Below are 72,089 nucleotides of genomic sequence, written 5' to 3'. Positions count from 1 at the left end.
ATGAAGTCTATTAATATTTAGATCAAAGTTTTATATTCAAAGAATAGCTTTGAAATAAGATTTATAAGTCTACTTATGATTTGAATTTTAGTTAGACCTTCATATTTTTTCTCATACATGCCATTTGTGTTTTCCCTTGCTTACATGAAGACTAACAATAGGCAAACCACTTCAAAAATTCCAAATGATTTCTCAAAATGAAATTATAAGCTGATGTTGGCAAAAATAAGAACTGAAAATGGGTAAATATTCATTCCTACCACAAACAGTGAAGTCTGGTTCAAAATGTGCAAATTAGCTCCTGTCATAGTCCTGAAATACACGCTTTTGGTTTTGACTCAAAGTGGCTTGCTTGGCCAACATGGAAATTTTATTGTCACACATTCTGGTGCTTCAGAATGCTGAGAGTCTCTAGGGTCTGGTATTTCAACAAATTGAGAATACTCTTAAGAATCTAGAGTTGTTCTTTTGTTCTACCAGTCTCGCCTTTCATGTTTGCAAAACAAGTATCTCCAAACCTAACATCCCCACAGATCAACATTCAGAGATGAAACAAAACAAAACAAAACAAAACACCATGATTCTCTTTCTCATGTCTCCTTTTGAGAGCTTAAAACCTTTCCCCAGAAGACATACAGGCACATCAATGTACATTCATGTCTTATTATTTAGAATTGGATCCTGTACCTCTGTCCAATTCAATCTGAAATAGGCACAGGAAACTGAACTATTCTGTTTTGATTGGTTCAAGGAAATCAAGGTTCATATTCTGGGGCTGAGACTGAGGCTGGATTAATCTCCCATGATACCTAACACCTGCATCAAATATGGTTCTTTGATAAGAAAAAGAGGTTTTAGGAGGAAAACCAAGTGTCTGCTACAAAGTACATCATAAAGCAACAGAAACTAACATCCTCAGGAACCAATGGATGGTGTCATGCTGAACAGAGGCATGTGCAAAAGAGAAGAGCACTTGCAGAGACCAAGAAAGAGAAAATATCAAAAGAAGGTTTTTCTTTGTCCCTTCTGTACTTGGAAATTTCATTTATGACTTCAGATCATCAAAGCAAAGGCAGTCTAACCTTATGGTCATGTTTCACAGTCAGCGTATGTGAAAGGTTTTTTTTTTTTTTTTTTAGGATTTATTTATTTAATCTGAAAGCCAGAGTTACAGAAAGAGCAGAAAGAGATAGAGAGAGAGAGAGAGAGAGAGAGAGAGAGAGAGAGAGAGAGATCTTCCATCCACTGGTTTACTCCCTAAATGGTCACAAGAGCCACAGCTGGGCTAGGCTAAAACCAGGAGCCAGGAACTCATCTGGGTCTCCCATGTGGGTGCAGAGGACCAAGGACTTGGAATATCTTCCGCTGCTTTCCCAGGTGCATTAGCAGAGAGCTAGATCTGAATTGAAACAGTGGGGGCTCGAACTAGAGCCCATATGGGATATCAGCATTGCAGGCAATGGCTTAACCTGCTATACCACGATGCAGGCCCCAATGTATATGAAAGTTTAAGAAAGATAGTGACTAATGACTTGCCTTGAAGAACACCAAGAGAACAAAAATGTTTGGGTCTGCCTGTATTTTTTCCTCCACAACTCCATGGATTCTTGGTATTCACACACACACACACACACACACACACCTGAAGACTGCATCTGGCATTGCTGTGTCCTTGATCATGGGCTTATGGTATTCTGTAAAGGAGAAGGGGTGCAAGAGATGAGATGGGGATGCTATTTTTCTCAGGATGAATCATGGTTTCTAAGAATTCAATTTAGGTCCCTGTCAAACAATGTAGATTATGTAGATAATACAATGGAAGTTTAGGCAGATCATTTGTCCGTATTGCATATCCTCACTATAAGTCTACATTATTTATGTGAGGTAGATTATAGGATTTTTTTCTCAGACAAGATTAAAAGGGTCAAAAGGATATTATTTTAATAAATCACTAAGCCAGAATCATATTACATAATAATTAGAAAAGGAATTCTTAATCTTCTCTTGGGAAATTTAAAGAAAATTAAATAAAAGCAAAGCTCAAGAAGATTTTCTGTTATGAAACTGATTAAAACATTGGTCAATGTAAAAAGAACTACTGTACTTGGCTCTCCTATCTAATGCTATTAATGTATGACAACCATATCTAGCTAAGTTAAGTAAGTTACACTGAAGATAGCTCAGTCTCCTGTTAGATCTAATATTCTATGATCTTGAACGTTTAGAAGTGTGTGTTTTTTTTACATTACTATTTCAAAATTATATGTATACATAAATTACTATTTCATAAATTTTTGAAATGCATTCTGGATGCTTGGGATATATTTGTAAAGAAATTAGAGAAAATATTCAAGCCCTGGTGAGCTAATATTCTAGCAGGGAAAAGACAGATTATGAATAATAAGCATAATAAATTAATAAATAGACTATGATGGAAGACATTAGTGCAATGGAGGAAAAATAGAGCAGGGACTGAAATTGTAAGGCCTTTTTGAATGAGAAGGACAGGACAGAGCTCACAGAGAGAGTTTTAACTTTTAGGATACATATATTTTGTACATGTATTATTATATAAAATATATTTACATATAGCTTGATCTATGTATACATTTATAAAGGTTTAGAAATATAAGATAAATGCCAACCAAATTTATGTGTGCATGTGTACACATATATTATTTTTATGTTGGAAATCCATTAAAATATATCCTACTAATTTTAAATTTGTCATCATTCAAACACAATATAAGCTAAAACTTTGCATTTTCCATAAACAGCTTCTAATAGTGTGAAATGACCTTAAAATTAACAATTTTATGATGTATTTTGTTTTTCATGATTCAAAAGCCTTGCTTATTTTAGAATATTCAGCACATGTAGGGGTGAAGAATAATATTAGTAGTTATCTTTTAACAGGTAAATGCTAATGTTTTAGGAAAAGTCCTCCTTTGGTTCACCCCATGCACTTCCCACTTCTTCTTTCCCTCTCTGCCTCCCTTGCCTTTTCTCCCTCCTTCTCTTCTTCCCTATCTCCCTCCATTTCACCTACCTACTTAGACAAAATTTGAAATAGTTACACAAATAAGTAAAATTGTTTAAAATTGAGGGTGTGCATAGGTCCTTGCTGCCAGACCTCTGGAGATGGATAGTCTTTGATGTTTCTCTCTCACATCTCACCAATCAACCTGCCATGGTCCCTCTTCCTGTCCACTCCATCATACTCTGCTCCTCTACAACAGTGAAACAGAAGGTTGTAAAGAGATCAGGCTAGATGTTAATAAGAGAAAAAGAACCCTTTTCAAGCATACTTCACTTGGAGTTCAGCTTCTTTTTCAAGCGACCAACTCAGTACAAGAACATGCAAATACCATGTTTGTATGACTGATGCTAACTTTCACAGTCATATATAGTCCTTAGCAATAAATCTGGATATCTGCTGAAACGCAAAGAACAGTCATGAAGTTATCAGAAGAAAAATTTTAAATCATAAGCTTAGTTCTTTCATTGCTAAATTTCTGTTAGAATATTTTGTCTATTATATGTTATACCAAGAAATTAATAAATATAAAAAGTTAAGGCTTAGTACTCTGGCCTCAGAATCAGCCCTTAAGGCATTCGGATCTGACTGAAAAGCCCATGAGTGTATTTCAGGCATGGAAAGCCAAGACACTCTGTCAAAAAACAAAAAATGACCTATATGAAAGATCTTCACAAATGAGATCCCAGTGGAAAGAACAGGTCATCAAAGAAGGAGGTACCTTTCTCTGAAGGGAGGAGAGAACTTCCACTTTGACTATGACCCTGTCAGAATAAGATCGAAGTCGGCGAACTCAAAAGGCTTCCATAGCCTTGGCAACTCATGACAAGAGCCTAGGGTGATTACTGATGCCATAAACAAGAGTGTCAATTTGTTAAGTCAACAACAGGAGTCACTGTGCACTTACTCCTCATGTAGGATCTCTGTCCTTAATGTGCTGTACATTGTGATTTAATGCTATAACTAGTACCCAAGCAGTGTGTTTCACTTTGTGTTTCTGTGTGGGTGCAAACTGTTGAAATCTTTACTTAATATATACTAAACTGATCTTCTGTATATAAAGAGAATTGAAAATGAATCTTGATGTGAATGGAAGGGGAGAGGGAGCGGGAGAGGGGAGGGTTGTGGGTGGGAGGGAAGTTATGGGGGGGAAGCCATTGTAATCCATAAGCTGTAGTTTGGAAATTTATATTCATTAAATAAAAGTTAAAAAAAAAAAAGAATTGTACGGTTTTCAGGGCCGGCACTGTGGCACAGAGGGTTAACACACACAGAGGGTTAATGCCCTGGCCTGAAGTGCTGGCATCCCACATGGGCGCTGGTTCAAGACCAGGCGCTCCACTTCCATTCGGGCTCTCTGCTGTGGCCTGGGAAAACAGTGGACGATGGCCCAGATCTTTGGGCTCCTGCACCCACGTGGAGGACAGGGAGGAAGCTCCTGGCTCCTGGCTTCAGATTGGCACAGCTCCAGCCGCTGTGGCCAATTGGGGAGTGAACCATCGGATGAAAGACCTCGCTCTCTTTCCCTCTGCCTCTCCTCTCTCTGTGTAACTCCGACTTGTAAATAAATAAATAAATCTTTCAAAAAAAAAAAAAAAGAATTGTAAGGTTCTTAGGACTTATTTTTAGATTGCTCGTGAAGCTAATTCTTCTATATATTTGGGTGATGTGTAATGTGATAACTCTTTCTGTGTTATAATTTTTTAATAAGTATATTCTATCCAAATTGCCTAGAGAAACACTTTTTTTATACTTCTTTCATGCAGAGGTTAGTGTTTGACTGACATCTGATTTTGTGTTAATTCTATTTATGGTCTCTTTATAAGCATGACTTCAAATCTTGGCATGTTGAGGGCATTTCTCAGTGTGAGTTGCAATTTTACATGAACAGATATGAAAAGTGCTACAGTAACAGCTAGGTTTGACAAGACATTTCTTGTGTTGGTGTTAGTATTTCTGGCAGGAATTTCATTCCTGTGTAGTTGTTATTTACTTCCTACCATGCACGCTTTGGGAAATATTTTTCCAAGAGAAATCACTTTAGCCATCATAGTAAGCAAGAGAGAGCTAACATACATTGAAAACGAACTGAGAAACAAACATTACAGATTTATAGCACTTAATTTTGTATCAGATTCTATGAAATAGTTTTCTTTTTGTCCTTTTGCTGTTATAAAAATTGAGGCTCACTTGTGCTAAGTACAGTTGCTCATGTTCAGACCTAGTAGTCAGGACCAGAATTTATACATGAGTCTAAGTGCTGTGGTCTTTCTACAAAATTTTGCTCCATTAACTCAGTTTTTGTTGTTGTTGTTGTTGTTGTTGTTGTTGTTGTTGTTGTTTTGGAAAAGTCGATCTCCTGCAGGGCTTAAGGATAAAAGCTCTTCAACTGCCTTGGCTAGTTCCACTGCCAACAAACAAAAGAAAGATCAAAAGAAAAAGTGATTTTTACTTAATTATTTTTCATTTTCCTTATTGCTAAGATAAATAAAATAAAATAAACAGATGCTAAATTATTTGGTGATGAGGCAACAATGAATGTCCAAAGTAAATTAAAAGTTCACCAAGGAATAACCAGCACCGTGGTGTAGCAGGTTACGCCACCATTTGTGATGCTGGCATCCAATATCAGAGATCAGATTTGAGACCTGGCTGCTTTGCTTCTGATCCATTTTCCTATTGAAAAACCTGGGAAAGCACTATAAGATGGCCCAAGTTTTTGGGACTCTGTGACCCATGTGGGATACCTGGATGGAGTTCTAGGTTCCTGGCTTTGACCAGGACCAGCCCAGCCATTGAGGTCATTTAGGGAGAGAAAAGCAGATGGAAGATCTCTCTTTCCTTTGTGCCTCTCTCCCTCTTTCTCTGTCACTTTGCCTTCCAAATTAATAAATACATTTTTTTAAATTAAAAGTTTGACAAAGATAATTAAAGGTTTTTTTTTAAAGCACATGATAAAACTGAAAAGATTTTTTAATGAATTTATGTCAGACACATTGACTTTCTACTTTTTAAGTTTTCAAAAACCCATTTTGCCTTTGTAAATTTTCCTTATAATTAATTTATATTCTAGAATTAACCTTTAATGTTTTATGGGAAAGATGGATTTCTGTCATGAATACCATTAGAAGCTTATGGAACTAAGAAGACTATAAAAAATAAATTAAAGACTAGTTGTCCTTTGGAGAAAATGGGCCTATATTTTCCCTACTATTGGAATAAAACATGTTTGCAAAAAAATACTTACAAAATTTTCTTGGGATGCTTAAAAATTGAATCTTTTTTTTTTCTTTAATTCAGATTCCCCAGTTTTGACTGATACCGTACAGAGGATGATACCGCCTGAGCCTTTAGAAGACCAGACGGAAACTCAACATCCAATTGCTTCAATGCATCGTCCCACAGCTGCTAATAATTTTCCTTAGACAATGAAAGACTAGGAAGAGCCTCTGTTTCTTTTGTTTCACTCATCACAGGCACACACAGTACAGTTTTCTGTGAATGAAAGAAACTTCTAAAAATGACAGTGACGGATACTAACATCCAGAACAGACAATCGATCAAGATGAGAATCAGGATAGGTGTAGAACTGATAAAACTGTCAAAAATTGTGCTAACTCACAGAAAAGTCTGAAGCCAATAGGAGTCTTACCTTAACCTCTCATTGAGAAGTTACTCTGTATTTGAATTAAAAACTTTACTACAAAAGAGCTGTAAAGTTATAACACAAGAATTTAATTTTTCTGGAAGAAAACATCATCTTTCCACTGGCATTTAAGGCAGAATTTAGTTGGGATAGTTCTTAGACAAAGGAATTCCATTGCTTGTGGCTTATTTATTAACAACTGATTACTATATAAATTATCAGGTAAATTCAAGTAAACACTTCAGAAAAAGAATTAATGAAATTAGACAAGGGTTAGTGGTTTTATTTCATGGTAACGTTTTCCAAGTTCACATCATTAAACTATCTTCTTCAGGGACTTTGTCAGATTTAGGAGAAAATTCAAATAAAGTGTTGCATTTATTTTTTATTATGACATTTTCCACTTTAAAATATATTGAAATTTATTGCACTATGATCTAAGTTAATGCTTTGTTGACCAGCAAGTATAACATTTGAATAGTTTAACTCACCTGATTAAATCATATCTGGTTATATTCTTATAAGGCTACTACCACTTCTACTTTCCACTTTTTAATTACTGTAAAAAAAAAAGTCTATAGGCCAGCGCCGCAGCTCACTTAGCTAATCCTCCACTTGCGGCGCTGGCACCCCAGGTTCTAGTCCCTGTTGGGGAGCCAGATTCTCTCCTGGTTGCTCCTCTTCCAGTCCAGCTCTCTGCTGTGGCCCGGGAACGCAGTGGAAGATGGCCCAAGTGCTTGGGCCCTGCACCCACAGGGGAGACCGGGAGGAAGCACCTGGCTCCTGGCTTCGGATCGGCGCAGCATGCTGGGCACAGCGGCCATTTGGGGAGGTGAACCAATGGAAGGAAGGCCTTTCTCTCTGTCTCTCTCTCTCTCTCTCTCTCACACTTTCTAACTCTGCCTGTCAAAAAAAAAAGTCTTTAGAGCATATCAGGTATATATGAAAACATATATCTATCTCATAATACATCGACAAAACTCTCTGAACTTTCACTTCCACACTTGTGATTAATTAAGATTTTTTAACTCTGGTTGACTGAAGAATGGACTGAAGAGATACAGGTGGTGATGATGGGACCTACAGGACACGGTCAGTCTGAAGGGGTTGAGGCAGCAGTCACTGCTTCCTCAGGGCTGAAGTTCAGCTTCCACCTAAGGAGCATCCAGTTGTTCTGGTTTGGGTCACATGGTTTTCTGTTGACTAACAGAGGGCACAGGACACCTTAGATCCTATTAGGTCTGGTGGGAAAAGAGATAATTTTCCTAAAGAATATTGAGGCAGGTGTGTGAAAATTGAGACAGTGACAAGTTTCTCTATTACTTTTTTTTTTTTTTTTTGAAAGGCAGAGTTAGAGAGAGACAGAGTGAAAGGTCTTCCTTCCATTGGTTCATTCCCCTAATGGCTGCTACAGCCAGCGCGCTGTGCTGATCTGAAGCCAGGAGCCAGGTGCTTCTCCTGGTCTCCCATGGGGTGCAGGGCCCAAGGACTTGGGCCATCCTCCACTGCACTCCCGGGCCACAGCAGAGAGCTGGACTGGAAGAGGAGCAACCGGGACAGAATCTGGCGCCCCAACCAGGACTAGAACCCGGGATGCCGGTGCCACAGGTGGAGGATTAGTTTCTATTTTACTTTTAATGGAGTATTAAACTGGAATAACTTTCCTCAGAGAACAGGAGGATCTATTTATTTTGTTTCCTCCTTTGAGTATTCACATGCAATACAAAAAGGGTAAATAAGGAAAGATACTGCACAGCGGTCAGTGCTGTGGCACAATGGGTTAAAGCCCTGGCCTGAAGCGCTGACATCCCATATGGGCACCGGTTCTAGTCCCTCCTGCTCCTGTTTTGATTCAGCTCTCTGCTATGGCCTGGGAAAGCAGCAGAAGATGGCCCAGGTCCTTCGATCCCTGCACCCACATGGAAGACCGGGAAGAAGCTCCTGGCTCATGGCTTTGTATCGGTGCAGCTTAGGCCATTGTAGCCATCTGGGGAGTGAACCAGCAGATGGAAGACCTCTCTCTCTCTCTCTCTAACTCTGTTTTTCAAATAAATAAAATAAATCTTAAAAAAAGAAAGATATTGCCCAATAATTGAGTTTAAAACATATACTTAACAAGGAGTTTCAGGATACATCTAAAATCAAATTATTATTAGGAATTATCCCTATTTCATAAATTAAGAAGTTAATCTGTATTTAGCTCAAGTTTTATCTCCAGGAATATATATAGAGAATTTATTACCATATTTAGAAAAATTGTGATTTTACTCACAAATACTTGTTGGGAGAGAAATCTCTTTGGAATTCCTCTACTTCTGCATGTCTAGCAAACAGGCACTGACTGGGGCCAGTGTTGTGGTACAGTGAATTAAGCCATGGCCTGCAATGTCAGCATCCCATAGGAGCACTCGTTCAAATCCTGGCTGCTCCACTTCCAATTCAGCTCTGTGTTGATGGGCCTGGGAGATCAGGGGAAGATGGCCCCAGTGCTTCAGTCCCTGATACCAGTGTATCAGACCTGGATGGAGTCTTTGGATCCTGGCTCCTGGCTCCTGGCTTTGGCCTGGCCCAGCCCTGACTATTGCAACCTTTTGAGGAATGAATCAGCAGATGAAAGATCTCTCTCTCTCTGTCTCTCTGTTACTCTGCTTTTCAAATAATTAAATAAATCTAAAAAGAAAGGAAGGAAGGAAGGAAGGAAGGAAGGAAGGAAGGAAGGAAGGAAGGAAGGAAGGAAGGAAGGAAAGAAACCCAGAGGCTCTGATCAGCTTAGCTCTGGGTAATGTCTGTAAAAATATTTTTGTGGTGTACAGACTTCAGAGACCGATAATGTCTGCTTCTGGAATAAATGGCAGACTAGTGAACAGACAAAGATAATGTACCCTTGCAGAGCAAAGCGCAGGCAGGGTTACTGCCCACTATAGAAGGCGGGTTCTCTAAGCACAGGGTTTCTTCCCTGCAATGTAGCCCATTACATATATTTCTATCACTTGGCCCTCTTCATTTCACCCTGTGGGGATTAGGACTCTGAAAATGCTGATTCTATGGCTGCTGTTATTTTCTGAGTAATAAAATCTTCTGTCTTTGACCCTAGCATCTCCTCTCTTCTGCAACTGTGGCAGGCTGATTTGCTGTCTTATAAACATGATAAAATCTGAGACATTTTACACTTCTTGATGCTCTCTTATTAGCCTTTTTCACGTTGACTTTTCCTTTACAAATACAGAAACCAAAGGATATATTGAGTCCCTGCTACATGCTAGCCACTGAGTTGTTATTCATATACATTATACAATTGAACATTTAAACAGTTCCATAAATTAATAACTACTGTCTTCACTTTAAGCCTCAGTACCTAGAGAAAATTGAATACATCACAATTTGTCTAAGAGAGAGCTCTGCAATTTGGGGGGGGGGGGAGGTTCTTTTATTTGTTATGGAATTAATTTGTCCTTCTCTTGGTTAGACTCCAAGGACATATTTGAAATGCAAGTGATGTCTATCAAGCAACTATATTTATGACAAAAGAGGGAAATGCTTGTTGCTACTTAGGGGAGAAAGTCAATATAAAATTAGATAGAAGACAAAGTAAAAACAAAAACACAACAATAAACTTGAAGTGGAGGGAAAGGCAGGGCACACAAACATTAAGGAGGAGATTGTAGTGGCAGGCCCATGCCGTCTCTCCCTGTGACTCCAGGATTCTCCAGGATTGACTGCAGACCACGAGGAGTTCATGGCAGAGATCCGATGACTTGTGGAAGCTCCGGAAGGCTTTGGTTGTTTAATCCAAGTTCACATCACGGCCGACATGAGGTTTGGGGTTCCTAATGTGATGGTAAAAGGAAGACACTGCAGAGGGTTGGAAGCCTCCAAATGACATCTGAGATACTGACTGAAGGAGAACTCCTGAAGAGCAGAGGTTAAATACATTGGTCAAACTCCTGGAGGTACTTACTGTGCTGCATGTTACAGATAGGAAAACAAGGAGGTTTCCTGTTCTCTAGGAGCATGTAGACAAGCAAGGGAAACAGGCCGACAAACAAATGTTATTGGTAAGATGGTTAAACACATGTAGAAGCCTGTGTAAATGGTAGAGTACAAGATGAAATCAATGAATTCCCTGGGAAAGACTCCCCTGAGGGAAGTTCTTTGTTAGACCAGGCAGAGGGCTGCTGACAATTGCTAGTGAGAGACTTCTCTAGAAATAGCTGCTTGGTTTGGTTATAAATTGTCTTGAAAGCCATAAGATGGAAATTGTCTTTGTTGTACAGGTCAATGGTTTTCAAATGTTAAAAAACATGGTCTTGCTTTTGTCTAATTAACTCTGTTTTTAAAAACTTATTCACAGTAACTAGACACATATATGGACTTCACTATAGTATTTCAACATATGCATATGATGAATACTGATCTAAACAGGGGGATCAGTGTTTCACCTTCTTTGAATTTGCCTTACAATTGAAAGCTTGGAGTTTCTCTCTTCTATTTACCTATACAATACATATTAGCTATTGTGAACTATGGTCTGCCCAACAGTGCTGTGTAAAACTAAGAACTTATTCCTCTGATTTGGTGCATCTGTTATCCAAACTCTATCTCCCCGTTCCTCCCAGTCTCTAGTAGTGAGCCATTCTGTGTTCAGTTTGAGGTTCTTTATAAATTTTTTTTGTTCCCACTTATGAAGAACATGAAGTATTTGTCTTTGCATGTAGTTTGTTTCACTTAACATGATGCTGTCCAGTTCCATCCATTTTACTGAAAATGACAGGATTTCATTCTTTTATGATGGCTGAATAATACTGCACTCTGTGTGTGTGTGTGTGTGTATATACTCATTTTCTTCTCCCATTTATCTCATGATGAACCTCTTGATTGATTTCATATCTTGGCTTTTGTAAACAGTACTGCAATAAACATGGTAGAGTAGAAATCTCTGATACAATGACTTCATGCCTTGTGGATATATACCCAGCAGCAGAATTGCTAGATTATTTGTCAATTCTATTTCCAGATTTTAGGGGCTTTACTGATTTACATTCCCTGCAATATGAGATTTTTCTCCACATCCTTGACACAATTTGTTACTTTCTGTTTTTTGGATAATAGCCATTCTAACAGGAGCATAGTAACATCTTACTGTGGTTTTGATTTGCATTTCCCTGATGACACACAATATTGAGCATTTTTTCACATATTCGTTGGCCATTTATGTTTCTTCTTTGAGAACTGTCTATTGATGTCCTTTGCCCATTTATTAACTGCATTTTTTGTCTTTCTGTTAGTGAGGTTTTTTTAGTTTCTGATATATTTTGGATATTAATCCTTTGTTGGATAAGTAGCTTGCAAATATTTTTCCCATTCTGTTGGATATTTCTTCATTCTATTGTTCCCTTTGCTGTGCAGAAGCTTGAGTTTCATAATATCCTATTTGTCTAGTTTTGTTTTTGTTGTTAGTTCCTTTGGAGTCTTATCTAAAAGAAAGTATTGCCTATACTCCTGTCTTGAAATGTTCCCTATGTTTTTTTCTAGCAATTTCTTTTTGTGTCTTATATTTAGGTCTTTCATTCATCTTGAGTTGAATTTTTTATGTAGTGAAGGGTAGGGATCTAATTTCATTCTTCTACACATATATATCCAATTTTGCTAGAACCATTTATTGAAAAACGAATATCCTTTATGCAATGTATGTTCTTGGCACCTTTGTTAAAAATCATTTGGCTGCATTATGTGGATTAATTTCTGAGCTCTATTCTGTTTCACTGATCTATGTGTCTGTTTTATGCCAGTACTCTGGTTTTCATTCCATAACTTTGTAGTATGCTTTTAAATCAGACATCATGATGATTTCAGCATTATTTATTTATTTATTCAGAATCACTTAATTTGCATCTTTTGTGGCTCCATATAAATTTTTCTAATTATGTAAAGAATGTTATTGTTATTTTGATAGATTGCACTGAATCTGTAGATTGCTTTAGGTAGTTTGGACATTTTAACAATATTAACTTTTTTAAACCCATGAACAAGGGATGGATATTTCCTTTTTTGTGTCCTTGATGATTTCTTTCAGCAATGTTTCATCATATTCAAGGCACAGTTATTTCACTTCATTGGTTAAACTTGTTCTTCAATATTTTATATTTTGAAGCTATTGTGAATAAGATTGCTTTGTTGGTTTCCTTTTCAGCAAGATAATTTTTCATGTATAAAAATGCCTTTGTTTTTCGTGTGTGTATTGGTTTTATATCATGAAACTTTGCTGAATTGATTTACCAGTTCTAACAGCTTATCGAGATTTTCCAGGTACATAATCATGTCATCTGCAGACAAGGATATATTGACTTCTTCCTTTCCTATTTTCCTGCCCTTTATTTCTTTCTTCTCTCTAACTTCTCTTGCAATGAAAACTTTATCCAAGCCTCACATTTCATGCTGAGGATCGTGTACCAGTTGATGTAAGTTTGAATCAGTGGAATGCAGATAGGGCCTTCCCCAGGTTCTATGAGTAAGCATAGGTGTACATGGACAATCACACACCCTGAGCTACGGGTTGCAGTGGGGGCCTAACCCATTCCCTTTCAGGTAAACTCAGGTGACTTTGGGAAATAACTCCAACAGTCACAGTCACAGAGCTGCAGGACACAGAAGGTTTCTTACCTAAGCTTCACACAGTGATTGCATGCAATACTGTGGATTATGCACTAGTAGGTGAATGCATAGAGTAGAGGAATACAAATAGGGCCTTCCCTAGGCCTCATAGATGAGCACAGGTGTCCCTGAGTCATATAGAACCAACAATCACAGATCGAGAACTTAAGGATTCAGTAGGCTCCTTACCCAGTTCTCACAGTTTGAGGGTCAGTTTAGAGTGGTTTATGGACTGGCCACTGTTAGCCTGAAGCAGAGCAGTGCTAATAAAATACTCTAGGTTTCATAGGTGAGTACAACTTACTCCATGGATTGTACCAACAACCACAGCCCTAGAGCTGTAGGACCAGAAGGGACTTCTTAGAGTACCCATGGGGCAAGCAAGGGTGATGCTGTAACTTGTGCTCTAGCTTCCCAGCACTCTATGCTTAGAAATGCAGAAGGTATCTTGCTCGAGTTAGGTTCTTTGGGGTTATATAGTGGTCACTGATGATGCTGAGCTTCGAGAAACATAGGGGAACTTCCCTAGATGGTGTGGAGAGCGCAAGAGTAGCTCCAGATTTGTGTCCAGTAATCCTGCCACTGCAGGATGCAGAGGAGCCTGGCTCTGGGGGTTTCTGGTGGCGTTGGGGTACTAGCTGCTCCCCAAGTAGAATGGGGCTTGGCAGTGGTTATATAGCAGTAGCTTGGGGCAGGGGCTTTGTAGGGCAGAGGGAGGCAATGTGGATTCCTTTTTTGAAGCAAAGAAGTCACTTGAACACCGTTTCACCCTTTACACTGGGTTTAAAGCCAGGGAAGAATGTGGAGTTCTGCAGTTAGGGCTTCTGCTCTGCGGCAATGGTAGGGGTCAGGGATCTTTCCACTTACCCAGGATATAGGATGGAGTTCCCTGACCAGGGAGCCAAGGAAGGAGCTGTGGATGTGTTGTTCCTCTCTCTGCTGGCTTTTGGAGACTCTGTGCTGTTTGTAGTTCCTGCCGGTTCTTTATTGACATTTTTCCCTCCGTCTCCTGGAACCATGATCCTTCCTTTGTTGTTTGGCTTTGTCTACCTGCTGGTTCGAAGGAATTCTTTAATGCAGCTCTGATCTACAATCAAGACAAAAGGGGAATTTCTCTCTGTAAATGTGGTTGAGGCTCGGAGCCCTGAGCATTTTTTTCTCCAATGCCCCTGGTAGTAGCTGTCATGATTACTGCCCAGGGCTATTTCCTTTCAGAAGGGATTTGGAAACACAGGAGCCTCTGCTGGTTTTACTGGGAGCCAAAGGGAAACACTACTGGAATTGTGCTCTTTCCATTTCCCCTTTCTCTGCTATTCTTTCTGAGTGTGTGGGATTGTATAGGATTCATTTTCTCTCCAGCATGAGTTCTGTTACCACACGTTCATGTCAGAAGACCTGAGCAACTCCAGCAAATCTTGGGCTATACATAATCATATCAGCAGAGCATATTTTAACACCATCTTCACTGTCCTCCACAAGGCTTTGGCTGTGCACATTTCGTCGTATGTGATGGAGACTTCAGGGAAGAATTCAGGTACCATGGCTAGGGCAGCAATGTGGAATAGGAGCACCGTTTTAAGATGCTCCATAGTCAGAAACCATTCAGCAGAAGCAGAAGCTTAGGGCACAGTGCTTCTAGAACAACGTGAGCAACTCCTGAGGGACTCCGAGCATGCAAGCAGAGTGTTTAATGGACATGCATTACAGTAGACACCCTGATGAAGATGATAAAGGTATAGGTTAGGGCCGGCGCTATAGCTCACTTGGTTAATCCTCTGCCTGCAGCGCCGGCATCCCATATGGGCGCCGGTTTCTAGTCCTGGTTGCTCCTCTTCCAGTCCAGCTCTCTGCTGTGGCCTGGGAAGGCAGAGGAGGATGGCCCAAGTGCTTGGGCCCCTGCACCCGCAGGGGAGACCAGGAGGAGGCACCTGGTTCCTGGCTTCGGATTGGCGTAGCACTGGCTGTAGCGGCCATTTGGGGAGTGAACCAATGGAAGGAAGCCCTTTCCCTCTGTCTCTTTCTCACTGTCTACAACTCTACCTGTCAAATAAAATAAAATTAAAAAAAAAAAAGAAAGAAGGTGTAGGTTAAAAACAAAGATGGGAGCTCTGTGTAGGAACAGAGACATTCAAGATAGGCAGAGAGGGTTGACAGCCTCCATGAAGGAAGGAAGTGAGGAAGTTCCAAAGAGGAAGTGAGGCAGAGGGAGGTGGGGCTGGTTGCTAGTTTGGGGAAATAGATGCATGAGAATTTTGCAAATGAAAATAAGGAGAAACTGACAGAGTAGGTTTAGAAGAGAAGATTCCATCGCCCCATTTCACATTGCTAAACTCTCTGTTAGCAACTGGAAGGGAGATCTGGACTAAGAAAGGGGAATCTGGAAGGTTCAAGCTACCACATCTCCTTAGAGAATTTGGGGATGGTATTATTTTCATCCATTGTAACATCTGTCTGGCCCCTTTGAACCTTCAGTTATCTAAAAGACCTATTAGAACAATACTATAAAAAAAGTTTGCAGGGAAAAACATGTGGTTTTGGTCTGAAGAACTCAGGGGAGGTCAGGAAGCTGGAAGATGTTAGATTCTCCCTCCCAGAAACACTGGGGAGGCAGAACTCATACAATTCAAACAGAATCAAAGAACTAGAGAAGAGGGCATTTTCATTCTTTATATGCCAAGCCTTGCTCAAGTTGGTATCCCCTTGAGAGAAACGCAAAGTATCTCGGTCCAGACCAGACCCTGAGATGTCATGCACGTGTTTCCAGGGCAAAGGAGCAGCCCTGAGAGTGGCAAACATGCATGCAAGAGACACACTGAGCAGCTTCACCAGCTCCGAGGTCTCTGAACACTCTGGATATGAATGCGTCAGGAGCAGGATTCGGTTTCTGCTGTTGATTCTTGTGGCCGTGTTCTCCTCCCAGCGTCTGATTGTTCCTGGGAGGTGCTGCACGTTCTGATTTCTGTTCTCTGCTTCTACAAACTGTGTTTCTGAGGGGATCATCATGAGAGCGGTTTTCCTCCCTCAGTTCTTTTTTTCCATTCATCGTCTGCTTCAGCCCAGCCAGCCCTCCTGCCTGTAGAGGCATCTGTGAATTGGGGGGAGTCTTTCTCTTTCGAGCTCCTTTTGAGCCTGTGCTTGACTGATGTGGTTTGCCCTGCTGTGGCTGTGGGTGGGAAGAGGGCAGGCCACATACGTTTAAATAAAGCCTTGAGTCCATCTAAGTACCCTTATGCCAGTGAAGAGCAGACTCAGGAAAATCCATTCATAAAATGGATTCTACCAGCAAATTAAGTCTCAGTAATAAGTTAAGCACATTGAGAAGCCCAAGGGGCTGGATCTAGTTTACCACAACAGTATGTCATTGCTCCCATAAACTATGCTCTTCTTTCTGGTGTTGGAATGGAATAAAGCGCAGGGAGCACGGAGAATCCCCTCCCCGAGACCTACCCCAAACATGGAAACTCCTCAAATGATTCAACAACTACCAGCAAAATTGACTACTCCTAGATCTCAACACTACCACTTCCCATAGGAAGCTCAGAATGGAGGTGGTCAGTTTGGCAATTACACACACAGGGATTTGAGACAAAAAATAGAGAAGTTAGCTTTATTATATAAATTTTTCAATTTAAGTCAATCTACCTGGTCACAGATGGCAAAACCAGGAAGCTATGGTGTTGTCGGTAAGACTGAGGAGGCGAAGGCTGACTTGTGTGAATGTGAGATGTGTCAGTGCGGGGAAGATGGTGTGTAGGGGGGTATACATGTATATGTGTAGGTGGAATGTATGGTATGTCAACATGTATGTGTGTGGATGTGAAGTGTGTAGGGGTAAGTGTATATTGACAGATATTTTCTCTTTTTTTTAGAAAAGGCATAGATAATTTATTTTCAATTAGTTATTTTCAATTTTTATTTATTTGAGATACAGTAAAAAAAAAAAAAAAAAACTCCCATCCTTTGGTCTATTCCTTGAATGCCTGCAACAGCTTCAGCTGGGCCAGGACCAAAGCCAGGAGCTGGGAACTCAGTCCAGGTCTCCATGTGGGTGACAGGGACTCAGTTACTTGAACCATCATCTGATGCTTTCAGGTAGGAAACTGGAATAGGGAATGGAGCCAGGTACTCCAACCCAGGCCCTCTAATATGGAATGTGGACATCCCAAGCAGTTTCTTAACCACTAGGCCAAACACTTGCCCCAGATGTTTTATTTTCTATGGACTCACAAAGACAGAGAAATGATTGTCCCATGTAACCCCTTTCTCCTTAGGAGCAAAATGTTAATGAAAATGAAGAGTTAGACATGTAAGAAAGAAACTAGGAAGAGAAATTATTTCTAAAATTATTGAAGGGTAGGGATTAAGGCAAGTATATTCTTTTATTTCGAGCTGTGTAGTTGGGCTTTAAACAAATTCGAGCCTGTAAAAGAATGGTCATAGTACAGCTGCAACAGAAATGAAATGGACTTTATAGCCCTTTAGGATTTATTATTATTGGGGTCCTCAGAAGATGGGAAAAATGGCAGAAACAAAACAGGGACAAAAATGTCTTCAAGCTGGGGACAATTGGGACTAGTGAATGACTCTGTCTTCTCCTGAAGATACAGGTTCCTCCCATTTTTTTTTTATTTAAAACAAGTTTATTTTGATGAATTGAAATACATGCATATAAAGGAGTCTTCAAAAAGTTCAAGAAAATGCATATTATGAGAAATCTATGCATGGATATCAAAATTTTTTTCACACCAAAAAGAAACATCCATTCAATTTTAAATGTGCTCTTTGAAATGCCCTCATAATTTCTATGTGAAGCTATCAGAGCATTATAAGCCAGCCTACTAGCAGACATGCCCAAAGGTGATCAGCATCTTTTAAAACCCTTGAAGTTAGTCAATGTGGTATCCCATGAGTAGAATTGACCCATTATCTCCCTCCCTGTAGAAATTTGTTCTGATAAAGCACTGCCAAACAAAAAAATCAGTTTTCTTTTTTTTTATATAAAGCTTTTATTTAATCAATATAAATTTTGTAAGTACAACTTTTAGATTATAGCAGTGACATTTTTGAAGATAAGTGGATATCAACAAAAATGGTGAAATCAAATGATTGAATTGGGACATCCCCTGCCTCTGAGATGTTATTCTACTAGTGTCCAAGCTACATTAGATGTGCAGCTACATAAAAGCAACCATTCAGAACCATTCTTGCACTATTTCATGTCCTTAATATCAAGTCTACATTTTTCTTTTCCCACATAGTTGCCTAACTAAGGTAACAGTTCTCTTACAAATTTCTTTTTTCCTAAATAAATGTGTTATTTAGCTTTTTGAAGATTCGTTTATTTATTTGAAAACCAGGGTTAGAGAGTGGAAAAGAGAGAGAGAGAGAGAGAGAATTGATTGATTCTCGGGCACAAAGCAAGGAGCTGGATCAGAAGTGGAACAATTGGAACTCTAACGTGTTCATTTAGGATGCCAGCATTGCAGACAACAGCTTAACTTGCTGTGCCACAACCCATTCTCTTTCAAATTTCATACAATATGTAGTGTTTTCTCTTATTAAAATATTTTCTCCTAAGAAACATGTTCTTGTAATACAACTTGGTGAAAATCTGTACAAACTATAAAGAGGGAAGTGCTATGGTAAGCTAGAAAGCACCCTGAAACTCAGGTGGCTCTCCTTTGAATCTTGCCTCTCTGTTTTACTTGCTGTGCGATCCCGGGACAATTACTAAACATCTCTTTGGCCTGGAATAATAAGGCCCCATAATAAGGGGTAGTTCTGTGTCACTTGTAGGGTGAAAGAGCACAGAGAATAAGCTAAGGAGAATCATCCAGTAGTTATTCCACACTAATTAACACTAGTAATTTGGTCCAAAATGTTCTTTTGGTTGGAAAGGAAAATAGTGTTGAAAACAAAACAAAAGCAAGCTTAAGAGAAACTGCCCTATGCTCCCACCCTGAAAGAGTTTCTCCGACCACCCCCCCACCCCCCACCCCCCCCCCCACCCCGCAAAACAAAGTGACTGCATTCTTCTCTTTAGGTGATACTTCAAGTCAGAGATCACGTTCTCTGTGATCACCGAAAACCTAAAATATGCCTGGTTTCACATTTCCCAAGAAAGGTCATGTGACTTCCTGTTTTTGCAAAGGGACACAGCTATTCCTCCACAATTTCCACAAACTCCATATGTAATAATGAAATAAGAGCCACAGCAAAGGGTGCAACCCTCACAATGAGTTGCAGCAGGGAAGTCTCCAGACAAATGGTCCCAGGATGGGGACCCAAGACAGACTGGCTGACCCACGCTTGTGGAAATCTGCCTTGTGGGATGGACTTCACACTCTGAGCATGGGATCCTCTTCCCACATTTGTAGTCCACCATCGGGAATTCAAATTAAATTAGGTCTCATTTAAATTGGATTTTCTCCCATTACGTTAGCATTTACAAAATCTTGCCAATGTTTGGCAACTCACTAATTGGTAATACGATGATGATGATTTCAAACTGGATAGTTAAATCGTGTTTCACTGCTGTTGGATAGATGTGTAAGTAGCCTATCAAGAATGTTTTCTTATCTGTTCAGTTTTTTTTTATTATTTATTTGAAGGCAGAGTTACAGAGAGGCAGATGCAGAGAGAGAGAGGTCTTCCACTGCTGGTTCACACCCCAGATGGCCTCAATGGCTGATCTAAAGCCAGGAGCCAGGAGCTTCTTCCTGGTCTCCCACATGGGTGCAGGGTCCCAAGGACTTGGGTCATCTTCCACTGCTTTCCCAAGCCACAGCAGAGAGCTGGCTCAGAAGTGGTGCGGCCAGGACTCAAACCGACAACCACATGGGATGCCGGCGCTGCAGGTAGCGGCTTTACCTGCTACACCACAGCACTGGCCCCTATCTGTTCAGGTTTATTCTGGAGGGCACACTTCAGTTGGCAAACTTAATATACCATTAGAAATGAATATTACAGTTCACTTCACTAATCTAAGGACACAGACATTTAAAAATATGCCATGGTGTCTTCATGTAGTTGACTTGTTACTTCTGTTTTTTTTTTTTTTACTCACTTTTATTCAAGTAACACCTGAGAATGATTTGTTTCTTTGATAAATAGTAGTAAAAAGTTTCTGAAAATTAATGTAATAGAAGGATAATTCTTTCTCAAGACCTATGGTTCAGAGGAATTAAGTACTGAAGCTGACACTGTTTAATTTCCTAAGGTTCTTTCACCTTCCCATTATACAATCATCAAGTGTATCCAGACACTGAAACAAAAATAGTTTGAGCTGGAATTAAGCAGCATAACTTTCCCAAGCTGAAGCTAGTTTCAGCAGCATGTCTGCATTGCTTTATTTGACTGCATATTCAGCGATGCTCCTGGTTTTATTTAGGTGCTTCTAGAAGCACAGGTGTTTGTGGGTCTCATGCCCCTGTTTAATATATCCTCACAGAGATCACAAGTTGATTCTAGCAGAATGCTGATTAATTGGATAACCTTGATACCTCTAAATCTGCTCAACTTTTAGACATATATCATTATAATTTAATTGCAATGATATTTTAGATATATTCAATTTCCATTTTAATTGAGAAGTCAGAATTATTTTTCTCACCAAAAAATATTCAAATCCATGGGAAAGAAAAGCACAGATTTTTATCATAAATTCATATATGCCTGGATTACTTCTGTATGTGTACATGGAACACAGTCAAATCCATCACCATCCCATTAGAATTTTATCGTTCAGATTCTAGGTCACCTAAAATTGAAGCAGGCTGGTAGTTTCTTATCATCTTAAGGAAACAATGTGTCTGCAGAGTCATTGCAAATCTACCATTTTATTTGGAGTGAAACCCTCCTTTAATTTAGGTAAGTGTATAAACCTTTTCCATACTGCTTTTAGGTTTATGGAGGCCAACAATGAAGAACATGGATCAAGTCAAATTAGCTAAAAAACCGAGCCCCTATGAAGAAAATAGAAGCAACATTAAAAAACTACAACTGCAGAGGCTTGTTGCCCCCAATGAATTCACATTTTTAAATTTTTACTTTAAAAATTATTTTCACTTTATTTGAAAGACAGAGAAATAAAGACAGGCAAAGAAGATCTTCCATTCAGTAGTACATGCCCTAAATGCCCACAACATCTGGGACTAGGCTGGGCTGAAGCCAGGAGTCCTGAACTTAGTCTAGGTTTCTTACATGGGTGGCTAGGACCCAAGTACTTGAACCCAGACCTGCTTTCTCCCAGGGTGTGCAATAGCAAGAATGAAAGTGGTGTAGCCAGGACTTGAACTATAGAATGTAGTTGTCCCCAGGCAGTGACTTAACCACTGCACCACTCACCTGACCATATATACAGACACACACACACATATATGTATTTAAGTCAGCATACAGTATCACTGCGCCAACAGTGGAGTTGTTTAAATCATAGAATCTTCTTTGTAAGTCCAACAGCAATATGCTGAAGAGTTTCAAGGAGTGGCGCATAATCCATGGGCCCAATCTCATTTCAGGGACATTCCTGGTAAAAACTGGCTCCTCAGATATGATCAGGATCTCAGCTGTCAGAAGCCTTTTCCTCTATTCACAGAACAGGAAACATGACCAGGCACAAGTCACGGAGGAGACGACGTGCAGCTGTGCAGAAACAAGCCGCAGTGAACACGAAAACAAAGCACCCTCAGTCGAGCTCCCTCTCTGCCGCTGTCGTCCTCCACGGATCTGTGCGTCTACTGATTGACTCTCTTTTCTGACGAGGAACCTATGAAAAACAGCAGCAAAATATTTCAGATTAAAAATTAAAATTTCACACCTCTTCTTCTGGTTTAGAGCTAACAAACTTCTAGACTTGCAAAAAAAAAAAAAAAAGACATTTTATTCATGAGCTCCCCACAAGTTTACACTGAGATACTGAGAGGTGGGAATTGGAGGGTTATTGTTTTAAGTATTGACATACGCTATTATTTTGTGAAATCAGTTGTGGCATAGTTCTAATCATGCCTGAAGAGGAGAGTTCTCTACTAATTCTCATTTATGCTGGTGTTTCAGTGGCTTGGGCGTTTTCTTGTGAAAGTAAGTCATAGATATTGCTCTTAGATTCAGTATATACTCCACAGAGAAAGATTAATTGCAAAATGAGCTATCTCTAAAAAACACAGTACTGGATACATGACTGTCCAAGCCAAAGAAAAGATCATAATGTATCTTAAAGAGTGGTATGAAAATGGTGGTATACTTTACTAGGATGAAAATAGGATGTCACAAATGAGCATCACTATGGAGACAATTTCAAGAGGTTTACTCTTGGTCACAGGAAAATAGTCATAAAAATGCGAAGAAAGAAGTTGTTTTCCTCATTAATGATAATTTTTTTAATGTTGAATATTTTATACTTGTGTTGTACATTTGGTATACCAAATACATGTTGAACTAGCATTTTGGTAACATAAGCAGGCAGGAAGATCATGAGTTATTTTCCTATGCATAAGAAAACACACTGCTATTATCTGGGGCTGTTGATGAAAAGGTATCTTATACGCTGAGAACAAAAGTTTGAACCCAGAAATATAATTCACTGATCTAACCAATCTGAAGTGAAGAGATTACCTGCTAATACTACCTATCCCTAAGTATCTTCTTAAAAACATTTATTCATTTATTTGAAAGTCAGTGTTACAGAGAGAGAGAGAGGGAGAACAGTGTTACAGAGACAGACAGAGAGAGATCTTCCATCCACTGGTTCACTTCCCAGATGATCACAATGGCCAAGGCTCAGCCAGGCTGAAGCCTAGAACTGGGAACTTCTTCAGGGTCTTCCTTGTCGGTGGCAGGAGCCCAAACACTTGAGCCGTATTCCTTGATTTCACAGGCCATTAGTAGGAAGTCCAATCGGAAGTGAAGCAACGGAGACCTGAATAGGTGCCTATATGGGATGCTGGTGTTGTAGGTGGAGGATTTTCCTGCTACTCCACAATACTGAGCCCCCTAGGTATCTTAAAATACGGAAAAAATGAACTTTGTGATCTGTGAAGTGCTTTATGAAATCGGTATGGCACCAAGAATCATTATTCCCAATGAGATAGGCCTGTCAGGTAATCTATGGTAGAATGGAAATCTGAACAAAACCAAAGACAGGTCTTTTGTTTCTGGAAGGGAGACAGCAGTTCCCTGCAGAGTGAAGGTAGGAAGAGACTTCTGCCCTGAGACGTGGCTCTGTAGTCATAATGGAAGGGAAGTCAGATTCCCCAAGGGAGACCCAGGTCCTTACAGTGCTGCAAAGAGGTGGTTTTGCCTCACTGACTGGTGAGGAACTCCACTCACTAACTGAGCACCTGATGACTGACTGTAATGTTACAGTCCGAGCTCTTATGCTCACAAGAGTGCAGGCTAAACACCATGATGCAGAAGTGAACTTATATACGAACCAGAGACGAGGTGGCCGGGGTCCTGTCTTGACTCCACATCGGGATTTGCTGAATTGGAAGCTCTGTGAATAGTAGGAGGGGAAAGTGCCGATGCTACAGAGCCATGAACAGGACTGAGATGACTGGTGTCCATGCACTCACTAACCGCCCGGAATGTGGACCCTTACGCATGAACAGTAAGGAAACCCAGCAAGCATCCTCACCAAGTGGGATGCGATATATCACATATGCATCACTTTCATTCCTGTGGGTTTTTATCTTCTGTTTAAAAGAATTATTATAATTTTACTTAGCTGGTGGAACTGTAACTATTGCAGACTTATATGCAGTGTTTCCAGCTAGGATCTATCTAGCTGATCTCTCTCTCTCTCTCTGTATACGTATATATTATATTGTATTATATTACATATTATATATTACATTATGTATACTAGAATATTTAGTACTTAGAAGACCATGGTTAAAAATATTTATAACTTATGGGTTAATATATATTAAAATATAGTTCTATAGCTTATCTAATATTCCCTTAGTGAAATCATTAACTTTACTGATAAAACTGACTTTTATAACATTATAATATGAGTGAGGAGGCATTTCTCCTATAATTCTATATTTAAAAATTAGAAATAGGCATAAAACTATTGTCTTTAAATTTTGAGTAATCTTCTATGTTAGCCACTGGTAAAAAAAAATGTTTTTAAAAAGTTTATTTTAATGGGGCTGGCACTGTGGCACAGCAGATTAAAGCCCTGGCCTGAAGCGCTGTCATCCCATCTGGGTGCTGGTTCTAGTCCCGGCTGCTCCTCCTGCTCTTTGCTATGGCCTAGGATAGCAGTGGAAGATGGCCCAAGTCCTTGGGCCCCTCCACACACATGGGAAACCAGGAAGATGCTCCTGGCTCCTGGCTTTGGATCGGCGCAGCTCCGGCTGTTGCAGCCATCTGGGGAGTGAACCAGTGGATGGAAGGTCTCTCTCTGTCTCTACTTAACTCTGTCTTTCAAATAAATAAAAATAAATCTTTAAAAAAAAGTTTATTTTATCAAAAATATTATTTTAAAACTTTAATTTGTTAAACAATGTTAATCTTTTACTTCACTCCTCAAAGGCTTGCAACAGCAGGAGCTGTGCCAGGCTAAAGCTAGAAGCTGGGAACTAAATCCCAGTCTCCCACATGGGTGGCAGGGACTCAACTGCTTGAGTCTTGCAGGGTATGCATTAGCAGCAAGCAGGATTTGGGAATAGAGCCAAAGCTTGGATCCAGGTACTCTGATGTAGGATGTGAGCATCTTAATTGCTAGGCCAAACATACACCCCCCAAAATATTTTTAATACTCTATCTGTATTAAAAAGTATGCTAATGCAGTCTCTCAATTTCTTTTATTTTTTACAACTATTAATCAGGTTTTACTATTTACAATGATCCCAGTATTCCTTCATACTGACAGGAATTTAAAAAATAATCCAACTAATCAGTCATTTTAATAACATGCAAATAAAATGTAACACTGAGATATAAAGGCAGTTATAAAGAGACACACACTGAAACAGAGATAATGGCTTTCAGAACAGGGCCATCACAATTTATTTGAATAAAATACATGCAGAACCAACATATTGTTATATTTTCCACACTGTATAGCATAGCATAGTCCCTATTCCTTAGTGGTTGCAATGTAGGTTCTGGAATCAGACTTGCCTGGGCTTGTCTATGTGCTGGACAGGATAAATTATCTCTCTGTAACTCAGTTTCCATATTTATAAAGCAGGGACCACAGCAGTATTCATATTTTAGGACTGCTATAAATATTAATGATATGTATATAATATATATAAAGCACCTACAATTGTTTCTGGCATGTAGTTAGTGTTATGTATTGAATTGTGCCCCCCCCCAAAGATAAGTTTAACTCCTAAACGCGAACTTATGAATATTGGCCTTTTATTGGACATACTATAGGGCCTTTTCAGAGGTAATCAAGCTATGACAAGGTCATAATTGCATTGGATGGACCCTAATCCACTATGACTGTTATGCTTATGAAAAGAGGAAAAGCTTGGCACCAACATAAACACAGAGACAAGATAACCCAGTGAAGAGAGAGGCAGAGATTGGAGCTACACTGCCATAACTTGAGGAATACCAAGAGCTACCAAAGCTGAGTGAGGCAGAGGAAGAGCCTTCCCAAGAGCTCTGGATGAAACATGACCCTACCAACACCTTGGTTTTGGACTTGCAGAATTCCAGAGCTGGGAAGAATAAGTTTCTGCTGTTTTAAGCTATCCAGTGTCATGGCAGTTCCAGAAAATTAATTCAAACAATTCTGTTAATTAATTATTATTAAACATTAGTAAAGGTCAGTTATAATAGTGAGGTTTTGATCTTTTATATTTTAGAGAACAAATGATATTTGCTCTCAACACAGTCTTACACATCAATCCAAATATGCAAAAATTGAGCTCATGCTCATTAGACAAGTTCAACTCTGCACCATATGAAACATTTGGAATGCACAGAAATGACTGGCATGCAATGTAGTCAGAAAGCCACCTTTTTTGACATTTCAGAAAGGAAGACACAAACGACATATTTGCTAACTCTATTATGCCATATTTTTTCCAGTGACATCGAGGTCATTTTGCATCCCTTTCTGATAACATATGAAAGAAGATGAAATGCGCTTTGTAAAACCCTGTCTCTAAACAGACACTGAAACTCATTAACATTGGCAGACTTCAGTGGATTCAAAACTCCATTATTTAATGTTATATGGACAGAAAGCCAAGTCACAAATTCCTTTAAAATCTTCATTTAAAATCTTTAGTTTTTGAAAAGAGAGTTGACTTTCCATGTGTCTCCAAAACCTCCTAAAGGAACCATAGGCAAAGCTGGAAATTATTTGGTATAAGATAGTGGACGTGGTACTCAGTACCTGCCACCCTTGGTCGTGGCCAGGGCCCCTTCAATGAGTCCCTATTATTTAGAGGGCTCTGCTCTGGCCCCCTTCAGCCATAGTCCTCCTCACAGTTCGAGCATCCTTTCATCCAAAATGAGCTCCTGGCACCCACATGCAGACCCTAAAGTTCCCTGTGCAAATGATTTTTTAAAAAATGATCTTTAAATGTATTTGCTTATTTGTTTTGTTTGAAAGGGAGAGACTGATCCCCTAGTTCACTTCCCAATTGCCCACAACAGCCAGTACTGGGCCAGACTGAAGCCAAGAGCCAGGAACCTAACTCCTATGTGAGTGGCAGGGACACATCTAAGCCATTACCTACTGCCTCCCAGGGTATGCATTAGCAGGAAGCTGGAATGAGAAGAGATGGGACCTGAGCCCAGGCACTGCAATATGGGAAACAGGTACCCCAAGCACTATCTTTGCTGGTAAGCCGAATGCTTGCCCTATCTTTTCTCTATTTTATTTGATTTTGATTATTTTGATTTACTTATTTGTTAGGGAAAAGAGAGCGAGCGAGCGAGAGAGACCACTCATCTGCTGCTTCACTTCTCAGATGCCTACAAGAGTTGCGATCCAGGTTTCTCATGATTCAAAGCACGTGTTTTAGAATTCTATGGGAAGATACTTCAGAAAGTGCATGAAAAATGGAATTAGAAAATAAGTTTATTTTGTTGCAAAAATTGTTGAAATCCATGCATTATTTCTTCATAATATGCATTTTCACGAAATTTGTGAAGTCTTCTCATGCATCAAAGAAGCTGATCGCAGTGCTAAATTTTACTATGCGATTAATGCATGTTACTTAAAGTCTTCAAGCCTCAGTTTCTTCATGTGTAAAATTATATATAATAAAATTTCTTCTATAGAATTGTTATGGAGACTAAAGTAAATAATATTTTTATAAAATACTGGTACACAATAGAAGTTTGTTTTCATTGCAATTTTATACCTGTTGATACTATTACACAGTATGGTTATATATTATAAAGCTCATTATATTTTTCCTAATGAGAAAAACTGAATAGGTCTCATGCACTGACTACACACTTTATTTCTGTGTATTTTATGTGGTTTCTGAAAGACATCATACTTCCTTTCTAGGAATATGTTCTATAATTTTTAATTTCTATCACGTTGGTCCAGAGAAATCCAATAGTGATGTATAAACAGCTGTATGATGTTACTGAATTTTGTACTGAGTATCTGAATTTTCTAGCAAATAAACTCAAATTCAAGGAGAAAATATCTTTAGTAGTGATTCCAGACCAATATAAAATGGAAAATTATTGTGTGGCAATTAAGCTATTACACAACAATGGATTTCTAAAACAGACATTATTCCACAATCCCTCTGGTTAATAGTATGCCTTTCTAATAAACTCTCCATTATAGCTGGAACCCAAGAACTTCATTAAAACCATTGATTATATTTAAAACAAAGAAAAAAAAAGTCCTATGATTTCTGATAAATTCGTGGACATTTTATCACAGAAATCCCACTTTTATATTTCTTCTTTATGATGCTAATCTAAGCTATGGATTTTGCTGATGTGGAAAGCTAATCAGGGTATGTACTGTACAACTCCAGGAGACTCTGTTCACCCTAGGATCCTCTCAGATCTATGAAGTCACAACCTACAAAACTACATATGATATCCCTGCATCTCTACTTGTATACCACAATAGGACCACTTGTATTAAAAACCAGAATTCTGTGTTCACAGTTCTGAACTGAATGAGATCAAGTTTCAAGCATAGCCTGAAATTTGAGCTTGTCTAGATAGATTCACATCGATATAAATTAACAAGTTAAGTTCACAGGTGTGTGTCATGTGAGACTTTAAACATGCAGCAGACAATTCTGATTTTGATTATACGTGAAGAGAACAGAAGTAGGCATTTTATATGGCCTTCTCCTAGGTGGCCTCATGAGATCATAGAAACAAGCAGTAGAAGCACAGAATATTCTGGAAAGAAGAAGAAGAAAAGAAAAAAAAAATCTAGAACAGTATCTTAACAGTGAGTGCTTTATAGCTATCTTGTTTTTCCCAGCATATTTGGAGGCGGGAGTTGTGGGCAACCCTGGCCTAAACGAGAACACTGCTTTGGAGTCTGACATTTAGTCTTAAGGGAACACAGTTTTGAGCCTTTGGTTTCCTCTGTCTGCCAGTGACATTTAAAACATCTGTCTAGCAAACTCAACCTGGAATAGTGGGTGCGCATCTGTCCTTTGTGGTAGACGCACAGTTTTGCTATTGTTATAATGCAGCTCTACTTAAAGTTTTGATTTCTAACCCCAGATGGAATTCTGACCCTCAGAGTGGAATAGGAACAGAAGCCAGAATTGAGATTCATGCATTTCTGCATCTGAACGTTTTCTTTGTCTTAAGGAGTTCAGTTTAACCCCAGGTGCATTAAATTAGAATTGTGTATGCAACACAACTTTATAAGGCCCTTCCCCAGTGTGAGTGAATATATGTTGAGTAAACATCCCCAAAAGATCCCATTAAAATGTAAACATGAAAGAATGCTCAATACGGCTGTGGTCTTACCATTTGCCTTGTGCTGTACATCTGGCGGAAGCTGCTCAAAAGCATGCCACTGATAGTCTGGCTGTGTGGAACAATAAAACATTATTACAGCAATATGGACTTCAAACAAAACATAGTGGGACATTAAAAATGTAATTATACTATGTGGCTCTTATTAAACGGGCAACACAAAAGTAATTTTCTATTCAATCCTGTTGCCAACCTCACTCATCCCACTCTCTTCCATCACTACAGCCACCATCCCTCGCTACTTGCTCCTAAAACCATTCTTGATTTGGGTTTGGTCAAAATTTTTACTACTTTACGGTTGATGGCTGTTTTCTTTCTTTCTCCTCCTCCCTCCCTCCCTCCTTCCTTCCCTCCCTTTCTTTCTTTCTTTCTTTCTTTCTTTCTTTCTTTCTTTCTTTCTTTCTTTCACAGATGTGTTTTGGGAATGTACCCAAATATAAACACTTTTGTAAAACTCACTATAGTCCATAAATAAAGCAAATCACCTATCAGTAAGTATTTTTTTTTAAGATTTTATTTATTTGAAAGGCAGGGTTATAGAGAGAGACAGAGAGAAAGCGAGAGAGAAGTTTTCCATCCACGAGTTCACTCCCTAAATGGATGCAATGGCCAGAGCTGGAACAGCCAAAGCCAGGCCCAGGAGCATCATATGGGACTCCCATGTGGGCAAAGGGGCCCAAGCGCTTGGGCCATCTTCCACTGCTATCCCAGCTGCATTATCAGGGAGCTGGATTAGAAGCAGAGCATCCAGGACTCAAACAGGTGCCCAAATAGGAAGACTGCTGCAGGTGGTGGTTTTACTGGCTATGCCACAGTGTCAGCCCTAATAAATACTCTTTTTTAAAACCATCACACTGGAGGCCTTGAGATGGCCAGGGTGGGAAATACACATTTGATGTTTTCTAGTGGTTCAAGGAAGAAATGTAAGCTCTTAAATGAGGACATGGCTGGTAGAGGGTCAGGATGGTGAAGTAGGGCAAATCTTTCCCTTTCTACTGTTCCCAAGAATAATCTATTTTCTAAGATACTCAAAGATAAAGTCTAAGTTAGAGACCAGATTTTTCTCTTTAGTTTTCTCCTAGGCTTACACCTAATTAAGAACAGCTATATATTGAATGCCAGGGAACACTCACGCAAATTGCACTGAGTTATAGGTTATAGGCCTAAATGATCAAGACCGCCACCCTTGTACTTAGCCCCTCGGAACCAAGCAGACTTAGTTTTGTCTGCCCACAGAGTAGGTCTTCCCTCTTGCTCCAAATGCTCTCCTCTGCCTCTGACTTCCCCATAAGACAGAGAGGATATGGACATTTTGTTTTATTATCTAATTATTTCCTAAAAATAACTGGAGGAAAATGTCTCTAGCAGTGAGCCAGGAGGGAGCATTCACAGGCTGGTTGACCATGAAAAGCAGTCCCCTAACTTAGATTACCTGACAAGACACTGAGAAGTGCCACATTCAGTAAGATCTGACCCCGCATCAACCCAATGAGACATCTAGGTTCTTTGCTCCTTTCGGCCCATGACAAAACTAGAGGAGGAAATGCCATCACTTCTGTTTTTCATCTTCTTGTTTATTTTTAGTTGTCTCAAATCACACATAGGATAAGTGACGTGACCCTCAGTCTTATATTCTAGGAGAGCTGCCAAAAAAATGGTAAATATACTATATTTCTACCAACACTATTGCACATGATTTAATTTAGGCTTTGAGGTAAGAAAGAAATACAGAATTTTCTCTTAAAATTAACTCTAGTAATTTTAAAAAATAAATTTTATTGTTATGCATGCTACTTGAAAATGTAGCCGATTAAATGTGGCTTGGAATTCTTTCCTTGATGATAATCCTATATTATCTGGACTGTGTTGCCTCTTCTAATTAACACAGAAAGTTTGATGAGTGATGGAAGTTCAATTGCTCTCTTCTTTTCATAATGAAGATTGATAAATGCAGCCATTTTTGCTCCCAGATCCACTTGATTGTTTTATTGGTTTTATAGTTAACCTTTCCCAAGAATATCTTTCTGAAGTAAATTTCTATATTTTGTTTCTCACAATCTTAGTTTACTTCAACATCCTTGAAAAAAAATTTCAGGGATGATCGCTTGTGTTTAACAATACCCAGAAACATTTCTGGTACAGACAGAAAAATAGCAAACAGGTAGAGAAAAAAGAAAATGGGGCATGGAGTGAGGACAGAATGAGCAACTGGCAGTTACATGGAAAAAACCAAGTGCTCAGCAGGGTACTGTGTAATATCAGGGTCAAATAAGAGGTGCTCATTAAATCCTGGCATCCTTCTGCCACCCCAAGATTCATTATCTTCTCCCTTGGGAAGAGGACTTTGAGTCACACTCAAATGAAAAAGTATGAGAGGTTTCGAGCAACCAAGGGAATTATGCTTCTGATAAGGGTTCTGCTAGGAAAATCCTGATAAAAATCTTATATATTGGCACAATTAGAAACTCTGTTAATTAAAAAAAAAAAACACTAATGGTTGGAAAGAGTGGTCTGAACAAATACAAAATGCAGAAAAATGCATATTTTTTCCCTGTATAAAATTTCTGTCTACACAGGCAAAATAGAGGAAGAAGCATCTATGGGGGAAGGGTGGGTGGAATACTGGTATGGAGAAGCAAAGGAAGGCTGCTTTGGGTCTGGCTTATTTAGGTTGACTGTCCAAATCAATTCCACTCACAAATAATTGCTCAACTGTTCATTTCATTTTGCCTGGGTAACACAGCCGTGGAGAACAACTTAAGTAGGTCACTTTTTCTTGAATTCTTTAAGAAAACCCTTTCAATTGGAAAATGTCAAAAACTATTTTGCACATATGTAGTTATGTAGTGATAGCCATACTAGTTCAGTATAATTTTACAACTAAAGAAAGCATCTCTCTCTCTCTTTCTCCTATGTCCACTTTGCTTTTCTTTGCACGTAAAAACATCCTTTGGGTAGAATCAGATACACCAGTTGTAAATGACCCACATAAAATATTATATGTTCATTCAAGGAACCATAGCTCAATTTGACAAGTTTCTGTCAATTTGTTCGTGTACCCTGTGGATTAGATGTCTGAAAAATAAGTAGAGTGTGTATAGATCATCTGAACTTTGCAAATGGGAAGCTGAGATAAAATAGAGGTTCTTTCTATAGACACTGTTATATGCTAAAATCCCAGAAATACACATAATTTCTACCAAAAAAAAAAAAAAACAAGTCTGTATTTGTTGAAACGAGAACTCTTACTTACTGGGTGCTCTTGTTGATCCTGCACAGCCCCAGGGACTGTTGGTACCCATGGATCCCGCAGGTGGAAAACCAAGCTACAGTTACAGGTAGGGAAATGCATCTGAGGAGAACAATGCCGTCAGTTCACTGAAAGTGGGTGGAGTCAGGGAGTCACACTGACACTTTATACAACACGGTTTGCTTTAAATCTTGAGGCTTAGCCTATGCTATTGTATTTCTGACTCAGAACAGTCATTGTATTGATATAAACTCATGGTTGACACAAGTGAGGCTCATGGTCCAAATCTTATAAAAGATGAACTGTAATTATTTCTCCCATTGGAAAAAATTAGAAACACTTAAAAAGTATGTATAAATGGCTTTCTGCTTCTGAGTTATCTTCATATAGGATCCACATGGGAAGAAAATCATAGAAAAAAATGCTGATAAATTGCAGCCAGAGACATAACCAAAGTCCAGGGAGGAAATTAGCAATGAAGGGAAATAATAACTATTCTTTAAGATCACTAGGGAACCAATGGGATGGAATCCTTCAGTGCCCAAGAAAATTTTCTGTTTTTTAGAAAAAAAGAAAAATGTCTTTGGTTTCATTTTCCACTGTGAATTGGGTGAAAAACTGCAAGAACTACCAAGGAAATGCATTTTCCCAGGTATCTGTTGTCTATGGAAAAAAGTCTCCTTTGGGTGAATTCACACTAAGGCTTGAGCTGTTGGTAACATGCTCTGTGAAGCATGTGTTTTTCATGAGTGTGGGGGTTGAAAGGCTGTAGTGGTTCCTAAGAACTATCTATCTATTGATGTTTTAGTCAATAATGAGAAGCATGAGTTGCTTTAGGCCATCCATAGCAGAGTTTGAATACGCCTTTAATTCAGACCATGAGAAATGCTCTTTGTGGAAATAATGTGTGGGTGAAACTTAAAATTGCCATTTGAGCCATGACAAGAGGGCTGAGGTAAGGATCAACATACCTGTTTTAATTGCTTTTCCAGTTTTTCTTTCTCCATCTGACAAGCTTTGATCTATGGACAACACAAAAGCATTTGCTTACCAAGGAGAGTTCAAATAATTAGCTCCAAAGCTACTTTTGCCCCAGTTATCCATGATCTGCTCAGAGGCCCACGGAGTGTAGCATCAATAGCACACACAATGGCAATGAAACTAGTCATGTTTTGGCTTTTCCATCCATGCATGGCTTCTTTCTCAAAATTCCCAGATGAAATTTTAAAGTTAGATTGCTTTAAGTCATTATTTCGGTTTGTTGATGCTATTATAATTCTCAGTTTTGTATTGATCTATTTAGATATAGACACAGAAACAGCTTCCACTGCTTACTTGATGAAATTGGAATTGATCAACCTGACATTTAAAGTTCTCCAAAGTAAGTTTTAGATATTGTACACATAGAAAGGCATTTGGTATAGCTCTTAAGTTGCCACTTGGGATGCCCACATCCTACATCTGAATGCCTAGATTTGAGTCTCGACTCTGCTTCCCATCCAGCTTCCTATTAATGGACATTCTAGGAGGGAGCAGGTGATGGCTTAAGTACTTGAGTCCCTGCCACCCACATAGGCGACCTGGGTGGAGTTCCTGGCTCTTGACTTTAGCCTGACCCAGCCCTGAATGTTAGTAAGTTTTGGGGTATAAGCCAGCAGATGGAATATCTCTATATTTCTGTCTGTGTCTCTCTTATTTCTATATTTCAAAATGAAAAAAATGAGTTATATATACACTAAATATATGCCATAAACTGATGTGTGTGTTTTACATGCAATGACTCCTTGGATCCTCTCAATGGTCATGTGATAATTAACGTAATTATCTCCGTTTGATTGACAAGGATACAGAGATACCAGATTCTGAATAACTTGCTCAAGGTCACACTGCTATCTTTTGTGGCTTCTCACTGTTTAAGGCCCAATTTCATCTAGCATGGCCACCTACTCCGGGTTCCTTCCACATATGGCACATGTCCAGGAAGCTGGTTTTCCTTTGGCTTTTTAGTCATGCCACCATCTTCCTTGAACTCCATGTTCCATATCCTTGTACAGCATGGTCCAAAAGTCCCTTCCCAAATAATACCTTTTCAAGTCCCACGCATTAGAATTATTTGCTCCTCCTTTAGTCCTCACATTTAGTGTTGCACGTTTAGTATGTGACTTTTCAATTCAACATATACTATGTACTGTCACTTCTCCCTATTTGCAGTAGTCATGTTCTGTAAAGTCACCTGAAACAGTGAATCAGTGAATACTGAACCATTGGTCCTAGAAGAAATACAAGGTTAGGTTCCTCCAAAACTTTGGTCACAAAATTTTGCTGACTGATCAATGCATAACCTTGTTTTATGAGTTTGTGTTTAAAGACACCTTAATCTCGTTTAATACATATGGTGGATTTGTTAGCCCTTACACCTGCATGGAACTCAGCTAACACACATATTTCTCTGTAAAGGCACTGCACAGCCTCTTGCACTTAGGAACACAAGAAGGACTTTAGCACCATGCTTGAAAACCACTTTAAACAGTGAAGTCGTCAACATAAAGCACACAAATGTGGAAAACATGGTGCTAACTAGACCAATAGAAGCACGCTTGTTTACACTACAAGCTGAAACAAGAGAGCAGAGCTTCACCTCACCTTGCTCTACCTCAGCTAGGAATATGCATGACAAGTGACTCTGATATTCTTATGCTTAGTGTGCTACAAAATGTCTCAAAAAATGCCCCATGCATTGATTTGTGGTGACAAATACACTTAAGTGAGTAGGCAAATTCACAAATAAAGAATTTGCAGCTGATAAGGACAGACTGTCTATGTCTTTTTTCACTATATTGTGAGTCCTTTATTCCCTCACAGCACATAGCAGAATGCCTTGCAGAAAAAAAAAAAAATCAAAGCATCAAAGTTAGATTGCAAGGAATGAAAGTAGCATGCCAAGCGTACAACTAAATTAAACTGCTAGATGTAACCCCTTCTAATAGACGAAAATTGTTTCTGAAGTGCCTGGCACCATGACATGAGATGGTTTTTATAAAGGTTATATCTTTCACTTAACTCAGAGAACCATTTTGTGAAATCATGAGTTAGATATCATTACCTATACAGACAGGTGAGTGTACTGGGAAAGACTAGGTCTTACTTTCAGAGATAAAGTTTTCAGAGTTTTAAGAAACACTTTTGAGATCATCTGGCCCAAATTTTTCATTTTGTAGATGAAGAAAGGGAAGCATTGAAACCATTAGTAACTTTCTCAAGGCTACTACCAACTGAGTATTAGGGCAGATAGGAATACCTTGTCTTATCGCCTCAATTCCTCCTATTTCTAAATTCCTTAAGTATATTTCACTTAAACATCATTGCCTATTTTACCATTGTCATTGGCTTAAAATATCCTCAGTGATAAAATGAAGACATTGTGGCATGTAAGTAACCAGTGCTAGTATGATTGACCCAAAAAATGCTTTTTAAAGTCCATTCCAATGGACTGTCTTATTCAACTAACATAATGTCAGTCCTTTTTATTATCCTAAGGCATTTAATATGCTATTTATATGTAATATAAGTAATAAATAATATAAACAACTTTATATAATTATAATAATGTAAATATAATAATAAATCAACCCATCTGCATCTGTTTGTGAATTCTACCCATCTTTACCAGAGTTAATGGGACTTAATGAAAAAATAAATGATTTTGGCTATCATTATTTTAAAGAAAAATAATTTCAAAGTATCACTTAGGTATTCTTAAGATTGTCTCTTAGTTTATAAACACAATTATATCATACTGTACTTAGTCCATTTATTTTTTCATACCAATAAAAAGTTAGATGATGCATGAATGAAAAATACTTGTGGGTTATATTCCAACATTGTAAGTAGGTAAGATGGATATATTTAAGTTCTGTAATGGCAAGAACATTGCCAATGTTGGACACCAATTTATCAACAACATGAACTTAATATAGTAGAATGACTAAAATCAAAACATGGCAGGAGAGGAAGGCATTTGGCACAATAGGTAAGATGTCAAATGGGATGCCTGCATCCTGTATTAGAATGCCTGGGTCAAGTCCTGGCTAATATGCTTCCATTCCAGCTTCCTGCTAGGGTGCACCCTGGGAAGCAACAGGTGATGTTTCTAGTACTTGAGACTCTACCAGCCTCATAGGACTCTCTGATTGCGTTAAAGGCCTCTGGCTGCAGCCTGACCCATCTTGGCTACACTGGGCATTTGGGGTATAAACCAGCAGATGGAAGAACTCTGTCTCTCCATCTGTTTGTTGGCCTCTCTCTGTGTCTCTACCTTTAAAATAAAATAAAAATAAATAAAAGTTTAAAAATATGTCAGGAAGTAAAATACATTGTTTAGTGACAGCTTAAAAGAAATGAAAACAGCTTTGTATGCAAGAAGTAAAAATTGAGAAAATAATTCCTTCACCAGGAATAATCAGAACATTTTCTCACCCATTCTTATATAAATTATTTATTAATTATTCTCAGAAAGTTATTAATTATATTTACTATGATTTTATCCATTCTAATTTCTTGGAGAGGAAATGGTACTGTCAAATAAATTTCCATAAATAATTAGGAATTTCAAATTAATCCTTGAAAAAAATCAGAGAGGAAATTAAATTTAATTCACAATGTACTTTGTATTAATAAGAGGATGACTAAGAACTTAATTTTTTTTCTAAGACTAAGCATGTCCCACGATAATTTCTAATTTATAGAAAAGAATTGCAAGATTTTGCAAATCAAACATGTTGTGGCTCATTTTATTTTCTAAGTCAAAATTGCGTTAGCTACATTTTCCTCCATTAACAACATTATTTATCCATTATGATGATTTCCTGAATCTACTTTTAATATATTTTATTACACTTAATTTTAGTGTATTTACACTTATTATGTCCTAATAAGCTGATGACCATTTTTGAGCTTCATTAAATTTTCTCTAGTCACATGAAATCTGGGAACCTACTGGACAAAGTCCTCCATTTCACTAAACACCCAAATGGTATTTAGAAATATGTGCATTTTTGGAAGACAGCATAAGCCTTCAAAGAAAATGACAAGAATTTAAAAACCACTTTACTGTATTTGAGGACTAGGTAGTTCAACTCCCATTCTACCAAGATAAATATTACGAGAAAAGATCAAAAGAACTGCATTTTACAAAAAGATTGGAATCCAATTTCTTGTGTAACTCTTTCATATACTTAAGTTAGAAGAAATTGCCAGTCATTTTCTCTCCTTACAAGATTATTTAAGAGTGATTCCATCCCAGGTGCTGACCTCTCCAAAAAAAAAGAAAAGCCAATGTCAATTAGCAGAAGTCAAAAAGTCTTTATTTTTTTAATGAGAAAATCAAAATAAGACACAGTTATAGTGGCAAAGATTATTTTGTTATGATCCATACCTGAGAATTCAGCCTGCTCAGTTGGGATTGAGAAGTTTGATTGATTTGCTGCAGCTCTTCCTTCTCTTGATTAAGCCTTTCTCGATCTGATCGCTCCTTTTTGAAGTCTTCTTCATATATTCGCACCTAAAAAGCATCAGCTTGCTATTATTGTTGGCTTACTTTTCTCTGAGGCCATTTAAATGGAAAGGTGCTGTCTGGCTCTTTCCAACTTGGGCTTCTCTACCCTCTTTTCATGAATCTGTCTATATGCTGAGACAGAGAAACGCCTATGACTGCAATTTTATCATCCACTTTGCTCAGAATGAGAATGTATCATAAATTTGTAAATAAAATAACAACAGTTTTATTGTTAAAAATTTCCCTTCACTGGTTATTCTGCTGTGTACTCTGTGACTGTGATGAAATCCCAGACCTAGTGTTAAGTATCATTGCTTTGCAGCAGGTCATCCATCCCCCAGCACAGGGCGTTGAGGAAGGAATTCTGCTTGAAGTTGTAAAAGACAATTTACTGACAATAGCTGGGTGCACTGAATACTAACATGCCTGAGTCTCCAAGTATAGCTTCCAGGCTGAACACAAAATAGAAAAGAGAGGCTTATGTGTGTGGAAAAGCAAAGCATGGTTGTTAAAAAGGCATCCACAAGTTTTACCCTCTGGGTGTATTTGATATAAGAAAAAGAAACACATACTATTATAGTCAAACACTTCTCCAAATACTCCAGACAAGTAACCAAACTTCTAGTCGCTTTTAATTGGCATAGTGATGACTGATGGCTTGGAGATTAGCATGTAAAGCAATGAAAACAAATGAAAGAGAATAAAGCAAAATAATTCCTCTAAGATCAGGATATAAATGACTACTTATACTGAAACCCAGTAGCTAGATTCTTGTCTATTAATATTAATGCATATTGTAGCTTCCTCCTGAACCATGGAACAAATTTTAACTAGAGGTTTATCAATTGCAAGTCAATAATACAAAGAGAAAAAATTACACATTCTGTATAGATTTTGAACAACACACACACAAATATGTATTTCATTTTTAAGGTTTTATTCATCAGAAACATTTTAAAAATGCTACATCTAGTTAGGCTGATATTTTGAATTTTTTAATTGAGAGTTGAGGTTCAATTCTAGACCCAGTGAAACAAATGCTCTATAAGCAATTGTAAATGGCATTGTAAACGGGAGAAGACATATGATCAGAATGGAACATTTCAGCCAGGTCATGACTTTAGTCAGTCAGGGATTAGGATTCTAACTCAGTGTCTTTGAGAAACTAAAACCTTGAATATTTCATGTGGCATTCAGTGACACCATGATTGTGGGTGCTCAATTAGAAATGTGTGCAATTAAAATGTGTATAAAGTCAGCAAGAGAGCTACCTTAAAATTAAGAAGATTCTTTTGTTCTCCCTTAGGAATGATGGGAAAAAAAAGAGTCGCTGTCACTGGTTGTGTCATATGGAAGTTGAACCTGCACTGTGATCTCCCCGTGTTAAAAGTGACTCTCTCAAAACCAATGCAGATGATTTGTCAGCAAAAGAATGATTCAGGTGTCTGAACACAAGCAGCCATTTTTAAATTTTCATCTCTGGAGGCATAGTGACTAGCAACACCAGTGCTTGAAGGGCTGAGAATCTGACAGAGTTTTAAAATCTGAATATTACTCTTATTATCTTCAGGGATGTATTTTTAAGGTACATTTGAGGGGTTTCAAAAAGTTCATGGAAAATGTTAATTTATCTTTTAATTCCATTTGTCCATGAACTTTTTGAAGCCTTCTCTTAAATGATCCAGAATGCAGTAAGTCAGATTGTTCAAACACAAGTGATAGAGGAGAAGGCATAACTTGACTACAAAGTGCTCTGAACTTTTTAGATGTATTTCTAGACAGATACTTCCCATGAGTTGAAAACTATAAAGTAAATAACAACAACAACACACTTGCTGAATTTTTCCACATTTCACATCAAGAATCCTTTTAAATGGCCCTTTCAAGATTTATTTATTTATTGAAAGGCACAGTGACAGAAACAGGAAGAGATCTTCCAGCCTCTGGTTCACTCCCCAGTTGGCTGCAACAGCTAGGGCTGGGCAGAGGTTCAAATACTTAAGCCATCATCTGCTGCTTCCTGGTGCAGTAGCAGGGATCTGGACTGGAAGTGGAGCAGCAGGATTCAAACCAGCACTCCCATCTGAGATGCCAGCTTTGTAGGCAGCAGCTTAAACCATTGTGCCACAAGTTCAACTCCTTAAGATGGCACATCCTCAGAGCAAAAACAGACAATAATCACAACCAGGGGCATCATAAAAATAACACTTTCCTTAACTTCCTTCTCACACTGTTAATATATTACTGACACTGTGTGCTTCAGGAACTAGAATTTTTATATGTACCCTGTATTTGTCAGGATTGCTATGAACTATTCCAGCCCTTTATCCATATTTGTCTATTTAGCAGCTTACTGGAAAAGAAATGTGATGTGCCTGAGTGGCCGCTCAGCTAAGCAAGCTCCAGCTGGCTGAACTAAATTTATATGTGAGTCGTTTAGGCAGTGCTACATCCCAGAAGCCCTGTACTGTTCATCGCACAGAAGCTGAGGTGAGGAGGTACTTGATCTTGCTGGCTACTTGGCAACAGTGAGTGATGGTGGGTGACAGAGGAGGAGGACGCTGTTATGCATCAACAAATTGATAGGATGGACAGGGATGTCTGGCCCACTGATGAACTCTGCAGTCTTCCAGATGCACTCTGGACATTCAGTGAGGCTTCAACAGACTTTGCCTGCTTTGTCCTTGTAATGTATTATCTCTCATGCCCACCTCCCATGCCCATTTCCATGCTCACACCAAGCATATCTGGGTGGGCACATCTCTTACATCCATCCCTACTTGGCTCAGCTTGTACCCCAGCAGGGTGGAGATATACTACGGGCCCTGGGTCAGGTTCTGCTCCCTTTGAGACTTAACATTTTTCAGCTATTTGATATTGAAATTATAAACCAGGTGTCAGTGTTATGCCACAGAGGGTTAAGTTGCTACTTGCAACACCAGCATCCTATATTGGAGCATCAGTTTGAGTACCTGCTGCTCTGCTTCCAATCTAGCTCCCTGCTAATGGGCCTGGGAAGCAGTTGAAGATGGCCCAAGTGCTCGGGCCCTTGCCACACACACAGGGGAAACTGTTAAGGAGTTCCTGGCTCCTGGCTTCCATCTGGCCCAGACCTGGCAGTTGCAGGCATTTGAGGAGTAAACTGGCAAATGAAAAAATCCCCCCCCCCTTCCTTTCTCCTCCATTGCTCCACTTTTAAAATAAATAAATAATTTATAAAACAAATTTTAAAAACCTGTTCTCTGAAAAATAAAATAAAAATAAATAACTAGATAGATAAATAAAAGGGAGCTAGTATTGTGACATAGCAAGTAAAATTGCCACCTGTGATGCTGGCATTCCATATGGGCACCAATCTGTGTCCTGGCTGCTCCACTTTTTTTTTAAAGTTATTTGAAAGAGTTACAGAGAGAGGTAGAGCCAGAGAGAGAGAGTGGTCTTCCATTCCATTGGTTCATTCCCCAAATGATCACAACAGCCAGAGCTGAGCTGATCTGAAGCCAGGAGCCAGGAGCTTTTTCCAGGTCTCCCACGCAGGTGCAGGGACCCAAGGACTTGGGCCATCTTCTACTGCTTTTCCAGGCCATAGCAGAGAGCTGGATTGGAAGAGGAGTAGCCAGTATTCGAAGCGGCGCCCATACTGGGTGCCGGCACTTCAGGCTGGGGCTTTAACCCGTTATGCCACAGCACCGGCCCCAAGGCTGCTCCACTTCTGATACAGCTTCCTAATAATGAACTGGGAAAACAGCAGAAAATAGGCCCAAATGCTTGGGTCCCTGCTATTCACATGAGAGACCCAGATGAAGCTCCTGGCTCCTGGCTGCAGCCTGGCCCAGCCCTGGCTGTTGTGGTCATCCTAGGGGGGCAAACTAGCAGATGAAAGATCTGTCTCTCTTTCCCTTGCTCTGTAACTCTGACTTGCAAATAAATAAGTAAATCTTTAAAAATAAACCAATAGGTGCTGCCATCCATATGTGGGAGTAGCTGAGCACACCTAGCTCTTCAGTGGTTATAATTGGTACAAAATATTCTCTTTAAAACTGACCTTATTGTTAAAAGGCCTGAAGCTCAGCTTCTACAGAATCAAAGTGCAGCTGCTACTATTTTCTTAAAAAGTCCAGAGTCTGGGTTAATAATGTTTTCAAAATAAATCATGCCACATGAAACTCTCTAGACCCGCTAGCAATCAACTCTCACCCAAAGGCTAATTAACATGTCCCTCATTCAATTGTGCAATCTTGGGCAAACCACTTGAGCCATCTGAAATCCAATTCCCTCTTTTATAACATGTGGTAGGGAACTGCCCATCTATATTCTTGCTATCAGCTTTAAGTCTACATAATTCTGATAAAATATAAATTTTGATAAATTTTGAACAGCAAGATATCCAAAAAATATCCAAAGGAGCATGAAAATTAGGCCCTTTTTCCCCCCACCTGATTATGCCACTTCCAAATTCTCACCTGCTGTTTGAGAACTTCCAATTCTGTTCTCATCTCCTCATGGCTGCATTCCACTTTAGACTTCCTCAAATAGTCCTCAGAAACTGAAGAGTACTCGATTTTCAAGGCATCCTGAAGAGCCTATGTTTTAAGACAAGAGCACTGTTGGTCTCAGATTTACACCTTAGGAATTCCTCTATAATTGTGACAATGGCTTCAAATGCACCTACAAGGTAGAATTTCATTTTTAATGCAATTTATATGACTGAATAGCTTTCTTCTTTCTGATTTTCTGTACATCCCGGAATCTCTTTTCTCAATGATGATGTTATTCAACCATTATTATTAAATTGGGATCTTTGATGTTGGGCTCCCTCCCCACCAAACTAAAGATTAAAAGAAAACAAACCGGTGGCCGGCTCTGTGGCATAGCTGGTGGAGCTGCCGCCTGCAGTGCTGGCATCCCATGTGGGCACCAGCTCAAGTTCCGGCTGCTACACTTCCGATCCAGCTCTCTGCTGTGGCCTGAGAGGGCAGTGGAAGATGGCCCAAGTCCTTGGGCCTCTGCACCCGCATGGGAGACCCAGAGGAAGCTCTAGGCTCCTGGCTTTCTATTAGTTCAGTTCCGGCCATTGGGGCCAACTGGGGAGTGAACCAGCTGATGGAGGATCTCTCTCTGCCTTTCTTTCTCTCTCTGTGTAACTCTATCAAATAAATAGATAAATCTTAAAAAAAAAAAAAGAAAATATACCATAGGACTTCTCTAGATTCTCTACTTCAATCACATGTCTACATCACCAATGATGTTCACACTTTAGAAAGCATCAAAGGTAGCAGATATGCCCCGCCCTGGGCACTGCTCTTAGAGATTCTGAATCAGTGAATCGGAGGGTAGAGACAAAGAACCTACATTTCTCAGAAGCTGATGCTGCTAGCCTCAGATGATGTTCTGAGTAATATTCTGCTAGATCACCGTGTATGCTCCCACTGGGAGAGCATGTTTCATGTTGGGGTTTTCCAACTTCCCTGAAGAAACACTTGTCACCTGTTCTATAGTGGCTATTTCCTATAAGTACAGACACACTCACAGTGGTATCAAACAGATCAGTTTTGCCCATAGATGGTACTGGCTGCCTAGACTCAGACACTTTCTCCCGCTTTGGATAAACATCTGGCTTCTCTGCATGACCCAGATTAATAGGAAATCCTTGAACATGTTCCTCAAAGCAGTTTAATTGAATTGAGTACACATAGTTGTATGAAATTTTGAAAGCCATATGTTAATTACCAAACTGACATCTTGGAAATGTCAGCTGAGCAAATGGGTCAGCAGGCTTGTGCAATGAGGATCGGGCCCAAATGCCACGCTGTGCTGGATGGAGTGCATAGTCAGGCACCCAAATCAACATTTTGAATAACTTCTGTTTATCACAGTGGGAAAAAGCAAAAAAAAATGTTTATATACAATAAAAGAGTAATAATGCCTTTCATTTTATGAAATACTATTACATGCAGTAAATGAGAAAAAAAAATCTCTTTCCACATGTAATCACCTTACTCTTTAATGACGATTTAAGATATAGATGTATGAGATGGATATTTTCTGGCTTTAGGTATCCTGTTATTCTCATTTCTCATAAGTGGTGTAGTATATCTGCTAATGTATGAATCTCAGGTTCAGAGTTGGCTTTGAAATTTTATTATGCAATACTTAATTAATTCACTCATTCACCCATTCAACAAATATTTAAGAGCTTACCATGACTGTGGCCCTAAGGATATAAGAGTATAGGAATGAGGTAAGGAAGAGTGGGAAGTTTCATTACTCTTAAAATTGTATATATGAAATACATGAAATTTGTTCCCTTTTTAGGAAATAGCAGGGGTAGAATATGTAATTTAAAAATTTAATTTTATATTTAAAGGGAGGGAGACTAAAAAGGAGAGGAGAGAGAGAGAAAGAGAGAGAGAGAGAGAGAGATCTTACAGCCGTTGGTTTGCTCCCCAAAATGCCTGCAATAGCTACGTGGGTGGCAGGGACCCAGTACTTCAGCCAGCACCTGTTGCTTCTCAGAGTGTGCATTAGCAGGAAGCTGGGTTGGAATCAGATCTCAGCCTGAAGTCCAGGCACTCCAATATGGGATGTGGGCATCTCAAGAGGCATCTCTTAACCATCGCACCAAATGCCCATTTCCTATAATTTTAATTAGAATAATCAGAAAAGTCCTTTTTGAGAAAGTAATATTTATAAAAGATATGTATTTTGCTCAGATTAATTTTCCTCATTGAAATTTTTATTATAATCATGAGAATTAAAAGATCAGTATTATTCAAATATTTAAAACTTCTTTTGGGGGCCTGCGCTGTGGTGCAGTGGGTTAACGCCCTGGCCTGAAGTGCTGGCATCCCATATGGGCGCCGGTTCTAGTCCAGGCTGCTCCACTTCCCATGCAGCTCTCTGCTAAGGCTTTGGAAAGCAGTAGAGGATGGCCCAAGTCCTTGGGCCCCTGTACCCATGTGGGAGACCGGAAGAAACTCCTGGCTCCTGGCTTGGGATCTGTGCAGCTCCAGTCATTGTGGCCAATTGGGGAGTGAACCATTGGATGGAAGACCTCTCTCTCTCTGCCTCTCCTCTCTCTGTGTAACTCTGACTTTCAAGTAAGTAAATCTTAAAAAAAAAGACAACTTTTTGTTAAGTATTCATACAGGTGCCAGAAAGATAAAGTGTGCTCATGGACAAGAGCAAAACAAGAATTCTTCTTTGTTCTAATATCTGCAGGCTTTATGTCCTTGAGTACATTTAGGGCTATGAACTAGAGAATATACCTAAACTTATACTATGGTGTTAACCACAGGTGTTGTGGCACAGGGGGTTAAGCCACCATTTGGGACACCCATATCCTATACTGGACTGCCTGGTATGAATCTTGACTCCAATTTGGCTCCAGCTTCCTGCTAATGTGCCTAGGAGGCAACAGATGGTAGCCCAAGTACTGGAGTCCCTTTCACTCACATGGTAGTCCTGGATAGAGGATCTCTCTCTCGTTCCCTCAACCCGTGCGTGTGTGTGTGTGTTCCCCTCTGTCATTCTGCCTTTTAAATAAATAAATAAATCTATTTATTAAATGGAAGTGATTTTAAATATAATCTCAACCATGCTTGGTTCCTCTAATCCATCTGTGGAAGATTTTCCTGCAGAAGATTAAGAGAAGGTATGTATTCGCCCTGACTTTGTCTGAACATTGTTTTTCTCTATTAGAGGAGAAAGTATGTCATTCATAGAATTAATCACTACTTTCCCATTTTCTCCTGACAGATAACTTATCTTGCAAACAGATCTAATAATACAAAGCATCTTGCCACTCTGCAGGCACATGCCTAACACTTTGGGGAGATTTAAATGACACTGCTGAACACCAGTGACCTCCAACCTTGGGCACACAGTCCAAAATACAGAGTTGAACATATGTTTAAGATCAGCCGTTTGTCTACTCTTATTGCAAGAGACATGTTCTATCCCTTTGGTCATGATCTTTCTAGTTGAGAGATGGCATAGCTCAACTCATCTGTATGCATTCAGCATTCCCATGCTCAACATATGACTCAGCCCTAGGAAAAGTCAACAGCAAAGGACATCTTTTTTTCCCCCTGAACTCATCACTCTTTCTTCCCCTGAGAAACGTAAGCCATTAGTCCATACGCAACAATATTCACACCTAGACACATTACCCCTTTGCATGGATTCATAGGCTGTGGCTCTGAAGAGTTTCCTGGAGCTAAGGTACTAAACCACTTATCTTTCCTTAAAAGGCCTGACTTCTCTCATCCTGCACCCCTGGGAGGTGGGTTTTAGGCTTGCCCTGGGGAAGCCCGCCATCTCAGCCTTGGAGCTGGCATTTAGCAATCTTACACATAGTGTGCATCACACCCAGCTCCCCAGCGATCATTGTAAAGAGCGAGCAGCTTATTTCCTCAGGAAGCTTTTGCGGTTGACCAAGAGATGTGTTATTGTTCACAAACACCCACTTGCTTTAAAAAGTGGTTCTTCAAACTTACAACTTGTCCTCACTGTCTTCGAAAATTTCTCCTCGTTTCTCTTTCTCATGATGATTCTTTGCAGATATGACTTCCCTAAAGCCTCCTTAGCCATGTATGGCTGAAAGGTACAGAGAGGAGCAATTTGTAAAACTTCAGAGAATATGCTGGGTCAGCCCCCAGTGCAGGGAGCCACATTATGCCCCATTTTTGTTGTGACTCTCCATGGAACTGTGCTCTTTTTTTTTTTTTTAAAGAATTGTTATTTATTTGAAAGACAGAGTTACAGAGAGAGGTAGAGCCAGAGAGAGAGAGAGAGAGAGGTCTTCCACTCCGCCGGTTCACTCCCCAAATGACCGCAATGGCCAGAGCTGAGCTGATTCAAAGCCAGCAGCCAGGAGCCAAGAGTTTCCTCTGGGTCTCCCACATGCATGCAGCGGCCCAAGGACTTGGGCCATCTTCTACTGCCCTCCCAGGCCATAGCAGACAGCTGGGTTGGAATTGAGGCAGCCAGGACTCGAACTGGCGCCCATATGGGATGCTGGCACTGCAGGCCGGGGCCTTAACCCACTGCGCCACAGTGCCGGCCCCGGAACTGTGCTCTTTACAGAGGGACCTCACATTTGGATCTCCCATGCTGGATCTGGCTTCCTACCTTATTGAGGCGTTTTATTTCACATTCATAGTGTTCCTTCTTCTTAGTCACGAGAAGGATTTTTTCTTTCAAAAGCTTATTCTCTTTCTTCAGTTCATGTAATTCTTCAGTTAGTCTTTCATTCTCCTTCTGAAGTCAAGAGCCAGAAAACAAGACCGCAGTCAACAAAGGCCGAAGGAGATGCTAGTCCAGGTGTCCTAATGCCTCAGCCACCCCTGTCAAGCAGGGTCACCCTTCTGAGACACAGAACAGCAAGGCACGGTTTTTCTCTGAATGTTCCATTTTGGCATAGCTCCTGGGTAGAGCACACAGCGCAATACTTTTATGATAATGTAGTGCCGATGCTTTGAAGTTTTGTGGCCCCAGAAAAAGATATCAAATTCCACAATCCTCCCTTTCAGTGATCAAACAAATGGGTCTGCAGAATTAGCTAGTTCCCATATGGTGTTGTTAAGTAAAAGGTAAGTGAGTCCGTGAAAGTAGTTGGAAACTCCTAAAAAGGAAAAATAAAACAAAAAAACAAAACAAAAAAAAAACCCAAAAACCTCATTGCAACAAAACAATATGAAGTACCTCAGAGCCCAGAGAAGACAGTAGCAAAGAATACCCAACACTACAGAGAATTTTTCAGAGCATTACATTGTCGTGATTATTCTTTTTAAAAGGAAGAGACAAACTGCTCCAACTGCCACCACTCTTCCACGTGTAAGAGCATTATCAAGAGGGCTGCTGGTCTAAATCCTTGAAGGTTCATTGCTTGGACACCAGCGAGCTCTGGATTCAGACAGTATGTCTCAGATCTCTTAGATTTCAAGCAAGATTGAAATTTTAGCCTAATTAAATATTGTGGAATTTAGGTAACTCAAGATCAGACAACAGCTAATATAGGCATTAAAGTATCTTATTTTAGTAATTGGTAATTTCCAATACACTTATTAAATTTGAGAACTATACTTTAGGTGATACATTTCTTTAAAAATGAGGACATTTCTATTTGCTTTTATTTTAATAGATAGGGCCTATGTATTAGAAAATGAACAATCCTTTTTCTAATTTATCACAATTTCAGAGAAAATTACTTCAACTAGCAAATGGGGGAAAGAAAAATACTAAGATTTCTGGTCAACCTGTAATTGGAAAAGGAAATGACTGCTATGTGATGAAAAGGAATTGCTAAAGCCTGCTTTCCTGACTCTCTGGGGCAAAGACCTCAACAAGACGGGGAAGCCTGGACTGATGGCACCTGCACCGACCCTAGATCTTGCCTTAAGGTGTGTGCTTGTCTTCAAATATTGCCGATGCTGCCCGATATCAGCGAAAGGACATCACCAGCCAGAGCTGCGCTTCTTGGGTTTTTCTGACTATGCCTAAGTAACTGAGAGGCCGTGAGAGTTTAGAGTTTTCCTCTCATTATCTACTGTGTCCACGAAGTCCCATAACAGATACCAAGAAGGAAAAGAGTCTTTGAGGAGGAACCATTATCTCAGCCTGTCATCATTTCCCCTCAGCAGGGATTGATGGCTGCATGGAATCTGGAGACTGGGCTATTTTATCAGCATGGGCAAAGCCACCAGCCTCCGTGCCTGCGAAGCTTCTCATTTTGAACACGGCAAAACTCTTTTCCTCACAAGTGACCTGAGAATGTTAAATGAGATTATGGGCGAAAAATGCTTTCACAAATGTTATCTCTTTATATGATCACAAAAACAATACCTGTTTGTAAAGTCAGAGCTACTGTACAAATACAAGAAATTGGATTATTGTTATTATTATTAATCAGTAATAATAAAAAAACAGTCATGAATCTTTTAAAAAGAAAAGTAATTTTCTCCGAGCGTGAAAAGCCCTAGAAAGATATGACCAAATCTCCGGAGGAGTTTCTACCAGGGCCTAGCAAGCCACTGCCCATCTCTTTGTGCAAACACAGGAGGAAGCTCCCCAGGGACTGCTTCCCTCTTGCTCCTGAGAAGTGGCCCTTTTTTGTGGCTTCTGAGGACTTGCATTATCCGTGCACCCTCGCAGACGGGGCATTGCTCAGCAGTGAGTTGGTTTTGGCAAAACGGTAGATTTTCAACAGGAAACCGCCCCTGCTTTTACTCAGCTCCCTGGCGGCGGCGGAGAGAGGTGGGTTTCCCGGCCCTGCCCACCTCTTGGCGCCACCGCGCGTCCCGGCTCAGGGCCTCTCCCCGGCTCTGCGAACGATCCTTCTCCTGGGCGCTGAGGAATCTTTCCGCCGAGTCCAGTTTCGTTCTCAGCTCTGCGACCTGAGGAAGTCGTTCACAGACTGTAGCTGACACTGTTTCTGAAACCCACACACCCCTGGATTTTTCTGGGCTTTTGCACCTGGGGACAAAAACGCCCTGCTCCTGGACTTGTCCTCCGGGAAAGGGTCCACTTCCCACCAAACAGAATATGGATCAGGATATTTGCATTTTAAAAGGAACTTGGTCAACAGAGGGACTAAACGCTTAGATCCACGCAGAGGCCTCTCTAGGGCTGCCATCCTAGTTTCCACTCTCAAGGTGTGCCTTACAGGAGCTGGGAAAGGCAGCGAGGCTCAGGAGCTAGGTTAGAACCTGCACACACCACAGCAAAACAGACGTGGCCTTAACTGTATCTGTAGTCCTCAGCACTGGACCCCCACCTCCACACCACCACCACCACCACCACCACCACCACCACCACCACCACCACCACCCCGGGCGCCAATGGATGCTAAATTGTAGTTCTGAGGACAGTGGTCCAGTGAAAGAAACTTGGGAGATGGGTTCTTCTTCCAAATAGGGAATTATGCTATTGCTAACACTGGGTCTTCATAAACCCGCAAGGAGCAGCCTAGACGTTCTCTCGATGTCTCCTTTTTAGCATATGGAGACCCGAACTACTCTAGAGTGCATACTGCAAGGGGGCCTGACTTGCTCTGTGCAGTGGGGACCTTGTCTTCCACCTTCTACATTTAATGCTTCTGAGTATCCAAATGAGGAAGAAAAGGGCAATGTTGCATTACTCACTTGCGGTTGAGTTTCTTAATTCTGAATTATTTAGGGGAGCTTACTTTCTCTTTTCCCTCTTTTTGAAGGCAGTGAGTTTAGAGTCTAAATTGACTTTCTCCCTTTGAAGATTTTCTCCCAAACATTCCTCTCTCACAGTGAGTGTGCTTCAGAGAGGAGGAGCCCACCTATTTCCCCTCCCACTTTCGCTTTCACTACTTTTCTTTGTCGGTAGACAAGAGCTGATGCTATCTAACTGGAGAATTGGAGACCTGGCCTTGCATGCAACAGCATGAACTTGAAACTGTTTTTCACCTCAACTACCTTGGTGTAGATTCATGGTTGCTAGGAAGGAAGGCAAGGCCAGCATACTCTGGGAGGCAGGAGAAAGGTGCATCAGAGTCCTTGAGACCTTGGGAGGTTGTTTTCTGCACCTTTCCCTAACCATGCTCAAGAGGATTCACTGACACTCTTCACTAATCTTCTGTACCTAGAGGACAGTAATACACTCAGCACCCCCACCCTTCATTGTTCAACACTGGGCTACCCATGAATCCCCTTGTAGCTGAAATCAATGAGAATCTTCACCCACTTGGCCCCTCCAGGATTATGGGCTTAAACAAAATACCCAACAGAGAGAAGTGTTTACCTTTCGTTCGTATAGCTCTTTCATGCTTCTAAATTGTTGATCCCATTGCCAATTAACTTCCAGGAGCTGAAATTATTAAAATTTAATGAGTCAGAAAAAATTTCTACCCGTTTGGAAACTTGCCCAAAATGAAATTGTCTTTTGAGACACTGAATTTTGGAAGCCTTGGGTGAAGATAGTGTCTCTTCCACCAGGTCTGACTAGGCCAAGACAATGGAATGGGCCACACTCTCACCTTTTCGTAACTGTTTTATATATGAAAAACCAGTAAGTCTTGGGGATATCTTGGAAGTTTACCAGAAACTTTCAACTTTTCTTAGTTCTTTGAGCTTTCATCTTTTATGTTTAGTCCAATCAGGATCTAATAAAAATTTGTAGCTATTGGTTGTTGTCTTTAAGGTTTATTAATGTATAAAAATCTTTTTCCAAATATTCTGATATTTTAAGTGCTTACAGTGATTTATTTTAAATTTGATTTTATTAATTTGGAAGGCAAAATGACAGAGAGAGGGAAGGAGAGACAAAAAAAGAAATCTTCCATCCGCTGGTTCACTCTCCAAATGGCCATGGCAATCAGGTGTGGGGCAAGCCACAGCCAGGAGCCTGGAACTCCATCTGGGTCTCCTAAGTAGGTGGCAGGGGTCCTTAGGCCATTATCTGCTGCCTCCCCTGGTGCATTAACAGGGAGCTACATCAGAAGAACAGCTGCCAGAACCCCAACCAGTGCTTCAGTACGGGATGCCAGCTTTGCAGGTGGCAGATTTACCCTGCATCACAACACCAGAAGCCCATGCTGGTTATTATAATGAAATATAGCTTCTCAGCTTTTTAAAAGCAGAATTAGTATTAAAAAATTCTAGACTTCATAACCAAGAATCATTTACTTGCAATCATGTACTGGAAAAGGTTAACAAGTGATTTATAATATACAGTCAATGAATGGGTAATATCACCATTTTGAAAGCATAGATTTTTTCAAGGAATATTAGTTTTGTCACATGACAATTTGGAAGAACAAACACTATAGACTGTTTCACTATTTTTGAAGTTTCCTATAGAAAGACAATTTCCAATGCTTTTCAATATAGGATAGACATCAAGAAAACAGTTACAATGATGAAAAATAAGCAAGACATTCTCCTAAATAAAAAATAAAATACCTAGTCCATACTGGCAGAGATCAGGAAACACTAATGCTGGGAATAGATACAATTCTTTAGAATAAGACTATATAATATTATTATGTAAAGATGTCTGATCTATTGGTGTTTTAGGGACTCATATTTCTATGTGATAGTATCAGTACTCTGCTGTAGTGCAGTAATTGTCTAGAAGGGCACAGGATTCTGTGTAGTACTAAGGAGGAGTAAAAGGCACCACTGAAGAGAATATAAAGCTATAATACATATAATGCTTAAAAAATAATAAAATGGATACAGCATAGACAATGTATGGAATGCTAAAATCATTACACTTATCTCTTCCTTTGTCAAGAAAAGAGATCGTAAGATTTATTAAACTCAGCAAAACAAAACTCCAAACACTAGCAATCATACTTTAGAAGCAAAACAAAACTCAGAACACTACCAATCATATTTTAGAAGCAAAGATTTTTTTTGTGTGAAAATTCTTCTTAATTTGTATGTATCTGGATGCCCAGTTCAGAAAGAGCACTGAAATTGCCTGCACTTAGAGGTATTAATGGTTTGAGTGTCACGCTCTAAGACATAAAGGCCTCAGGTGATAATCTCTTATGGGCCATAAGGAGGAAAATCTGTGTTTAGAGAAAATTCGGATTCTAATTGCCAGATTTATGACTTTCTCATTTGTTCCCCTTCATCAAGGTACAAACACTGAGAGAGCAAGTATAAGATAGGTAGGTAAGGAGGAAGCATTTGCTCTCAAATAGTGAAGTCAAGTGTTCTAGAGATAAATGCTGTGACAATAACAAAACTAACAGACTCTAGGTGGTGCCTTCTTTTACCCTCAGCATTAATCTATGGTACATGTGACATTAACTGATATTCCTACATTACCTCTTTTCTCTGTTTCTCCAAGCACCTTATCTTTTGTTCAAGGGAATTTGTCAAGTTCTTTCTTGATGATTGAGCACACTTAAAAAAAATAAGATGATGATGAAAACAAAACAGTCTGCAAAATAAACAGAAGAAATACAATCCTTCACAAACCCCATGCATTTGGCCAATTCTCATGTTGTGGTTTATAAAAATATTTGATTTTACCAAAGGTAATCTTTAACATAGTAAGTCCTTCAGAAAGACTTGCAGATTAATTAACAATTAATTAATTAACCCAATTAATTAGCTGGATTCTTTATATGAAGTAGTTTCCAAAACATTTCTCTAAGAAATTGTAAATGTATCCTTATAATGGACAGGACAGAAATTAGGATGTTATGAATCTGAATTTCAATCCTTTTCCCCAAAAAATAATCACTAAGAGTATAATGGCTTATAGAAATCAAGTAAGTTTCATAGATATATATATAAGGTATTTACATAACAAGCATTTCTTTTTTTTTAATTTTTATTTTATTTATTTATTTATTTTTTGCACAGGCAGAGTGGACAGTGAGAGAGAGACAGAGAGAAAGGTCTTCCTTTGCCGTTGGTTCACCCTCCAATGGCCGCCGCGGTAGCGCGCTGCGGCCGGCGCACCGCGCTGATCCGATGGCAGGAGCCAGGTGCTTCTCCTGGTCTCCCATGGGGTGCAGGGCCCAAGCACTTGGGCCATCCTGCACTGCACTCCCTGGCCACAACAGAGAGGTGGCCTGGAAGAGGGGCAACCGGGACAGGATCGGTGCCCCGACCGGGACTAGAACCCGGTGTGCCGGCGCCGCAAGGCGGAGGATTAGCCTAGTGAGCCGCGGCGCCGGCCCATAACAAGCATTTCTAAAAAGCCAACTTTGCAGCAGTGTCCATGAACATGTGGTCAGTAAGATTCTGAAGAGTTACTCTGATAAAAATCAGAAGAGTAATAGAGCCATCAAGAGTAAAGACCAGCTAACCTAGGTTACTTCAATGGCCATGATGCAAGTATGTTAAAAGAGATGGTTATGAATATTGGCTGCTTTGTAATTTTAGCCAGTTCTTTGAATAATGCTGTATTCTAATGAATACAGGCTTAGGCTAATAATACATCACTGGCATAATGAAATATTAGCCGTCCTTTTTTTCAGTTGTTTTCTGAGTATTCTGAGAATGGGAGTATTCACATAAAGAAAACACAAAAGTGCTAGAAGCTGCCTGCCCTCTGCCTAAATCTTCCAGCAGTAAAACTCACTTAAGTAAAGGACTCTTTTCTCTATTGTAGCTCAATAGTCTTGTTACCATTTCATCTCCGAGTCTTGGAAGTTAGTAATACAATGAATTGAGTTATGCCTGCAGTCCTTAATGCTGTATTCAATTCCAGGCTCAATGGTTAGGTGGACCACGACACTACTTAAAGACATCCATGAACAATTAAAAATATTTTCAAAACATGTGGGCCTTTGCCAGAAATGTTTATTGGAGTAGTTATTTTGCAATCATCATGGGATTTCAAGGACTTTTTTTCATTAGAAATAATCTAGAAAACTGTATTTTACTTTCTTTTCTCTGCTTACATTTGCCTCGGCATTTTAGAGTTTGATATTTTACACCAGTGTAGATGCTGTTCTTAACTTTTTGTAACTTCTTCCATGTTATAACTATGACTGCATTTTAAATGGAATAGTCTTGTGTGAGTCATAAATTCAGAATGATCATATTTGCTCTTGATCTTGAAGCATTGGTTCGGTGCACACAGAATAGGTTGGATCCTGCCTTTTTTGGGAAGACTTCTAAAAAAGTAGGCCCATTTTGGATTAGAACAGAGTAAACATGAAGCATAATTTTTCTAATAAAGAAATTTACTTCTTTATTTGAGAGGCAGAGAGAAAGAAGGAGCAAGAGAGAGAAAGGGGGAGAATGAAAATGAGTATCAGAGAGCTCTCATTTGCTGGTTCACTCTCCAAATGCCAATAACACTGGAGCTAAACTGGGGATGAAATCAAGAGCCACAAATACAACTCAGATCTCCCAGGTGAGTGGCACAGACCCAATTACTTGAGCCATCATCTCTGCCTTCCAGTATCTGCATTGGAGGGAAGCTGGAATCAGCAGCCAGATCCAAATATTGAGCCCAGGTACACTGTCCAATAAAGGAGGCATGCATTTTTTTTTTCCTTCACAATAACATTCTTTTTTTTTAACTTTTATTTAATGAATATAAATTTCCAAGGTACAGCTTATGGATTACAATGGCTTCCCCCTCCCACCCGCAACCCTCCCCTCTCTCGCTCCCTCTCCCTTTCCATTCACATCAAGATTCATTTTCAATTCTCTTTATATACAGAAGATCAATTTAGTAAATATTAATTAAAGATTTCAACAGTTTGCACCCACATAGAAACACAAAGTGAAACATACTGTTTGAGTACTAGTTATAGCATTAAATCACAATGTACAGCACATTAAGGACAGAGATCCCACATGAGGAGCAAGTGCACAGTGACTCCTGTTGTTGACCCAACAAATTGACACTCTAGTTTATGGTGCCAGTAACCACCCTAGGCTCTCGTCATGAGTTGGAGGCATGCATCTTAACAACTAAGGTAAATGCTTGCTCCCAGCATGAAGCATCTTTGATGTGGAAACTGCTGCAAGCCAACCTCACTTAGAGTGAGCTCACACAGCAGAGGTGCCATGAGACTGAATGTCAGACTCACAGCAAAAGTACATCAAAGTCACTGTTGAAGTTGACAAACAGAATATTCTGAACACAGGATCAGAATTTCTGAAAGGGGAGCCAGGATATCTCTTGTTATTATTACTAGAAGATTGTTTTATCTATTTATTTGAGAGACACATAGAGAAAGAGAAAGGCAGACAGAGAAGACCGCCCATCTTCTGGTTCACTCCCCAAATGCCTGCAAGCTGGCAACCAATCCATGTGTCCCATATGAGTGACAGGGACCCAGGTGAGTTAACATCTGCTGGGTCCTAGGGTGCTCATTAACAGGAAGCTGGAATGGGGAGCAGAGCTCAGACTCAAACCCAGGCACTCAAGGGATGCAGGTGTCCCAAAAGGCATAACTGCTGTGCCAAATGTCCTCCCCCCACTCCATTGCAAATAAATTTCCTAGATCATCATGATTCATATTAGAGTTCCATGGCCTATTCTAGACTATGCATGGAAACATAACGTTTGGATTCTCAAAACATCTTCTCTGTGGTATAGACAAAAATCTGTGACCAGCCAACATTTGTATGGCCCTAACTTCTGGAAATTCAGTTGAGGAGAAAGAAGCAGTATGCTCTTTTTTCCATAAATAATTATCTCTGGGAAGAGATTTCTATCCTAATTTTTATTTTATCAGAGTTACTGAAAAGCTAAGTACTGAATTTATGTGCGAATCTTTTTATCACCGTAGAGTACTAAGTCCTGAAGCATAGAAGTAATATTTAGATGTGAGGAGGAAGGGAAGGATGGGAGACAAAAAGGAAAGAAGGGCCCATGAGCCATAAATGGAATACCAGGGATCACTTGAGGTTGACCAGCATTGTGCCATAGTTCAGCTGTTCCAGGTATGTGTTCAAATGAAGCAAAATCATTCAGGTGCAAAGGTTTTGACAGAGCTATTCATTTGTATTTGCTTTGATTTCCAATTGTTAATGAAAGAATTTATATTGCAATAAATACAAAGATTTCGGTCTTGGGTTCTGGTAAGAACCTGTTTACAGAAAGATTATTCCTTATAAATAATTCCGTATAATTATCCTTATAAAGTATAATCTGTATTCAGAGTATTTGATCATGGCTTTCTCTACCATAAGATCCATACCAACATCTAATATATCCTAGTTCTGACTCTACTGAGTTAAATATCTAAAGGAGTAACAGAGTTCCACTTGGTTTCCTATTATACCTTGTTATCCTTTAAAAAATAAAATAAAAAAAAAACTTTAAGCAGTTTTATTCATTCAAATAGTAAGCATATTACTGAACAACAACTACATTATTAATTGTAAACATATAAATATTTTATTATAGATACTCTATTACTTTAATATGGTCTATTTCTAGCACATCAATACACAATTGGCTTTTTTTCATTTTACATAAAACCATATTACTTTAAATCAATAGCAAAATGTAGAACCCATAGATTTGGGGAGCTGGAAGGAATTCAGACATTAATTCCTCTCATTTTGTGAAAGAAGAAACATAGATCTGAGAGTTTAAAAGCAGTGCAATAGTCAGCCAGATATTTTTCTATATTAAATAACATTGGCTACAAATACAGAATAGATCTTCTTTAAAGAAAGCAAACTAGCCATTTCTACTGTTATTATCCCCACACATTTAACTGCTGGATATGCCCTTGATGCTACAAGTGGCCCATTCATACCCTGGAAATGTGCTCTTACCTCTGCCTGCTCCGTAGAAACTTCTGCAGCACTTGTTCTAGGTGTGCCCTGTACAGAATGGGCCATGGAGGCTGTGTTTCCTGGAATCTTATTTAGCAGAAATAAAGAGAAAAAAGAGGTCTCTTATGGGGTCTTTTTTAGAGTGAGACCAAATATACAAAATTGACAAAACACACACAGTTAGCCCATGATAGAAAACAACAGCACTAGTTTTTCTCAGCCAGTGAAGAGAAGTGACTCTCCACGTGAATTATACAGAATACAGATATCCGCACAGCCACTGTGATTTTTTTTCTTTTTTCCCCCTCTTCCAAATAGGGATTTCCCGGGATGTCTCAAGCAGACAGGCGGTGACTAAGACCTGGGACAGATCAGCCTTGCAATGGTATGTAAATTGTCATTCTTCCTTTACTGGCAGTTGTCTCTGCTGGAGGAGGAAGTTACCACCACAAAAAGCCTGGGCAAACCTGCTGTTTCCTCAATAGCCTAACTGCCATAAACTCACTGTCTTTCCCAGAGCAATTAGGCAATGACTTTTTGACAACTTGGTTAACTGGTTTCCCCAAAGGCAAGATTTTCTGGCAGTGTCTTTTAAATGTGAGTTTAGTTGTTTAGAATTTAATGAGTCATACTTAATTCTATAAGAGCTACTAATTTTTATGGAATGGAAAAACATTTCATTACAAAGGAAAATGAGCATTGTTTGCAAACCTAATCTTATTGGCAGAAAAGTTAAGCTGGATTTTCAAGTTTAAGGCCCTCTTTTCCATAAATGAAGTCTCAATTTTCTCCATGACTCATATTTTTTTTTTTTGCACTAATGTTTTAGCTTTTATTAGTTGACGTTAGTCATTTGACAGGGCCTTGAGGTTACAGAACAACAGAAAGGTAGTGCAGACAAAAGCATGGAAATGACATAAATGGATCGCATGGCGCAGAAGACATATTTTTGGACTTCAAGCAAAAGCAGAGTCAAGGAACATGAAAGAAGAGAGGCTGTGTTGCTGAAAGGGGAAAAGATACCATTTACAATCAGTTAAATTTTTAGTAGACTTGCCTATTATATATCCACATGGATGCAGGATAAAGCCTACAACCCCTCAACTGCACATTCCCTGAAAGGGAACAAATGGAAGCCCAAGACTTGACTCAGCCTTTTCTCCCCAATGTCTCCCACCACTCTCCAGCCCTCCCATGTGCTCCTGTCGTACTGAGCCCCCTCCGTATCCTGAAGCGAATCATGTTTGTCTACACTGTCCTCTTCCCCAAGCCACAGTGCCTGCTGTTCTCTCTGCTGCAAGGCCCCTCTGTGGGTTCTCCTTCCAGACTGCTGACCTGGAAAACCAAGCTAATGCCTTGCTTGCCCTCTGACCTTATCTTGACCTCCCCTAATCAGTCAAGAAGAGCACTTTATCCAGCTTTGCAATTATTTATTTACATGTTCCTGTGCTCATCTCTGTGTTGACAGCACCCTGGCTCAGAACTGCATGAAACAGAGCAGGTGTTCAAGATATTTCATGCATGAATAAAATGGTGACTATCTTGTTAATTAAATGATATATTAGATTTATGGACTTTGTACTAGTTTACCTGAATATGTGTTTACTCTCGGCTGTTTTCTTGCTCTTTTTTGGAGACAGGCCTGAGTGACTGGGAATGATGTTGTCTTAAAGCAACATCTAAAAATACAGGTGATGACCAATGTGTTCATTCAGAACTCAAAGAGTAAATGGTATAGGGGATGGAAGCAGAGAGTTCCTAGAGACGGACACTCTATCAATACTAAAATCTGCTCATCAGGAAAAGAAATTGTAAAGCAAAAAAACCCCTTCTGAAACACATTCACATACACAATTGTTTTATTGAGTTCAATATTCCTTTCAGCCTTATCTTTTTATTTGGTAGTAATAATCCAGTGGGCGTGGTAACAACCACCTAGAAAAATGATTTGAGAGCACACTTTTCTTGCCAAGAAATATTGCCTTTGTAGTCTATTTGGTTTTCCCTGCATTGGTATCCTGATGCACACTCGCTGTTCCCTGCGATGACTTCCAGTAAATGGAAATCCTATAACTTTGCATTTTTCATTACAATTCCTGGACCTCTTTTGCTATGCAAATTAACAAGTGGATTTTCTATTAGTGCAAGAGAGTCACGTGGTTATTTATGAGTAAATAAGAACTCTTCCGGAGAATCCCGAGCTGAGTTTGAGAGAAACGGAACTTCACAGAGGCCAGCCCCAGAATTGACTGGATGTTTTCTGTTACACATGCCCTTTCCTCTCCACTTCACCCCTCTCACCCATGCAATATATTTTAAGACTCTGACATTTAGTCAAGCCTTATTTCCTGAGAAGCCTCCCCAGCTGAAATAACTTTCAGAGAGTTAGAGACATCACTCAGTGTTTCCAACACTACTTTGAAGAGTCTTCATTTCCCAAGTGACTAAAATACTATATAGAGGGGGACAAGCAACAAAGAGAAATATGGTAAAGAAAAGGAGCAAGGAACTGCCAGTCACTGTAACTAGCATTCAACCTGACAATTTATTCTCAACGGGCCCAAGAGAAGAGCATCTTACTTCTGTGAATGCTTGGAAACATTGGCAGGTAAAAGAAGCAGGGCTTTGTCTTTAACATCCTCTTAGACTTAGGATGGGGCCCCCCCTTCACTTCTTGAATCAATTTGCATGAATTTTTGAGTTTACTGTCTAGGGAGGAGGGAGAAGACCCAGTGATAACTGAGATCTGGCTCCAGAGGTAGGCCAACGGGATTTATTCTTAGCTCTACCAATCACTGCTTGTGGCTTTGGTCAAGATGTTTTAGGTATCTAAGGCTCAACTTCCACATTTATACAATGGGATAGGAAAAGTCCTCCTCTGGGGGTTGATCTCTATGATAATACATGTAGGAGCTTAGATAATAAGAACAATAATTAGATTTAAAGAGAAGATCATCAATCAAATTATTTATGGGGAACAAGTAATATGATGAAAGTAAGGGGCTATCCATAATTTATGTATCACTCCCTGTTTACAATGGAATTTACAATTTAATCTATTCACATATACAGAAACACACAGATATGTGTGTGTGTGTCCCTGTGTGTGTCAATACAGACATGTATATGAAAAACCAAGCAGTATATGAAAGCCAGCAAATAAGTGGTATAGGCAATAAAGTCAGTAAGAGTTCAGAGCAGAGAGAGCTCATTTTCAGCCTTAATAGTTACAAAGCAAGTGGAGTGTCCACTGGTGACGAATGGAGTCAGGACTTTAATAAATGGTGAAAGCTGAGATAATGTGCTGATTAGGACTTTGATAGACAGCAAAAGCTAAGCTATTGTGAGGCAAGAACTGCAGCTTAATAAATAGCCCAGAGATGAACAAACCTAAGTACGACGTGGAAGATCCCAATGAGCCGAGTTTTACTAGAGTAGGGTTCAGAGCGCACTAAAGTTGACTTGGATGGAATCATGAAAGGATTTAAATTTCAGATTAAGAAAGGTTGACCTCATACTACAAGCCATGGGGAGCTGCTAAAGACCCTGAGCAAAGGAGTTACATGATCCAAGTGTTTTTTAGTAAAAAATAAATGTGGAGATGCGTTTTATGTATTAAACAAGAAAGATTGGCAACTGCAAAAGTCATATTCAAAATATTTAACACCTTGTGGCAATCAAAGTATTCAGTAATCAGTTCACTGGGGCACTCAGAGAGGACCACACCCCTAAACTCCAGTCTCACATCTTAATTTCTAACTCATCATTTCCAAATGGGTGCTCAGTAGTCCCTTGCCCTCTCCACCTGCCTGAAACCCATTTCCTGATGGTTCCCACAGGTCAGGTCTTCCTTATCACAGTTAATGACAGCTTTCATTCTCCTCATTCTTGACTCTCTCAACAGTCTGTGTCTAATCTACCTGAACACCTCCAGAAAGGAGAGCAATCACTACCACAAGAACCCAGGGACATCACCATGTAATGAGGGAGGGGCCAGGTGACATAAGTGTGCTTTTCTACAACGTTCTCAAACTGCAGATTTTAATACTTGCTTCCTAATTTTATTCCTGACTGATCTCAGGTTCTGTATCAAATTCTAGTTCCATTCTTTACTACTTGTCTGACTTTGGGGAAATTGTTCAGCATCTTTGGATCAACATCCAGCCACCATCATCCCTTAGCTGGATGTTGCAATAACCTAAGGGTTTCCTCATTCTATTTTTACTCCAGCCCTTCCCTTTTATCAATACAGTAGCCATGGTGAGGCTTTTAAAATGTCACTTCATGTCATGAAGTTCTACTCAGAACCTTTCACTGACTTCCATATCACTCAAAGTGAAAGCTGAACTCCCCACAATGGACAACAAGGTCCTTCACAATCTAGCTCACAAGTCTGACCTCTTTCCCAGTATCCTTCCATTTGATCTTCACTCTGGTCCATGCCATGGCTGTCTCTTGAATATCTTTCCTTTCCCTAGAACTACTTCTTCCCAGATGTCACACATGGCTCATCCCCTTTAATAGGTAATGGCTTAAATGTTATCTGTTTATAAAGAACTTACTGACCTCCATGATTCAAAATTGCTTGTCACTCTAGCATTTTGTATTCACTTTCCCTGCTTTCTTTCTCTACACCATTATATATATATATATATATATATGTGTGTGTGTGTGTACCATATGTGTGTATATATACACACACACATATATGCACACATACATATATAACAGACTTTATTTTTCCTTCTTTGTTCATTGCCAACCGCTATTAGGATGCAAATTCTATCAGCATTTTTTAAATTATTTATTTATTTGATGGGGAGAGGGAAAGAGACCAGATGCGAAAGAGAGAGAAAGAGAGCACTCCTATCAGCTGGCTCACTTCTAAATGCTTACAAAAGCTGGAAACCAGGAACCCAACCTAAATCCCCTATAAGGGGGTCATGAACCCAATTACTTGAGCCATCACTAATGCCTCCCGGGGTCTGCATTAGCAGGAAGCTGGAATCAGGAGCAATAGCCAGGAATTGAAGCCTGGTACTCCTATGTGGGACAAGGGCATCCTAACTGGCAGTATAACCACCAGACCAAATGTCCACCCTGTGATATTGATTTTTGTATGGTGTGTTCATTTCATGTCTCTCAAACCTCAAATAGTGCCTATTATTTTAGTGCCCATGCCTATGTGCATGTAAACCCCCCTCCCTACCCCAAAACAAATTTGTTATGTTCCAAATCAGATCTTCTCAAAAGTTTATAAAGTATTTGAAGACTACAAACTTGAACTTCTTGGTTTGCAATCCAGTAAGTCACTTCTCTGTTCGCTGAAGCTCCATTCTAGACTAGGATACTTAGAGCTGTCCCAGATTCTGGTGCTTCAAGGACGATGTGTTCTTGGGTCTCTCAAGCTGAACTTGGAGACAATTCTCTCACGCAACACAGAAATGCTGTTTGCAGTTTGTTTTGTTTACAAACTCCAGTTTTTGGTATGCATCAGACAGACTATAGGGCAAAGTGGCTTTTGCTGACTTGTTTGTTCCCTTCATCAAAGGGCAGACTTTCTGAAACCTCCATGTGTACAGACTTCTCAGTACTGTCCAGAGCAGTCACAGCTCCTCTTGGAGGGGCTGCCCTGGTTCTGCACAACAAAACTTCCTCCTTGGTTATCTCATGGCACTTTGCAAAGCATCAACTCTAGCACTTAGCATGAAACAGTCATTAATTTTATGTACCTGGCCAGTGCCGCGGCTTACTAGGCTAATCCTCCACCTGCGGTGCCGGCACACCGGGTTCTAGTCCCAGTCGGGGCGCCGGATTTTGTCCCGGTTGCCCCTCTTTCAGTCCAGCTCTCTGCTGTGGCCAGGGAGTACAGTTCTTGGGCCCTGCACCCCATGGGAGACCAGGATAAACACCTGGCTACTGCCTTCGGTTTAGCGCGGTGCGCCGGCCGCAGCACACCAGCCGCAGCGGCCATTGGAGGGTGAACCAATGGAAAAGGAAGACCTTTCTCTCTGTCTCTCTCTCTCACTGTCCACTCTGCCTGTCAAAAAACAAAAAAACAAACAAAAAAATTTATGTACCTTTCTCTCCTGAGAGGCTATAAGCTTCTTGAAGGTAGGGTCAGTATTTATCATGTTAGCCACGGAAACTAAAATAGTACCTTCACAATACAGAGCACAATACATTTTTAGTTGAATGAATATGCTTGTGTGTGAATCTCTAGTAGGAAATCACAGCACACCTCTGTTTCTCTGGACACAGACCTCCCCCTGGCCCCAACACAGAATAATCACAGGGATATGCAAGTCATATGTTTTGCTTCCAAATCTGAAATGGCCAAGGACAACACATTTTTAAAGATCTGTGCTGTTTCAGGGTATTTTATTTTTATCCATTTTCTTTTTTAAAAAAGATGTGTCAGGGCCAATGCTGTGGCACAGTGTTTAAAGCTGCTGCCTGCAATGTTGGCATGCTGTATCGGCACCAGTTAGAGTTGTAGCTGCTCCACTTCTGATCCAATTCCCTGCTTATGTGGCTGGGAAAGCAAAGGAGAATGGCCCAAGTCCTTGGGTCCCTGCACCTATGTGGGAGACCCAGAAGAAACTCCTGGCTCCTGGCTTCAGCCTGTTCCAGCCCATTGAAGCCATTTGGGGAGAGAAACAGAGGATGGAAAACCTCTGTCTCTCCTTATGTCCCTCTGTAACTCAATAGATATTTATTTGAAATGCCGAGTTATAGAGAGATACAGAAAGAGAGAGAGAGAGAGAGAGAGACATCTTCCATCTGATGGTTCACTCCCCAAATGGCCACAAAGGTCAGGGCTGGGCCAGGCTGAGGCCAGGCAATTGCAACTCCATCTGGGTTTCCCGTAGATCATCCTCTGCTGCTTTCCCAGGTGCATTAGTAGGGAGCTGGATTGGAAGTGGAGCAGCTGGGGCATGAATTGGCACCCACATGGAATGCCAGCAAGGCAGCAACTTAACTGGCTGTGCCATACCAGCCCCTATCCATTTTCTAGCTGAATATTTTATCCATTACTATTTTTTGGCTAAGGAATCAAGATTATGTTACCTCCATAAAAAATTCCCTTTAAACATTTTTCCTTAGGGGTGGGTGATTGGCCTAGAGGTTAAGACACCACTTGGGACCCTCATATTCCACACTGGAATGCCTGGGTTCTAGTCCTGGTTCCACTCCTCACTCTAGCTTCCCATTAATGTGCACTCTGCAAAGCAGCAGGTGGTGATTCAAGCGGCTGAGTCCCTGCCACATACATGGGAGACCTGAACTGAGTTTTCAGCTCCCGGCCTCAGTCTGGCCCAGCTTTAGCAGTTGCAGGAGTTTGGGAAATGAACCAGAGAAGGGGAGCTGTCTGTCTGTCTCTGTCTTTCAAATAGCTCTTGTTTATACTCCTGTGGAATTGTGGTCTTTCTACTTTTCACTTGTTGATTGTTATGGTTAGTGGTGCAGTAGGTCTATGATTGCAAAGTGGATTCAATTTATGTTTTTGCAAAAATTTAAAAAAAAAGAAAAGAAGGAAGGGAATTGAGGAAGAGAGAGGGAGGAGAATATGGTTATCATCTTAGAAATGTACCTCTGAAACACATGAAATCTGTTCTCTTTATTAATAAAGATATTTATAAACAAAAAGATAGAAAGTATAAAAAGTATAAAAAAGAAAGAAATTTCTTAAAAATAAAGTTTTCCTCTTAATCTTGGTTACTATTTTAAAAATAAACAATGTAGGAGACCCAAGGTGGCTGAATAGGGTATAGCCACACTAACTTAAGTTGCTCTGGGATATGAAAAGAACAAAGGAACATTTCCGGCAGTTTGGCTGATGGAAATTTTGGGTTAAGAAGAGAAAAAAAAAAAATGGAGTCTCCATGGGAGAAGAAAAGAGAGGACAGAGACAATGCCGCAGCTAGCCACGCAGTGCCAGCTGTGAGGTGCCATCTTACACATCAAAAGACAAGAAGAAACTGCTGCTTGCTCTGTAGCTCACAGTTTTAGCTGAGAAGGAATTCCACAGATACCCATTGACTTTTCCTTCAGCTTGAAGAGCTAACTGGGGTTTGACCAACTATTTTCTATGAAATGACTGATAAAGATTTCAAAATGATGATTCTACCTGCTCTGTAAGTGAATTTGGCAGTGTTGTGTGTGTTCATATTTACTTCTAATGCAGGACACCATTCAATATTTACAAATCAATAAATGTCATAAATCACATAAATAGAGTGAAAAACAAAAACCATATGGTCATCTCAATAGATGCAGAGACTTGAATATAATGTAGTTAAGAGATAGCTGCACCACCAAGTTTATAGCAATACTGTTCACAATAGCCAAAATTTGGAATCAACAAAGTTGTCCATCAATAGAAGAGTGGAAAAAGAGAATGTGGTATAAACACACAGTGGAATATTATTCAGCTACAAAAAGCACAAAATTCGACCACTGGTGACATCACGTTGTGTGAGATAAGCCAGATCCAGAAAGACAAATACTGCATGTTCTCCCTTATATGTGGAGCTAAAATTTAAAAAGCAAACAACCAAAAAAAAAAAAAAAAAAGGAAGAAAGAAAGAAAAAAAGGTCTGTTGGTAATCAGTAGTGTTGCAAATATAGTTTTGTAAAACTTTGTTTTCAAACCAATGGTTAAGAACATTATACTACTATAGTTTTAATGATTTCTGGTTAATTTAAAAATTACTGTATAAGGGTGAGATGGTCATTTTTTCCATTCAATTATTGTTTATAGCCATTGTCTATATTCCCATTAAACTAGGGTTTTGTTTTTTTTGTTTGTTTGTTTGGTTTTTTTTTGCTTTTTACTTGTTAAAATTCTTATTCAGTGAAGTATAAAGCCTTTTTAGTGAAATGTAAATTTAAAATGTAAATTTAAAATCCATCTCAAAAATTAAAAAAAAGAAGAAAGAGAGAAGAAAAGAAGGCTAGAGCGAGGGTAGGAAAAGGAGGGAGGGATTAAGGGAATATCATATTCTTAGAATTGCATCTACAAGTCACAATGAATCTGTTAAAAACTAAATAAAATTAAAATAAAAAATAAAAAGTTCATTAAAAGAATTTTAAAAAATCAAAAAGAAACAATTTAAAAATTACCTACACTATGGGGGAAGTTTTAAAGGCAAAACTTCTGTCTTTGATAATGCTATAACATTATATATTATAACATCATATGAGATAAATTGCTATATTTTTTGTTCTTTTTTATAGATGTATTTCATTTATTTGAAAGGCAGAGAGACAGGGAGAGACAAACAGAAAGAGATCTTCCATCCACTGGTTTACTCCCCAAATGACTGCAAGGATCAGAAATGGACTATGCCAAAGCCAGGGGTCTGGCACTCTATCTGGGTCTTCCATGTGGATGGCTGGGGCTTACGTACTTGGGCCATCTTCCTTATTTCCCAGGTGCATTATCAGAGAGCTAGATTGGAAGGGGAGCAGCCAGGACATGAGCTGGCACTCTAATATAGACACTCTATATTACATGGCACTCCCTCTAATATATTTGTATTTATAATATATATCCTATATTTTAGGCAGCAGCTTAATCCACTGCACCATGACACCAGCCCAAATTACCATCTTAAGTAGTAATGACAGTAGTGATGACTTTCCCAAACACACCATGCTCCTTGTTTTATGGAGTGGTCCTTTTTTTGCTCAATAAGAGATATTTGTCTTCAAGGCTGTTTGTCAGAGAATAAAAAGTAAAAATCAGCTCCTAATCAGCCTTTGAATGACAAAAATAGACTCTTTCAAACTCTTGAGACACCTAAAACACAAAAGTTTTGAATTGTGAGAACAAATCTTTTCAATTTAGAAAAGGTGAATTTTTCTTTGTGTAATTTATTTGAAATGCCTTAAAAAGTAAAAGTAAAAAAAGGTGTGAATGGATGAACAGATGTACATAGAGTACAATGTTAATGTCAGAATCTGGGTGCTGTGCATATGGTGTGTACCATAAAATACTTGCATCATTGTTGGGTGTTTGAAAATTTCTAATAAAATGTTAGAGGAAAAGTCTGCATTAATGCAGGATAACTTTCTTGTGAGCAACCGATAGAAAAGAGGGTAGATGAAGAGTTAGTAAAGCCTATCCTTACCTCTCTGCCATCTGCCCTGGAGGAAAGACTAAATTAATTTTCCTCAACTGGGGAAAATAAGAAAAGAATTATAGGAACCCGTACCAGAACTCATTTAGTCCCCAGTTTATTCCCCCTCAAAGAAACTTTTACCTGTGTGAGCGATGTAAATATCACACCTAAAAATTACTAGATAAAACATTGCTTAATTGTTTGAATTCAGAACCATTAGGAAAATTTCATGGAAATTGAGATTTCTTGAAAGCTAAATATGAACTACTTGACTTCTGAGGTAATAGCCAAACAAAATCTCAGAGATTTAATCAGAGCTTGCCTGGAGATTAATTTCTACCACCAAAAACTGAGGAGAGGAGAGGAGAGGAGAGGAGAGGAGAGGAGGATAGGGGAAGGGAGGGGAGGGGAGGGGAGAGGAGGGAAAGGGAGAGGAAGGGGTGGGGAAGGGAGGAGAGGAGAGAAGAGAAATTTAGTCTTCAAATATTATAATCCTATGTTTGAAGTTTTAAAAAACAGTTTCTCTTCTCTGGAAGATTAATCTCTGCCACCCACATCAGAAACCAGATGGAGTTCCTGGCTCTTGACTTCTGCCTGTTCCAACCCTAGCTGCTGCAGCCAATTGAGGAAGAAATGAGCAAGTGGAAGCCGCTCTCTCTCTCTCTCTCTCTCTCTCTCCCCCTACCTTTCAAATAAATAAATCCTTGAAAATAGTTCAGCATTATCTCCATAGACTTAGATACTATTTTTAAATAACAAAAGTTAAAATGATAAAAGTTGGTAGAGAACATACATATGAAGATGATATCAGGACATCAGAAGCCTATAGTGAGGACAAAACATGGGAGATAAAACGAGTACATATCAGGTATGTTTCTTTGACTTGGACTCATAAGAAAATCTTCCAATACACAAATATCTGCTAACTCATCTTTAAACACAAATTTATTTCAAAAGCAGCATAAAAAGTAAAATGTTTTCCTCAGTGAAAACAAAAAGAATAATTTCTTTCATTTTTCATTAATTGTATTCCAGAATCTGAAAGAAGAAGATATGCGTGGGGGTGGCATTTGTGCAGTGGTTAAGACATTCCTTGGAATGCTGGCATGCCATGTTGGAGCACCTGGGTTTGAGTCCTGGTTCTGCTCCCGATTCCAGCTTTCTACCAATGTGCACGCTGGTAGGTAACAAGTGACAGATCAAGTGCTTGTGTCCCTACAACCCATGTGGGAGACCCAGACTGAGTTTCAGGGTCTTGGCCTCAGCCTGGCAATGCCCTGATTGTTGTGGGCATTTGGAAAGTGAACCAGTGGGTTGGAGATCTCGTCTCTGTCTCTCTACCTTTCAAATAAATTTTTAAAAATTTTAAAAGTTTTTAACAAAGATATTTATATTCATCGTAGGCCACACTTTACTCCCCACAAGTACAGACTAAAGTAAAAAGAGTACTACAATACATTTTGTTTACAAGGTGCATATTAGAATCATAGAAGCATTCTTCCATGACAGCTGACAGTTATTATTTTGCTAGTCCCTTTTCCACAATCATTAAAAAATGTTTTCAAAAAGACTAGAAAAGAGAAGACTTACTTGAGAAAAAAAAAAAAAAAGCTTACTGGGGCGCTAGATTCTAAAACCCAGCTCAGATTTGGAAGTCCCTTTAAGGGGTCCACCTCATGTCACAAAATTAAACAGGTCAAGAACATAAGACATTTACAGAACCACTCTTATAGACATGTTATTTACGGCACTTCCCAAGCAAAATACTATGCTTCCTTAACATTGTCACAGGTTTACAAATATTCAGACTGTTCTTCTTGCATACATAAGGAGATACATCCAAACTTTCTTCAGATTTTCTTTCCGAAGTCCTACGAGTCTGAGAGAAGACAAAAGCAGAGCAATAATTCTCAAGGTAAGGAACAGACAAGTGTCTGTTGAGTAGAAACATTGAGATTTTGAATTCTCTTTCTTCTCTTCTCAAGGTCCTAGGTGCTTTACAGTCTTTCTATCAACTTTATAATTTCCACACATATGCCACCCTGAACTTAGTCTCTGTCTCTTCCTTCTTCCCTCTTTCTGGCACTGTGTCGCCACCCTTGCATCCCAGGTACCTGTGCTGTCAGGAATGCTGCTTTCCCTGAGGCGAAGGGAATCCTCTTCTGCCTATGCTCATATATTCCAAAAGGCAAGCTACCTCTTCCTGCTCCTCTCTCTCTCTCTCTTTCTCTAAAAGGCACAGAGAGATAGAGAGATCTTCATTCTGCAAGTTTGCTCCCTAATTGTTCTCAGCAGTTGGGGCTGGGCCAGGCTGAAGCTGAGAGTCTGGAATTCAGTATGGATCTTGCACATGGGTGGATCAGAAGGGGAGAAGCTGGACTCAAATCAGACACTCTGACAGGCGAGGCGTACTTAAATGCTGTGCCAAATGCCCACCTCTTCTATCAGTTTTCTAATACGCCCTCTTGTGGAAATTGGGGGCAAATTCTCCCAGCAATGGAACAGGCTACCTCTGGGTATGAAAGAAAGCATCTTCAAAATAACCTCTTAACAGCAGCAGGAGCCTCAGTTTAGACCCCCCTTTTCCTGACATCTCTCGTCTTGCAGAGAAGTTTCTGTCCAACAAATGGATGTCTCTCAAAAATTAGGGGAGATTTTGTCTCCCTTATTTTATAGACCCATGCCTGTTTTTCTGCAATGTACCATGGTATTTTTCATTATACAATAGAGTTCATGTTGGGCATACAGAGAAAAATCACATCTGGATACATATCAAATATCCATGTTCAGTAGAAGCCTTTAAAAATCTTTACAATGAATGGAAGGGGAAGTATGTCAGATTAGCCATGGAAGCAAGCAAATTCTAAGGTTTTGTTTTGGAAACACAACCTGGGCTTTTTATCCACTTGTCTGTCTAATTTTGAGGTTCTATAATACTTTTACAACCAGACTAAAAACCAATAGCCAGACTTTACAGATAACAGAAAGATGCATGGTTCCTTTAAGTGACTTTACCCAGGTTCTTAGCAGAGATTTCAAGTGCCACCAAGCATAGTAGCTGGGCAAAGAGAGGCCTTCTCATTGTCTGAGAATTTGCAGGCAAGGCTTTTCTAGCTGGCTACTTAAATATTTCCTAATGGAAGTTAAACAGACCCTTACACAATAATGCAATTTTTTTTCTAACCCCCCCCCCAAAAAAAGAAAGCTCAAAATATTTTATAGCCACGACTGCTAAAGTTAGTTAATTTCAAATTAAATAAATTCAAAGAAGCCAGTATAGGGTGAGCATCCCTAATTTAAATATCCAAAATCACAAATGCTCAAAAATTCACAATTTTTTAGTACCGACATGATGCCACATTTGACCTCACATGACAGGCCACAGTCAAAATGCAGGCACACTACAAAATGCCTGAAGTTCCCATAAGGCCAAGTGTGCAAGATCATGTGAAACATAAATTAATTAACGGAGTTCCTCATGTTTTCCCATTTCCTCAAAGCAGTGAGACAACCCATTCATTTCTCTTGTAATACTCCTCCTTGTTTCCTTATTCTTCACAACAGTAGTTGAGCAAAAAGGAACCTGACATATGTATAAAGCCTTGCATTAAATCGCCTATCTCTTATTCAGCTACATTCTTGCCATCTCATAAGATCATAAAGAAATCAATTTCCTGCTCTTGGAAAGAGTTAACCTTATTATTAGGCTGACTTCATTCAAAATGAAAACAAAAGAATCCCTGCCCAGACCCTTTGTCACTGGCTCACATTTGTCTTACCCAAATGAAATTTTATTGTATGTACTTTTGGTTCTATCAATATCTCAGAAACAATATAAAGGTTCTTGTTTTGTTCTGAATGTAGGATTTTCATCCACAGAGTGTGATTGTGCAAATAGTAATTCAGTAGACAGTCCAACTGGAAACCAAGGGCTGTTTGCTCAAGGAATGAAATATTTGAAGACATCTTCAGAAGACGATTATGGAGGATACGCCAGAGGTCTGCTAAGATGAAGAACAAAGACTGACAGGGACTCTTCTGGGAGTGGATCCCCCCGGGGAGAGAGTGAAGCCACAGTGATTGATCTGAGCATCTCAGTAGACACAGAGGTGAGAGAGCTGAGGAATGATGCCGTTATCAGAGCCATCATTCCTGACACCAGCTTGAGCTCTAGCCAAGTTCTCAATCATACCCAAGGGAGGGGCATTACATACAGGAAGTGTAAGGCAATGATTCTAGCCTGTTTTAAATTTAGATCCAAATCCTATTAGCTGTATTAGTTGTATAGCTGCACTTGACCTCAGTTTCCCCATCTGTAAAGGGCTGCACATTAAATAACTAATGTATAGAAATGTTTTGCCAAGTGCTAGTCAGAGCAAGCATTCAATAGACAGCAAGTAAACCCCAAACAATAGAAAACTTAAAGACATGTGACACATTTCTCTGACAGTCTATGGAAGTGCAAGATTGCACTGGGGTTTGTGCAGTAAAACTTGGGTAAGAGGTGTCTTGCCACTTTGGTGGCAAGAGCAATAGTGTTTACTTGCATTTGGGGCTCAAGAAAGCACATCCCACATTGGACACACTTGGCACAGTGAGAGCTATCCAACAGTGCTCCTGAGAATGTTATCG

General features: G+C 39.5%; 1 protein-coding gene across 3 annotated transcripts; it reads right to left on the bottom strand.

Annotated features, from left to right (window-relative positions):
* Nucleotides 1-21,417: 21,417 nt before the first annotated feature.
* On the bottom strand, nucleotides 21,418-57,589 carry TNIP3 (TNFAIP3 interacting protein 3). 3 transcript variants are annotated; one of them, XM_062199103.1, is made up of 11 exons: nucleotides 57,331-57,589; nucleotides 52,897-52,974; nucleotides 50,861-50,926; nucleotides 49,369-49,485; nucleotides 47,222-47,350; nucleotides 42,553-42,672; nucleotides 37,970-38,095; nucleotides 33,507-33,557; nucleotides 32,539-32,637; nucleotides 29,277-29,337; nucleotides 21,418-22,101 (listed from the first exon to the last, which is right to left on the bottom strand). In XM_062199103.1, the coding sequence occupies exons 1-11, from the start codon at nucleotides 57,394-57,396 to the stop codon at nucleotides 22,070-22,072; spliced, it is 945 nt and encodes a 314-aa protein (XP_062055087.1). In that variant the 5' UTR covers nucleotides 57,397-57,589; the 3' UTR covers nucleotides 21,418-22,069. The 3 variants fall into 3 exon arrangements, with proteins under 3 accessions (XP_062055087.1, XP_062055089.1, XP_062055090.1); XM_062199105.1 differs by lacking the exon at nucleotides 29,277-29,337; XM_062199106.1 differs by lacking the exon at nucleotides 49,369-49,485.
* Nucleotides 57,590-72,089: the final 14,500 nt, after the last annotated feature.

The sequence above is a fragment of the Lepus europaeus genome, chromosome 8 (genome assembly GCF_033115175.1).
Source record: "Lepus europaeus isolate LE1 chromosome 8, mLepTim1.pri, whole genome shotgun sequence".
NCBI classification, from domain to species: domain Eukaryota; kingdom Metazoa; phylum Chordata; class Mammalia; order Lagomorpha; family Leporidae; genus Lepus; species Lepus europaeus.
This window is presented reverse-complemented; position numbering and strand designations above follow the sequence as displayed.

What these genes read in the sequence shown, in the direction of transcription:
- TNIP3 (XM_062199103.1), bottom strand. Translation starts at nt 57,396, where the DNA reads ATGGCCCATTCTGTACAGGGCACACCTAGAACAAGTGCTGCAGAAGTT. An exon ending in ACGCGCGGTGGCGCCAAGAG is followed by an intron (nt 47,351 to 49,368) that starts GTGGGCAGGGCC and finishes TCTTGACTTCAG; the next exon opens with AAGGAGAATGAAAGACTAAC. An exon ending in TGGAAAAGCAATTAAAACAG is followed by an intron (nt 32,638 to 33,506) that starts GTATGTTGATCC and finishes TGTTCTCCTCAG; the next exon opens with ATGCATTTCCCTACCTGTAA.